Genomic DNA, 72,089 nt, shown 5'->3' on the forward strand with positions numbered 1-72,089 from the left:
CTAAATTAGCATACAATGAAAAAGTAAAATCTTTTTCCGCCCATTGATATACCTGCAAGGCCCTCTTGGTGACATTTTCAGGAGTTCGTGTCGCAGCTTGAGAGGTACGAAGTTGTTATTGGATTTCGGTTGAGTTCGGTGGGGCGTGTTTCCCCCTCTTGGAACTTGGACGATGACCCTTTTGTGTATTCATTGACGCACGGTGGCTATACACTTAAGAATAAGATGCACAGATTGAGAGGCTTAGGTCAGGAAGTTAAGCATGGAGTGATGTGTGAGATCAACTTCCATTTAAGCAATTATGCATTGGGTGGTGCACATTGCCAATGAAATGATTTGACACACAAAAATGAGTTTGCCTGATGCCTTAAGCCGTTAGGTGGCCATACTGGGTAGTCTATCATCGCACATGCTTGTAAAAAATCTTATGCATGTGACAATGCTATTAGAGCAGAAAGATTCACGGTGACCATGATTTGGGGTTAGTGCGACATTGTAAGAGGGCAATGTTTGTTGGAAGAGTCCAAGAAATTGGTTTGTTATGTATATGCATGTGTGTAGCTGAAGCATGGGTGAACCGAGCGTATAAGCAAGTTATTGGCAGGGTAGTATGGGTGATCTTGTCGATGATAAGCAGAAGTGCAAGGTGGTTGCTCAGTTGGCTAAGGGAACATGGGTAAGCCAGGATTCCTACCAGCTCGTAGATGGAGCATGGCATTTGCCTTGTGCATGATGTAGAAAGTGCACATTGGATTTGGTTGGATGGATTTACACCTTCGAATGTGAGAAACTCAATCAGACTTGCATGTTCTCTCTCATGCGTCCAAGAAGGACGATGAAGTTGTATATTTGCGGAGTACACACCTTTCAAGCAAAGATGCTCTTGTGTTGGTCCCTTGTATTTAGTAGTTCCTCTTTGAATTTTGTGTATGGTAGAAGTCATTGTTCTTGGATTGTCGGTTTGGTTCTTAGGAAAACGTATTTGCTAACTCTTAAAGTGAGTTGCAACGTTGGGCCAAGAGTTGCCCTTGTTTGGATGAGTGACCAGAAAGACCGCTTTGGAGGACCACTTTTGGGTGAAATGCGTGTGTGCATCCCCCACTTGATGACCAGTTTGGAAAATTAAAAATTGTAAGTTTGGTGCCTTAAAGAAACAAACATCACTGCAACATGCATTGGTGATTTCTCTTCTCTGTGAATACTACAAAGGGTTTGAAATTGCCCTTGTTGAGACCGAACGTGCTTCAATGAGCATGAAGACAACAAGATTGTCGTGCAGGTGATGATGACCCACTTTAGTATGTGATTATACTAGGGTTGCATAAGCAAAGAATGCTCGATTGTTAAGGAAGCAGAAGACTGTTATCTGAGTGACTTGAGGTGTGTTGAATAATGGGACTCGACGTGTTGAAAGATGTAGTGATGGCAAGTTGAAATCAAGACAAGTTGAGTATAATAAATGAAGAGAAAACAAAAGATAAAGTGTGAAGGGAAACTTTCAAATTGAAGTAAAGAATGTTCTTACATGTACCAATAATGTCGAGGACTACAATGGTTTTAGTGGCGAAGAATGTCCTGCACCAAGCTTGTTGGAATGTGGCAAGTGTGTTGTTGAGCTCTATTGAGTGAAAAATACATCAAATGCAATAATGCACGGTATGTGTTGAGCTATCAGTGACGTGCAATGGCAATATGGCATACGATGGGCAATGGTATCGTCATTGAAGTGATGACATGTGGCAACACAGACGTGGACCATTGTTCGGTTAAGCAGTAGGCCAACGAATTAGATGATGTTGCCTTTGGAATTTGGTTAAGTATCTATCGACTTGGATGAGTATATCACGCTTAGCATTTGTGTGCATAGAAAGTGCGTGTGAGTTAGGGTTAATTCTCCTAGAGATCACTTTAGATGTTTTCAACAGAGTATGGTGACTCGAAGCTAGGCGAGTGAATGCCTAGGCATTGATGAGCAATTTGGGTAGCGTTGCTTGCTAAGATATATGGCTATCAACTGATCGCAAGGCTGGGCGAACAAGGGAATAATTTTCCCTCATCTGTTGACACATATGCAAAGCCTTCTTGGTGACCCTTTTAAGAGGTCGCGTCTCAGCCTGAAAGGTGCAACGTTGTTGTTAGATTTTGATTGCATTTGGAGGAGCATGAGTGTCGCCCCCTCATAAAACTTGGACGATGACCCTTTTGTGCATTCATTGACGCACGGTAGCTATGCGCTTAAGGAAAGATGTTGAAGCGAGTGGCTTGGGCCAGGCCGTTATGCATTGAGTGATGTGTAAGATCAACTTTTGCTTAGGCAATTGTGCACGGCGTGGTGAAGGGTGCCAATAAAATGATTCGATACACGAAAATGAGTTTGGGCAGTCTAGCGCCGCACGGGCTCGCAAAAAAATTTATGCACGTGACAGTCAATGAGTTCTCTTCTTCTTGGGATCACCTATTTCAGAATATTAGAGAAGATTTCTCCTGTCCACACGTTACAGATCATGCTGAGAGCAACCTTTTAGACTATAACAAAAAAACAAACCCAATGTTATTCATTGAACCGGGTTTTCTTTTTTGTGATGAAGGAAACCACTCACAAGGGACAATTGGGAATGGGCCCATCCCTCCTATCTTCCAACCCACCTTGTAGGTGTAGAACCTCCAAGTACTTCCCCTGCCAATTGGAAAAGTCTGCTCACTCTAGCCTTGCCGCAAAAGACACCGCCTCAGCTATCGAACTCATAACATCTTTCAACCTGAATGCCTTAAGCTAGCCCACCTGGCCAGGTGCACAGAGTCCTTGTTAACTACTTATAAATTGGTTAACAAACCATTGTTATTCCTTTTTTTTAAGGGAAAAACCCAGCTTCAAGTGGTGGGGATTGGGAGTAGGGTGTCAATGGGTCGGGTTTGACCCGAACCTCACCTGCACCATACACTATAAGGTTAGGGTTTGGTGATAAACAAGGTCAGATTAGAATCCGGGTCAGACCCAAAGGGGCCGATTAATATATGAAGACGGGTATGGTTTGTAAAATTTCATACCAGACCCAGGCCTGACCCGAGGTCTGACTAAGATCCACAAATTTTCAATGTAAAAAAATAATTATTATTTTACCGAGTATGGTCCGGGTCTGGTTCATGGAATCCTTATAGGATCCGATTGTGGTTTCTCTTATAGTGAGTACAATTGGGTCAGGTTCGGACCCAGTACCATAATTTCAAATCATGTCTGGGTTTGGTTTCACCTCGATCCAAACCAAATCCGACCCGTTGAACCCCTACATGAGGAGACTAACAATGAAACCCAGTTCACGTGGGAGCAGAGATAAAATGATTGCTTAAGTTTCAGCCAATATTGTGACATAGGATCACATGACAGCATTTTAGAGTGGGAGCCGCAGAATAATTACATGACAGCACTCACATAGGCAAGCCCTTGAGCCCCTTAAGCAAGAATGTTTCTGAAGACGGATTCCATCTTACATTCAATCCTAGCCATCCAATCAACCCCTGTTCAGAATGTTTCAGCCTCTCGGAAACATGGTTTTAGGATTCATTTCAACCGTCCATTTTGTATGATCTAGAGCACCAATTCTGATGGGAGCTGCCTGTGACCTGTTACCACTCCTGTTTAGAGGGACAAATAATTTACACAGATAACAACCACCCCTAAACACTGCAAGAATCAATAAACAAAATTTTATTGCCCAATAATGTTCGTGATATAACACAATCATTTTTTCTCTTTCCTTCCCAACTGACTCAGACTCAGATGGGTATTTGCTTGCACAGGGATGAGGAAATCATTTGGTTCGCTGTGAAGAGATTAACGAAGGTGATTGATATACAGGAGTAGTATGTTGAAAGTCAACAAGACGTAGACTTGGCGAGGAACTTGTGAGTGTGCTGCTGTTGTTGTTGGGTGTGGCAGTCTACTATGTGGAAAGATTGTGCTCTGTCCTTTAATTCCTGAAACGCCCTCATGGACTCAACATCGAATCCACCAGCAAACTGCAGCCCAAGAGCATCAAAGTTTCGACGCATAAGAAGACAAAAGCAAAAGCATTAATAGCACCATCAGACACATAAACAGCGACAACAAGAACAAAAGAAAAAGCAAAGCAAATCAGAGTATCCAATGGTGGAGCCCACTAGTACTATGGATACTAGCAGTAGCAGTAAAAATGAAATTGACAAAATAATGCATCAAGAAGGGACAAGCATGGATATTTTTGCAAATGGCCAAAAAGCACTACAAAATGTACCATTTTTGTGAAAAAACTTTACTGTAAATCACAGAGGATGAGTTAGGGATCTAGTCATGAGATTAAAGTAACACAAAGCATGGGAATAGAGAAACGTTTCGGTCAAATGAGCTCACAAAAAGGGAATTCACTTGTTACCTGATGTACCCGAAACGCGAATCTCACCGCTTGAAGCATCAACTCCTCTTCCTCGGGGCCACCTGCAGATTGTAGCTCTGCAGCCACCCTCTTCATGTACTGTTTGGCCAGCTTCACAGAGGCAAGCTTGATCTGCACATGCTCACACCATAACCATTTAACCACAAACAGTGTAAGCACTATTTGTTCTTGTTACTCTGATATGGAGGAAGAAGGGGCAATGTTGTTATTTCATGATTACCTGATTGACAAATCCGGTATCCAACATCCAATCAGAGGGTATCCGAAACGCTTTGTATTTCTTGGTGGCAGCTTCTCTCATCCGGGATACCCCGTACACACACTGCTCCAACCTGCACCATATTTTATACCACAACCAATGAATCGCTTCAAACAAGGACAGTAGTGATAATATAAGAAATTGAATGCAAAGGTCAAGGAAAGTTGTGAAGATTCATCATCTCAAAACTATTCCAACGAGGCATTGTAGGCTCATTTCCGTGCTGCAGAGATGGCGACAATTCCAAATTTTATTTAAAATGCGCACGATGGGAGTAAATTTAATCCACGAACTTCGAAGCAGGATGGCTCTCTGGTGATTATTCAAGTTAACCAGTCAGATACGGACTCTTTTATTGTTCAAATTTGAGGTTACCACACAGAGCCCTCAGGTGGGTTAGGTCATACTTTATCAGTGAGTAGAGCTAATTATCAAATAAACCCCACTCTAGACTGTTACTGTAAAGCTCTGTTTGGAAACTAGTAGCTGACAAGCTGGGATGGAAGTTAATACTATTGGTAAAAACTTGGTCAAACTACTTTGGTGGTGGACTTGGGATAGGTGTATAGTATGCATTTGGGATGGGAAGTGAGGTCCTCTACTTTCTATTTCCACTAAAGAATAGCTGCTAAAAATTCAAGGATTTGGCAGCTGCCACTTCTTCAAATAAATAACTCCATCCCATGGTAAGCATGCAGTTGACAGCCACTCACATCTTGGCATTTCTGGAGATGTGTGTAGTTTCCATCTCGAGAAATGTTGACATGGATGGCCACCAGCTGGGGAGTTGCATGCCACCCCTGCAAAAAGAAGTGACCTCAATGTCGACTGCTGCAGATGCTTGAATAAAGAGTCAAATGGGCATCATTAGCCATGAACTGTATCGGATCTGGCAGATCTGGTAAACGACCCGAAACAAACCGAACTAAGGGTGTTCAAGGTTGGCCCGTTCTTGTAGCAAGCCAAGCCAAACTCGAGCTCACGGCAAGCTTGAGTCAAACGAGTGAACTCAAGCTGGTCAAAAGATTACATTTTTCAAAATTGAAAAGAATAGAATTTGAACTCTGAACCTACTGAGAGACAAACTCAAACCAAGTTCATTTACGAGCCTACAAAACTGGCTCTTCATGTTCGGCTTGCCGAGCCTACAAAACTGGCTCTTCAAATAAGCTCTCTATAACCCGAATACAAGCTTTACCACTTAGCGGCTTGTCTGGTTTACCAGTCATTGATGATGGTCTCGTCCCGGACCCACCAATTTTTCAATTGGCATGGGGCCGAGCACTTCTGAATGCCAGGGTGGATAGCTCACATGGTCATCTTGGACACTTTTATTGCAGTTAAATCTTACTGAATGGTCCCAGACACTGCGGGGGCAGATCAGGTGATTTGACATCTTCACCGTCCATTACTTCATCCCACGAGGACCACGGTCTTTATGCAATTTGTGGACGCTGAGGATGCCAAATCACTTAAAGTGATTTTCCAGATCACCTGATATGCTCACATATGCTACAACCTCCGGTTTTGATCTAGAGTTGGTCATAAACCCACCTTGGCAGAACTGGTACTTGTTGGGTGGACCAAATTAAGGCACCAATGTAATTTTGCACACAGTTGGTGTGCTGCTGCACCTGATTTACCCTTCATCTGATGATGTGCCCCACAGCTGACAGGCTGTATCTCAAAAATGGAGGGTGATCAGGTGCACCACCACACTAAAAGTGTGCAATCACATTGCACCTGATCTGCCCTCAGGTATCCAGGGTGAGTACAAGGCTTGATCGAATCACATTGCACCTGATCTGCCCTCAGGTATCCACGGTGAGTACGAGGGCTTGATCAATTTCGAGGCATGGTTAGGTGATCGGCCCCAGCACTTTGCAAAGTACCCGGGCACACAAAACACAAAAAAATAGCTAAAATGGGTAGTGATTTTCTGTATAAAACACAAACACAAAATCGCAACCCAAGTTAGCCATTTTCTGTGTTCACGCTTAGCGATTTTGTGTGTTTTGTGTGACCCGAGTACTTTACAAAATACTTGGGCCCGATCACTGGTCTGCTCGGATCAATTTCTAGCAACTAAAAACGGAAGCAACGTGGTAGAAACTAGAGTACCCACTTCTCGAGTAAAGATTGCATCTTCTTGAGCGCTGTACCGCAGGGCTGTCGAAGATCGTCGCGGAAGGACGAAGCTTCGGTCTCCAGCTTCTTCATGTCACAGTAGCCGAATGCTGCCTCTCTCATTGCATCTGCCTTGTGCTCGGGCCAATCGAAGTGTTTCAGCACCGCTCTCTCGTCCACCTGATTGAAGAATCACAGCCACCAAATGACAGATTATTACGGAGAGCTTTCCCATATTGTGGCAACAAAAGGAGAAGCGGAAAAATGGTTGTTTTCTTTCTTGAGTGATTTGAAGAAGAAAACAGGTCAATTTGTGATGAACTGAGAAAAGTATGGTTACGGAAGACAATACCAAGAAAGCGAGCTCGTCGTCGAGCCACTTGACGAAGGCAACAACATCTTCAATATCAGTAAATGCCGCGTGGACAACTTCTTTTATAAGGAACCGGATGAAATCACCCTGAGTTTCTACGTCCGATTTTATCTGTAAACAGGAATTCACAACAGGAGACGGTCAGCAAGAGCAACAAAACGGTGAAATATTGACGTCGCTGAATCAATAGTGAAAAAGATAAAAAGTGGAAACCAACAACTTGCACCACAACTTGCACAATTAATGCATAAAAATAGACCTGCATGATAAATGGCATTTCAAGAGAAATCTACAAAGTCATGTGAGGAGAACGCAACATTCTGATCAGGAAACTGCAAAAGGGAGCATACGTGGATCTCAGAAGAGACAAGAATGGTGGCATGATACATTTCTTGTCTTTAGGCAGAAACAAGATGTTTCTGGTAGGGATGCGTTAGCTTTATGAAGGATGATAGCTACTAGTCTTTCCATCCCTACTGGCAACATGACAAAATGCAGAAACCGGACGAATGCGTGGCTTTCTCGTGAACCTCATTATGATTTCTCATGAAATCGTGTTAAAGCTTTATGTCTATTATTTGGATGCGACCCACTTATTCCCAAATGTGGAACAGCATACGAAGTTGCAATTTGTAGAAGATGCTAGATGTGTGGGCATTCAGATTTCACACCCATGTATCAGGATCTTTTCCAACAATATTGATGGTCTTTCAAATATATACCGGAACTTTTAAAAACAGACACAAGACATTCCTTCAAAGAAAATACATAAATGTATAAAAGAGCAACGAAAGAGGAGTTCCTCTGCGTACTCGTTGGTTATGGAGAAATATTTCACCCGAAACGCTTCTATAAAATCACAATAGAGAGATTTATCTGCACCATTAGGCAAGTTGGGAAAATTGTAATCTTCCAGTTTCACGGATTCCAGAAACACCCACTTAACTCGGTATACGGATGCACCCACTTAAACACGATATCCCAACTTATCCCACTTTTCTGGATAAGTGGGCGTATGCAATTCCTAAACCCCGCCCAAACCCAAAAAAGCAAAAACAAGAAGGCAGCGGTTGCATTAAAATCTTCAAAAGATTGCACAGAGATTTGGAGGTCTGTAGGTAAAAGGCAAATTAGGTGTTCATCGTCTTATCGGCTCGGACACTCGTCGAAGACTCTGATTCGTAGACGGCGGTGGGGTCTATCGAGGGCCAACTCGGTCAAGAATCGGTCCACTACTTGTCTACCCCGAGCGAAGGCGGGCGTACTACTACGAATGATGCGAGTCGAACCGTCCGAGTTGGATACGATTCGGTTTCATCTGTCTCTCTGGCACGAGGCATCCGAGTTGCCCGGTGTCTTCAGCAAGCTCTTTACTCGAGCATCCCATACAGTCACGCCTCCTGGAAAAGACAAAACAAAGACCAGCCCCAACGGGTCGAAAGGTCTTCGCCTGGCAACGGATACAAAACGGACTTCTTGAATGAATAGTGGGGAGTCCACGGGATTATTTCTTCAAAGCAACGAAAAGCAAGATCATACGCGACGACGACGCTCATGCGTGCCTCGGATGAGGAGCGACGTGGACCTCTCGGTACCCGAGATCGGATGGTCCCAAACTATTCAAGCGAGTGCGGGTCCCACTAGACATTAAGGACGGGACCCAGCTCACAGATTCGCAACCGAGCTACATGAGCACAGTGCCCGACCATTCCTTTTTTTCCTTTAACGTTCGTCTTCACAAACACAAACACAAACCTTTTTCTTTTTCTTTTCTTTTGAACAAAAGCTGGGAAAGCCCCAGCAGGATTCGAACTCGAGACTCGCCCGTATGGAAGTACGAACTCAAATGACTGAACGAGCTATTTGACCGTTAGAAAGTGCCAGTCAGTGACTCAGTAGATTAAGCAAGGTAATTTGGTCATTACACGAAAATTGTTCTTTTTTGTTAGTGCAGGGATAGATTCGTAAATTTGAGCTTGCATAGGGTGTAATGGGAAGAAATGCAACACCGGGACGAGAACTCACCGCGAGAAGATGCGCCGACCGGTTCTCGATCTCTCCGATCATGTCTCGCGGGTTCGACGTCGCCGCCGGAGCGTCAGCCGGAACACCGGCGCCGGACTCCCTCCTCGAGTCCCTCCGCATGAAGGAATGGTAGAACTCCACCACTTCCGGCACCCTCCTCACCGCCGCTGCCGGTTTCTTTGCCTTCAGAGAAGGCATCCGCGGCGGAGGAGGTGGAGGTGGAGGCGGTGGCGGAGCTGTTGTAGCGGGTGGAGTTCCGCCGCTAGTCTCCACCCTCCGTGGAGGAGGTGGCGGCAATGCCGACGATCCACCGCTCTCGGAAATCGACGGAGAGGAGGAGGCCGTCGACGATGAGGAAGGCCTCGGCGGAGGCTTCGGAATTCTCGGCTTCCTTGAGAGAGTAACCGATGACTCGGCCGAGCTCTCTTCCTTCTTCTGACCGGCAGGAATCTTCGAACTCTCTTCGCTCTTGACACCGTTAGCGGCAACATTTTGCGTCTGCGGCGCTCTCACCGTTTTCTTAACGCTCTTAACGACACTCGATCTCGAGAAGGCATCCGTTAACCCTTGCAGTAGCTTCTGTGAAGAAGAAGACGACGATGAGCAATCTTCGACGTCCTCGCCGGCGGCCGACGATCTCCTGAGCTCCGCATTCTCCCTCCTAAGCTCGGAAACCTCCTTCTCCATCACCTTCTCCCGCTCCTCCGCTTGCCTCATCATCCTCTCCGCCTCCGCCTTCTCCAACCCGATCTTCGTCCTCTCCTCCTCCAACTCAGCGATCGAACGACTCAGCACCTCGATTTCCTCCTTCAAACCCTCGTTCTCCGACTCCAGGCTTCCGATCCTCTCCTTCTTCTCGCCGATCTCCTTCTCCAGAACCGGTACGATGCCCGCCGATTCTTTCACGAGCTTGTACTCAAGCACCTCCGTCTGCAACCGAGATGCCCTCTCCTGCAGCTCCTCCACCATCCGAACCAGGTTCGTGACGTACCGCTTGTCGCAGACGCAGTCGGGTGGGCGCGGCTGCACCTGAGCGGCTCTCGGGAAGTACACACCGAAAGATCGGGAAAATATCGGCTTCGACGGTGTCGACGACTTCTGCGTCGCCGGAGTCGAGTGGCACTTCGGGCTGTCCGTCTTGGGCGTCGCCGGACTTTTCTGGAACCCCATCGCTGCCTTTACTTTTCCCGTAACCATGTCCTCCGAAAAATGCGGCAAAAAACCGTGCACCTAATCCTGCATTCTCGCTCTCTCTTACATACAGACACAGAGAAGAGTGGAAAGAAAGAGAGTAAGGTGAGAGTGACGATTGAAGAGTAAAAGGAGGGGATTTCGAGATTGGATAGTAAAAAGACTGAACGTGAGTCAAAGTGGTAAATAGAGCGAGAGAGAGAGAATAAATAAATAAAAAATATATATATGTATGAAATTTTGCTGAGGAACGCTAATGCCGAGGAACGGTCGGCTTCTGGGATTAATTATTATATCGAAAAAGCGTAAATTCAAAAAAAAAAAAAAAGCCACAATTACTCGTTCACCCCTCTACTTTTCCGTAATAGCTCACTTGGAAAAGAAGGCAGCAACTGAAAGGGAAGCAGCGAATCTCTTGCCTGAAATGCACGAGACGTTGAAAGAGATCAGTTTGTACGAAAAGACGATTTTGCTCTTATGACGGTGGGAGTCACGATCAGTCAATTACTACATCTTCTCCCGATCGTTTTTGCGTGATTTCGAAGGGATTGGGGGCGTACGGCCGGGAGGCTGCGGGTTGAGGTGAAACCAATCGAATAAAGGTTATTTTGGTAATTTCAGTAAGACAGGGCCGGGTCGGGGACGTAATTGCCATTTTGGAAGTCCAAAGTAGTCTTGGTCGTACCTGTAATGGGAAAGATAAAGGGCAAGGGAGAGGGAGAGAGGTACGTTAAAGCGCTTGTTTGAAAATCCGAGTTCAAGTGGACTCGGAGGAGCAGTTGTGGACAGTTTAGACGACGGTATCATGCACTCGTTAGGTCTGTGGTTTTGACCCCAGGGAGACCGGTTCGTGATAGTATCGGTTTGAGAAAGAATCGAGGCGACGATTCGGAGTTGCTCTCATTTATGGGCTGCAGTGGGTTGGTTTTGTCTTGTACATTGGGGTGGGAGAAATGAGATGGGTCGGTAGTGGTTCTGCTTGTAAAGTGCAGGGTGTCAACGGGTCGGGTTTGCTTTGGACTCAGGTGGAATCAGACTTGAATCCGATTTTTAGGTATGGTATTGAGTCTGGACTCAAGTTTAATTGGGTTCACTATAAAAGAAATTATACCCAGACCCGATAAGAACTACATGAATCATACCCGGCAAAATAATATTTTTTTATCATTTTTACATTGAAAATTTGAGGGTCTTAATCGGAACTCAGGTCGGGCTTGGGTCTGATAAAAAATTTCACAAACTATACCCGAATTCATGTATTAATCGGACCTTTGAGTACGGACCCAGGTCTTAATTGGGTCTTCTTATTTATCACCATACCAGGTTTGGTTCGGGTCGGGTCCGGGTAAACCAAACCCATTGACACCCCTAGTAAAGAGCTTGTTCGAATTCGTGAAATAGGCTTGACAAGTTCAAGCATGAATAATCAGTGTTTTAAATGGGAGAATCCGTTTGTCTGTCTGATAGGAGCAGCTAGTGCACGTCACCTTGTATTGGGATGTTGGAGGTTCAAAACCAAATGGTATAGTTGTATAACTGGTAGGGGTCGGCCTAGCCCCAGCTTGCCTTTCAAAAAAGAAACTGAATGACCATTTTTAGTCTCGGATGGGCTCATTGGCTCGTGTAGGCTCCTTTACTAATAATAAATACATTTTACATATGTTTTATTTTATAGAATAAAGATGGTTAAAGTGTTTGGCCGGCAAGTTTAGAGTTCAAAACTTTTTTTCTTACAAGTTTGAAACAATATTTATTTTGTAAATGCATTAGTTTGAGCTTGGCTTAGTAGGTATAGGGTTTAAATTTGAAAAATATATTTTTTTTGTAAATGAGCTTGTGTTGGGCTCGTTTAGCTCGAGTCTTTCATGAGTTCAAGCTCGGCTCAAATGAGTCAAGCTTAAACACCCTCTCTCTTTGGTTGGTTCAGCTCGTTTACAAGAGCGCTCAGGGCCAATGTTATCAGTATCGGTATCGGCCCTGAATCGGTTGGCCAACGATTCAGCTGTATCGATCCGATATTGATACTCAAGTGAATCGTTTTGTATAGGCCAAAACATAATTAAAAAATATTATGTATCAATCATGACACTTATTAAAATCATTAAAATAACATTAATATATATATATATATATTTAATTTTTATATTTATTAAAAAATAACCAATTTAAGGGCGAAGCTATCAATATTCTGCCGATACGATATATATCGACGACGGATATGCAGTGCTACTGACAACATTGCTCTGGGCATTTAAGAGATCGGAGTGGCCCATGACTGTGAGTGTGAGGGGTGCCGCTCATCGGTGCAGTGCATTCAATGCCTAAGCGTCCACGAGAGGAGGACCACGCTCCTTCCCCTCCCCTCACGGGTATGCCTCTCAACATCTAAGTCACAAGGATACGAAGAAAGACACGAGATACGTTATCAGTAATTCACTTTTAAGATTTATTAGGGGTGTCAACCGGTAGGGTTTGGTTCGGAATCAAGTAGAACCATACTTTGAGCTCGATTTTTGGGTATGATATTGGGTCCAGAATTGGGTCTAATCGAGTTAACTATAAGAGAAACCATACCTGGACCCGATAAGAACTACATGAACCAGACCGGGATCATACCCAATAAAATAATATTTGTATCACTTTTACAATGAAAATTTGCAGGTCTTAATCGGAACTCGGGTTGGGTGCGGGTCTATTATAAAATTTCACAAACTATACCCGGATTCATGCATTAATCTAACTTTCATGTCCAGACCCAGGTCTTAATCAGGTTTTATTATTTATCACCAGATCCGTTGACACCCTTAATATTTATACATAATAATAGAAAGGCTAACGGTCGTCTGTAAAAATTTTAAAGAGAAAATAAAAGGACACGATAACTGAACAACTGTGCTCTGTTATAATAAAACAAAAAAGTAAAAGCCCAGCAGTAGCGGTTGGACGAAACAACGGTGATATAGCGGCGCTTTTATTTAAAGTTCTCGGTCGAATATTTTTTTTAAGTTCGTCTTTTCTCTTTCGTTAACCTATCACCTTGTACGGACTGCAGCAATGGCCTAGTAGTTGGATTTGGGTCCTCTACCGAACAAAAAGGAAATAATTCCCTCGAGGACGGACTTGTGTCGAAAAAAAAAAATTTCAAATGCTGCATGTAACACTATGTGTGGTCGCACTCCACTTTTCAAAAGTTATCCTCTAACATCTCTATCAATTACCAAAGGGATGTCAACGGGTCGGATGTAATCCTACATTCGACCCAAACCCGAACCTGACAAATTCGGTAGCCAAATTCAGATCTGGATTCATTACTCACTGCTCCTACCAGACAGGCAGAGCCCCTGTTGGTCTCTAGTGTTAGACTCTTTTTTTTTTTTAAAGTTTTTTTCCCAGGTATTTTGAACACCACTGCTCTAGGAGGAGGGATGGAACACTGCAGGACACTTAAAGGGTGTTACACTGGATATGTGAGATGCCCTGCCCCAGGCATCCTGTACATCTGCTGTTTGTGTTGTGCATGTGGGGCGTGGACAATAGCCACCATGGACTTTGATGTATGCGCAATCAAATGCCCTATAAAGACACAACTAACAAGGCATTCACATACCACATGATTAGCATTGGACCCGATCACAATCGTACCATATGTCAATATAATCCATTTGTTACAAAATAAAAAAAAATAAAAACCTTTTCGTGGCCGGATGATCCTCTATCCAAGGGATGTAAATAGGTCTGAATGCAAGCAATAGTGAATCTGAACTAATTGGTTTAACCAAACTAATTCAGATTCAGCTGAGACACTCACATGTAAAACTGCGTACCAAATTCAAACCCAAATATTAGTTGGTTGCCAATTTGTTTACTGAATCCGACCGATCATATTCAGATTAGGTCAGATATCCACCCCCACATTAATTCAACCATTTTCATTATTGCATCAACAATGTCTTTCGATGTCGAGCTTGACTGGCTCCTCATGGACGCCGATCTACATTTTGTTTTGTAAGAAACTTGTTTTCAATCATGTGATTATGACAAGTAAATAGGTTTTTAAAAGGGCCTAAAAATCAACTGCGCATGATTCAAGATTAGTAAACAAACCTGTGTTGTTAGATTGAGTCCATGAAACTTGCACCTATGATTTTTAGCTCATTAGTTTTGTACTCTTATTATTAGCCAATATTAACCCCCATATATATATATATATATATATATATATATATAGGAGATTAATATATGATGCTATTGATGACACCAAATTATATGAAACTATTGAGTTGAAAATTATAGGTCTTATATTTCTTTTGTAGATTAAATCCTATGAGTGTGCCTTATTTAGTGGTAATTGACTTTTTGAATCATATGAGGGTGACATATAAGTAGGTTTGTTAAGGGATTTAAAAATTAATGATCCACAATGCACTAAAATTTTATGACTCAATCATATTTTTTTATGAAAATAAGACTATCCAAGGTTTGATCCTTAGCAAACAAGCCATCCTAAACACATCTATGGCCAGATTGAGACAATAAAGCTTGGACCTATGATTTTCAACTAATAGTTTCATATAATTTTGTGCCTTCAGTAGCACCAAATATTAACTCATATATATATATATATATATATATATATATATATATATATATATATATATATATATATATATATATATATATATATATATATATATAGAGAGAGAGAGAGAGAGAGAGAGAGAGAGAGAGAGAGAGAGAGAGAAATGTGTTGGTGCCATCCCCTTTTCTAGTTTTGCCCCGTTAGGCCTTTTCAAAAGTCATAGTCTTTTGCATTTTTTCTCACATCTAACACCATAGATATGATGTATAAGTTTTGTTTAGTGAAAACCGGCCTTTGGATCATCGGAATCTGACTTGTATACAAGGTTTTTTGGTGATCCAAAATCAATGGCTATAAAAAGCATCATTTTTTTTCTAGCTCATAAAAATACATTTTTTTGTCAAAAAAACATGATTCAAGAGTCAATTCTCACTAAATTGAGCATGTTAAACACATCTAATGGCTCAGATCAATCATAGAATACTTCAAACTATGGGGGGCTTATAAAGGGGCAAAACGAGAAAAGGGGGCCGAATATGTTCAGCTTACATGGTATTTCTACGGTGGAACTGTACCACCAAAGCTTACATTGAGTACACACTTAGATTTATATAAATCTAAGCTCCAAAAGCAAAATCTAACCATTGGATCATGCTTAGCATATTCTATTTATTATTTATGTTAAAGTTGACTTAAATATGTTATTTTATACCATTTTTAAATCACCCTTATTTTCATGAATTGTGAGCCATTAATTTTTACTATTTCGAAATAAAATCTTATAGTGAATTAAACATGATAAAACTTTTAATATACTAAATAAATCATGCTAAACACATCTATATGATTAGATTTATGATTTTGTGCCTAGATCTATGCAAACAAGAGTGTGTAGTACCACCATATGATATTATGGTACAGAGTCATTATATATATATATATATATAGGAGAGAGAGAGAGAGAGAGTTAACCTGATATCCTACTTTTAAAAATTTTGTGAAGTTATATCCTGAATTCATGAGGTATCCGCATTCATATCTGTGTCTATGTGACATAGCTTGTAACGTTGGTTAGTTGTTGGCTTTTCATTAATATGAATCACAGTGTCACTTTCATGCCACATTGTCCTTAATAATGACTAACTATTTGCCACCCCCACCCCCATTTAGGGATGGTCTGTCTCCCTTGGATTTGCCCTGTTTGCTTAGAATTGCACCATCATTACTTTCTTCATGCTTGACTGTTGCCCATGCATAAACATCTTTAATGCATTTTTTGCGTCTCTTTTGAACTTGTCCCACATCTTTAATGCATTTTTTTTAGTAAACATCTTTAATGCATTTAAATGCCCCCACATTGTTTAGTCCTTGATTCATGCAACAAAAAGGCATGAAAATAAAAAAATATCAATTTATTTTTTTCAATAATCCTTTGCAAGAAACATCGAATTTTATTATTTTTTTTGTGTATGGTTTTCAACTTAACAAGCAACCTTTTTTTTGTTACTTTTGGAAAATATTCTTGCTTTGATCATCTTTCCCTTAGTGATGGATTACCTTTGTGCAGCATCTCATGCTTAGATTCTAAGAAATTCATTGCCCACACATTCACATTGCATAAAAGTGGAGTTAATAGGGAGTTATTGAGCCTGTTTAATAGTTAGGATGAAATATCCTCGAGGACATTTTGTCTGTTTTAATGTGGGTCCCGTGGGTGCTATCAAATGTGCTAAAAAAAAAGTCCCACCCATTTTATCTCTATTAAGACAAAATATCCAATGATCTGCAGAAAAAAAGTCAGGGCCCCTACGTGTCCGACTTTTTCAGGCAACTTTTTTACCCGATTTATTTTTCAGTACCATCAACAGGCAACCATAGAGACATTTATTAGACTCCAGAGGGCATTTGAGTTATAATTACCAATGTTGTCATTATCGGTATCGGCCCATACCGATTCTCAAGTGAATCGTTCTTAATCGGCTAAAAATTAATTTTTGTTGTCAATCAGAACGTGACTCGTGTTAAAACTACTAAAATAATATTAAAAATGTAAATTTAAGTATTTTTTTATTTATTAAAAATAACTGATTCAGGTTAATTAGTATTGTATCGATTTTCTGAGGATAAGCCGATACGGGGTACACGTCGAAATGCATTTTTTTTTTTGAGAATTAGACCAAGAGGACATTGATTTTTGACATTATTAAACGGATTAAAAATTCATGAAATTTTAACATATATATGTATATATATAGTTGAAATTTATTAAATAAAAATAATAAAATATCGCCTAAGTGAAATGGTGTATCACGTGTCATGTAAACTTTCGCACGTCCTTGTGACGTAGGTAACGACTGATCAACGTGCCTTTAGCAACTAACCTATATCTAGGAGTGTCAATGGGTCGGGTTTACCCTGACCCAACCCCTACCAAACCTTATAAGCATAAGGTATGGTGATAAATAAGAAGACCCGAGTCCAAACCCAAAGGTCCGATTAATACATGGATCTTGATATAGTTTGTGAAATTTTATACCAGAATCGGGCCTGACCGGAGTTCCGATTAATTAATACCCATAATTTTTAAATGTAAAGATGGTAAAAAAATTTATTTTTTGGGTATGGCCCCGGTCTGGTTCATGTAGTTTTTATTGGGTCCGGGTATGGTTAATCTTATGATGGGTCTGATTAAACCCTTGTCTGGACCTGATACCATACCTGAAAATCAATGCCAGATCTGGTTTCACCTGGGTCCGAACCAAACATGACCCGTTGACACCCCCCTTTCAACCGGCATGACCTTCTTTGTTTTGTTTTCAAGGGCTGCGATATGTGTCACTGTTGTGTTCGTCTAACCCACCGCAAGATAAAGATGATGTGCGGTAACGAGGTGCATTTTTTTCTTTTTTATAGGCAAGCTGGGGTTAGGCAGAGGGATTCGAACCAGGGCCTTCATTTTGGCACAGGACTCCGTTTACCACATGAGATACCAAATCGGTCTAACGAGCTGCGTCTTGGGGCCATGAATCCAAGATTAATTGTTGACTAAATAGTTATCTTTTTATAGGACTGCTAAATGAGCTGAGCCAGCCGAGCTTGAAGAGTTCAAGCTTGGGTCATTATTGTGGCGACCTGAGTTCTAGCTCGTATTGAGCCCGAGTTAAATGAACCAAGTTCGAGCTGGCTTGTTAATAGGAAAAAAATGCATTTTTTAGGGCTGGAAGAAATAGGGTTACAAAAAATTACATGTAAAATACCAACAAGGGTCCACTTGTCTGGCAGCAGCAGTTAGTGCACGTCACCTTGTGTTGGGACGTTGCAAATTCGAACCCCAACGGTATGGTTTAACCACAACTTTCTTTGTCGAAAAATTTTTTACATGTAAAATATATTTCTTACTAACTAATTAACGAGCTTCTACGAGTTAACCTGAGTTAAGTACATGTTGGCATAACTAAGTGCCCGAAGTCAAATTCATGTGATTCTTGAATCCATGGATTTTACTGCTTGAGTAGAATCCATTAGTAGGAGATGTGAGGACAAAATCTGAATGAATGGAGTCAGAGTTTGACAGTTAAGTTTAAAGGTATTTTAATAATTTTGATAGTGATACGAGGTATTTATTGATTTCAGATCAAAGGTTGCGTAAAACTAAGAATTTAGAATTTAAGCATTCCAAGTAAGTGAACATTTGCAAAATCCTCTTTAGTTAATTAAAACACATGTCAGCTAGTTTAGGCATTCTTCAATATGATTTCAATGCTTCAAGTATACTAGTTTTGTGAATATACACTATTTTGCATGCCTAAGAATATATAAAGTTCAAGTGTGATGCTTAAACCTGATCATGCATATTTTCTGAATTATGAAATAAATATGACATGACATAATTGCATGTATGAGATTAATGTGTTATGTGAAAACTACGGGTAGAGTTTCAGAGTCTCAGAGTAGGTATTATCTTGAGAATATTACGCTTATACCTTGAGAGGGGCGTTGTAAGTATCGTAAATTAATCTGTGGTGGGTTGTCATCCTTAACAGTTCAGACATGTAAACATGTGTTAAAAAGTAGTTAGTGGATATACATTGAGGATTGTATAACACACTGACTTCAAGATGTGAATGTTGATTAGAAGTTGTCTGTAGGATGACCACCCAGTGTATGATGTGAACTCAACTAGGAGGCATGGTCTGGGGCAATGTTGAAGTGTGTACCTCGTGAGTAACCTAAGAATATCTCAGATGTTTCTAGGTGACCCTTAGGGGTTAAAACATTGCCCACTAGACACATGTAAGATGTAGCATGAACTACAAAATCTTGGGGGCAAGTATAGCTCATTGAGACACCTTGGGGGCAGGTATAGCCACCCTAGCTCTTTGGCTAGCTACCGTTTGAGCTCCTTTGCTCCCGGCTTGCAACCGGCGAGCTGCTGCAGCACCTGTGTCTGTAGTTTAGGCTAGTTTAGACTACGTTATTGTGAGTGGTTCATATGTCTGGCCAACATTGTAAACTTTGAGTTGTCTATATGGGTTGCTACGCCCGAGGAAGCTATATCTGAAATAGCTAATTAGAGTAGAATATATGTTTAAAAATGATAATAGAGATGCGATAAAGGGGGTAAAACTCAAAAATAACATGTGTGTAAAGTAGAAAACTAAACTAAGACTAAGAGCTTAGAGCTCATACAGTTGCAACGGTCGTGACTATTTGTAAATGGAATCTTACTGGGTTGTAGACTCACCCCCTTTTTTTTGTTGCAACTCTAGGTTCAAGGTCTGTTGCCATCACTCATAGGACTTAGTACGACTCTGCCACATCAAAGTATGGTTTGCCTCTACTCTTTTATTCTGTTTATGCATTTAGATGATTATTAGAAAAAAAAATGAATGTACGAACCTTTAATTATTAAATGAAAAAAAAATCTGGCATGGTTTGAGGTTGTTTGAGATTATTGAGTAATTTTTCTCTGAGAACTAACATCCACGAACTCGGGCTCGAGAGGCCCCAGATCAGGTCATTACAGACATACTCCTTTGCATGAGTTTGTTGAGATTATAGAAAAGAATATCTTGAAAGTACGTGATACTGAAAATGAATATAATCACCAAATGAATGAGGGGTGGCCTAATTCTATAACTCATTGCCCTTTAGAAGATGGCTTGCTGAAAATCTTTACACAGAGATCATTTGCAAAATTTCAAAAAGAAATGCAGGCCTCATTAAGGTGTGTGCCAAAGGTGGAAAAGATCCCGGAGATATCAAAATGTGCATGACGAATGTGGGAGTTCAAAGGCTTCATTTGTCGAAATATTTTTTGCATAATTAGAATTAAGGGATTTGAGAAACTTCTAACCAATTACATCTTTTAAAGGTGGACTCGAAATGCAAAAGACGGTATCATGTCTAGTTGTGTTGGAGATAAAAGACAACTATAAGATACAAAGATTTTGCGACAGTCTCATCTTTGTATGCAAATAAGTTTATATTTGTTGGAGCGCAATATGAATCAAGTTATGCTCATGTACTCTTAGAAGCTTTAAAAAAAACTTCTCTTGAATCTGAAGAACTTAGCAAAACTGAAGAATTGAAAGCTAAAGAGAATGAACAAAATGAGAGAGTAGTTGAGCCAGTACATGAGGTGGTGGAGATTTCAAATGAGTTTAGCCTTGTGGATCGCTACAAAAGGACGTGGCAAAAGACTCAAATCTGGAATTGAGTTATCCAAACCAATGAGAACATGTGCCATTTACAACAAGAAGATTCGTCATGATACCCGTAATTGTCAATTGAATATTAGTTTGGGGTATGATATGAAGTTCTCACCACTATATTTTTCAGCTTACATGAGGTTGTCAAGTTTTAACAGATAAATTTTAATTCTTTTGTTTTGATATATCAGGAATTTGTCATCTAAGAATGCATTCGACAAACCACCAAGAGCATGCAAACAATGCAGGGTGCTGGTCATGACAAACGAAATTGCCCTAAAATAAAGCGCATGGGTAATCTATTTACTGAAATGATTTTTGTATAAATTTTATTTAGCCTTAGAGTTAACATTACATGATTTAGTTGTTCTTGCTTATCTCTTAAGATAACCTTTCACTTGTTGCATTTTTTTATGCTAGTGATTATTGAGGATGAGACTAGATTTTCAGATGAATAATCAAACTAGTTGTAAAGGATCTAGAAGTCAGTGCCTTTTTGTTTGAGGTATATCTTTTGTGCACTTAATATAATGCATTATAGTTCACCAATGTGTTTATTATTCTTATAACCAATTTTGGTATCATCAAGGCAAGGTTTAGTTGGCCTAATGCTTGTATTTTTCTTCTTCTTATAGAGCTATTTCAGGGATACCAGCAATGCAATTTTGAGAGTGGGACATTTTGAAAATGTGCTTGATGGGACCAAGTATGGAACTTTTTGTACTCTAATCATGTTTCACAGAATGGGAAACTTCCAGTTTTGGTCTCTGTAAGAGCAACCTGCACATGATGTGCATAAGAGTGAGTTCTCGTCCCCATGTTCTGCTTAAACAAGTTTGTCTTTATGTTACTGAAATTTTGTTCTTGAAACATTTCAGCTTGTAGCAGAATTTCAGCCGGTGCTTTATTTTGCACCCCTAAGCTGCAATCATACCTATTTTGAAAGAAAGGCAACTTATGTGAGTAGGGCTGGAAGAATAGTTTGAACATAAATTGTACATAGGATGAGCTGATGCAGTTTTTGGAATTGGAGTTGCCCTATTCATTTGATACTCCTTCAATAAGCCCATGTATGCCAAAGCTGAAGTCAAGATCCTTTCTTTTGGTTCTCTTTGCCTCTTTTTGATGTATTCTCATCATCATTGCTTGTTATTGTTATTGAGATTTACTGGTTGAAAATTGGTCCATTTTGCTCAAGCAATTTGATGAGATTTGATTAAAAATTTTGTAGGTGCCGCATCTCACCGTTACTCTTTGATGGGAGAGAGAGAGAGAGAGAGAGAGAGAGAGAGAGAGAGAGAGAGAGAGAGAGAGAGAGAGAGAGAGAGAGATTTAATTAAATTCTGCCATTTATTCCATTTCTGACCTGTGACTATGGCATTAACATGGTCAAGCATTATCACCTCACTTACACAAATCAAAGAAGTCTAAAAGTAATTGTTTAAAGTAACCTTCACATACAAAGAGCACTTCCTCAAATGGGTAGCTAATATTTTTTGCAATTTCAACTGCGATTTTTTTTTTTGATGAAAAAGACAATTTATGTATTCAATCAGTATAGAATTTTACAGGTTCAACTTACAGTTTAGTATGTATTCTCCTATGAAGCAACAGGGACAACAATTGTCAACCTGCCATTCATTTTGTAGCAACAGCTCCTCTCAGTCAGAGATGCTGAGATCCCCGAGTTTCAACCTGACAACCTCGTGGAGTTCTTTATGTATTCTGCAGAAAACCCTCGGCAAACATGTTACAGCTCCTTCAAATATGACTTCATTACGATGCAGCCACAGTTGCCTCCAAGTGAACAGCACCCAGCATTGCCATTTGTAGCTCCCTCTGCTGCCCGCAGCGTGTAAATGGCGTAAGCATGGTAGCCAAAGTAGCAGGACCTATGCCCCCTCTGACCAAGTTAAGCCTCTATTATAGAGAAGTGGCAGAAACGTCGGTATTGCTTTGCTCAAAACAAGATGCAGAAAGAAAGAAGAAGACTAAATATGCTTGCACATCAGTTGACTGACTGGACTTCTATGTAGCGCCACAGCTGTTGCAAACTCATATTTTTCAGTACTGAAAATCTGACAGTCGAGTAGAATTTCATGAAAGATGACTAGTAAAATCATGAAACAAAAAACACGAAGAGAATTAACTTTTCTCATTTTTCAACATGTTCTTCAATTTGCTTAAAATCATGCTGCTAATGGAGCAGATAATTTTGATGAAAGAGTATCCAAAATGCCTTGTAAGTTCATGTTATTTAGACTATGATTGTTAATTCCACAAAATAAGCATGAAACCTGCACATCACTCAGGCAACAAGACACTCCTTCCAAATCACCAGCTCTAATTCCAGTGATCTCAGTTCAATAGTCAGAGACAGCTTTCCTGGGATTCACAAGGACATCCAGTTTAAACTGAAAATAATTTGTGGTTGGTCCATGTCAACACTGTCTTTTCATACAAAAGATAAACTCCCAAGTGAATAAACATTAGAGGAACAATTTCCTTTGAATTAAGCTGTTAGTAAAGCTTAACATATTTGCTGAAGCAGTTTAATAGATACATGTTTTCCTGTAAAGAATGTAAATATCTCATAGTATACTGCCTGCAAAAACTATACCTCCATATCATCCACTGCACACACTTTATTTCAAAAGCTTGAGTTGTAACACAATGCAGGAAAAACAATTTATTTGTAAAAATCAACCAAAAATTACATGGAAACGAATATCAAGGTTATTGAGGCAAAGGGGCACGTGTCACTCTCTCCTACGAGACACTCAATTATGACCGCCTCAAGTGTTATCGCTATACAAAAGGCTTCCAATTTCTGCAATTGCAAGTTTTACCACACAAATTGAAGGGTCAGAAGAAAAGATCCATGACCTTTTCCAAAAAGAAACATGTTTGGTTGCAATATTTCTAACAAAAATACAGAATTCCAATTAGCCTGTGAGTGTGTGCAATCATTGGCCTAGCAACTGCCATACAGTTTGATATTAATAATCACAATCCTCATTGAATGTTTGGTTATGGACAGGCTTTAGATTGAGTAATGAGGATGTTAAGATAGATTTAAGAGAATAAAAAGACTGACTCAAACTATTTGACAATAATACTATATAGTTCCATTGTTGGAAAATGAAAGCAAAAGTTTGCAGCATATAAGTTAGTCAAAACACAAAAAAATTGAATAACAACAAAATCAACATCTAATTGGGCAATTCAACAAAACCTCATTATGAGATGGGAAAGAGTAGCATTTTGGATACAGTGGATGATCATGTGTCAAACGAACCAGCTTCTGCTCTGTCACGATAACAAATCAAACAGGGCTACAATTAGATGGCAAAAAAGAAAAGAAGTTATAAATAATGAAGGTGGAGATCAAGACAATATGCCTATACAGTTATAACTTATACTACAGTACCAACTTTGAGTCAGTCAGATCGAAAGCATCCTTCATCCTCCTCAAGCCGGCCGAGCTCTCGTGCCTTCTGTAGATAATCTTAGGCAACAATTCATTCACTCTCTCCCCAGTAAATTCTCACTTATTCTTCTGATATCACCAATAGAACATCGGTGGTGTTCAGACCGTTCCACACCACCTCATCCTTTAGTACATGGCCTTGTTTTGGTCCAATCAAATTCTTAGTCTGTAAATAATCAAAGTTATTACATGAATGCAAATGATCCAGACAAGACTCAGCAAACTCAAGCATGTCCTTGATACTCAAGTCTTCGCCAAGCACTAAGTTACTTTCCACCTCACAACTTGAGAACTGGCTGAGTCAAGTCAACCTACAGCGAACTCAAATTTACTATTTCTAAAAAATTGGCCCACTCGGATAATCTACAAGTAGCAAAGAACTCAAGAATCTGAATCATGTTTGATACCCATAGACCACGCTCTTACAAGGTTCCACACAATATGGTTCATGTGTATCTAAAGGGGCAGAAGTCTTATGCACTAACAACTGATAATAATAGGAAGTTGGCTGGAAGAAACTGCAAAGTTGTCGATTTCCTGCAACACAGAAAAACCAAGATATCTAGATGACAATAGCCAAGGGACTTGAACTTTTAGATAATCAATAACATGCTAAATAGAAGAGAGCCGGACAAAAATTATTACTGTTGTGAGGATGAAAGTAGTGACAATATATTCAAACAAATTGGAGATGATCACCATCTAAGTTCATCCACAGTTCCCCTGAAGATAAAAAAGAAGGTTCTGCAATATCAGATTTTGGGACTTTCTCCCAGCTCTTAACGATGCATGCATAATGACAAGAAATTCAGCCTCAAGAAAAGGACAAATTAATCTGTTCTCGACAAACCTTCCAAACCACCCATCTCATCAATCTTGCTAGATAATCGGCCTCCTTCAAGTTCATATAGGTCATATAGGAATGCAGATTCAAACTCTTCCACAAGCCTGCACATCCTACAGAACAGATTGAGATGAATGCAACAGAAGTATTAATAAATGCAAGGGCAGTTTCATATGGTGTTCTCCAAAGTGTAGAATCAACCATTTGTGTGTCATATGGTGGTCCCCAAAGTGAGTTTCATATGGTGTTCCCCAAAAAACATCAACCAAAACCAAATGCATAAGGTTTAGGGGAAAACCAGAGAGAGAGAGAGAGACTACCTGAGAGAGAGGTGCGGAGGGAGATGAATCGCACCAGCTGCGGAGAACAAAACCCTCCCGTGAAAAGAGTTTATATATAATATGGGTTAAACGCAGGGGTGTCTATGTCAAAAAAATAAGCTTCTTCAATGAGAAGGAGCAAATTTCTCCTTTCCATTTTATGCATTTCAAGAAGCCATAAACCTCCTGAAAGGGCCATCAAATGCAGCCTATGGCTCGTTTGTTTGGTACAACTTTTATGGAAAAGTGTGAGTTGGCAATCTTTTTTCTTTTTTCCTTTCACATGAATGAAACAAACATCAAATCTTAATGGTAGGAAAGTGCTATGCTGGTATAAATGAGCATCAGTTTTTTCCACCACCAACCACTTTTCATACCTGAATCCTTTCATATTTCTTCTCCTATAAAAGCATTCATGTGTAAAGGCTGAGCTGAAAGAATTGTTTAGAAATCTGAGCTCCTTGCCTTTGCTTTCCATAGATAATATCTCTAGTTCTTTCAGGGTATTTTGTTACACAAAAAAAAAATCCAAAAAACAGACATGGTTATATTTTATATGACCCACTAACGGGATATTCAATCCTCACCATGCATCTCACTTGGCAGAAATATGTGTCAGATTTTTTTCTGTCAAAAAATGGGACAACTACCTTAGGCCTTAGGTTGAGAGGCTTTAGAGTGAACAGGGGGCTATGGTCCCACTCTTATAGTTTCCAAATAAAATGCACGATGGGGATTGAATATGCGAGTAGATCAGGTCCAGTGTTATCTGTATCTGTGTGTATACGTATAGTATCGGCAAACAATAGATACTGGTTCGGCTATTTTTAAATAAATGCAAAAAAAATATTAAAAAATATTATTTTTTACTATTTTAGTTTATGATCGACACATAACATTTTTTTATTATTTTCTGGAGTATTGGTTCCCGGTGGCCCAACTATTCGGGCCCGATACCAATACTGACAACATTGATCAGGTCAGAGGTACATCCGTTATAGGCACCTTGGATGCCGTTCATCTTAAAAAATGAATGACACCTAACAAACCTTATAAGGCTTACTGTGGGCCGTTCATTTTAAACCATTCATACACCGTCCATCCGAAACATGACATCAGGAAAAAAAAATGGGGCCTATTCAAGTGATAGGCATGTCATTTGTAAAGGTTTGAATGTGTTCATCTTGAGATCAACGGCATCCAAAGGAGCTCTGACCTAATCTCATCAGGTTGAATATAACAGATGATTGGCAATATTCAACAATGACCTCATGTGCACTCGAAAGGCAGAGGCATTCCCATGCACTTAGTGGTGTCAACGGGTTGGGTTTACCCGGACCCTACCTGTACCAAACCTTATAGGGTCAGGGTATGGCAGGTATGCACTAAAAGGTCCGATTAATATATGGAGCCGGGTATCGTTTGTAAAATTTTATATTAGACCCGTGCCCAACCTGAGTTCCTATTAAGACCTGCAATTTTTCAATATAAAAATGATAAAAAATATTATTTTACCGAGTATAGACCCCCGAACTGGTTCACGTAGTTTTATCGGGTTCGGGTATGGCTTCTCTTATGACAGATCCGATTAGACCCAAGTCCAAACCCGATACCATACCCAAAAATTGAAGCCAAGTCTGATTCCACTTGAGTCCCAACCAAACCCGACCCGTTGACACCCACCACAACCATGCAACCCGAATCTCAAATCCTAAACAGACCCTAATTTGACATGACATGTCCATATCCACACCTTGGTGAAAGCAAAGAGGCTGGTTTTGATAATTGTGTTACAGAAAGAACATATTTAATTTATTTGACATGTTGGCTGTGATGATCACAAGAAAACCAATAAACACAAATGCAGTATGAATACTACATGGAATATAAGATAAAATGAGCCTATTGGGCTAATGACTCTTACAAATGATAAGAAACTAAATTTATTAAAACCCAAACATCAAATTTCCAGACAAAGAATGCATTGTGACAGATCCTTTGATTCATCCTCAGTGTCTCTCGTGTTCTTTTCCTTCTGCTATTGAACTCAATTAATAGAACAAGCTAGCATAGAGAAGTACGTTCCAAGTATCAGGCACACCTGCTAAGCACCAGTGGCTGCAGTCAAGGCTCCCCTTCACACCAGATGATGGATCCACGTTGTAATTGGAAGGGTGGCCATCTTTTCGAAGCTGTGATAGAGTGGCTATGTCCAGAAGGGTCACAGGCCTAGCCATTTTTATCAAGATGTCCGCCAACTGAGTCTGAAAGGGTGGGCTTCCTCCTGGGTAGGTCAGCCCACCCACAGGCCTTGTCTCACCCAAGCAGCTGCCCGAACCCGTACCGTTCCAGATCTTGGCACTACAAACACATCAAACCACGTCAACATCTGATTTAAAAAAGGAGACATTATTCCATTTTCTTTTGTGATATCAGGCCACCTTGGGTGGTAAAACCGGGAAATGAAATTGGCCCCACAATTAAGGGTGTTAAGGGGTCGAGTTTACCCAGACCTGACCTGAACCAAACCCTATAGGGTGTGGGTATGGTGATAAATAAAAAGACCTGATTAAGACTTGGGTCCGGACCTGAAGGTCCCATTAATACATGGGCATGGGTATAGTTTGTAAAATTTTATACCAAACCGGAGCCCAATCTGAGTTCTCATTAAGACTCACAGTTTTTCAATGTAAAAATGAACAAAAAGTATGGTTTTACCAGGTCTGGTTCATGTAGTTATTATCGTGCTCGGGTATGGTTTTTCTTATAGTGGGTCTGATTAGACCCGGGTCCAGACCTGATACCATACCCAAAAATCAAAGTCAGGTCTGGTTTCACATGGGTTTGAACCAAACCTGACCTGTTGACACTCCTACCCACAATCGCACTTCTTTTTTTTTTTTAGATAAACAGCATATTGGCTGGCCTTCGGTTAGTAAAACCCTTGAGGTCCTCCCTGTCCACTGGAAAGTACACATAGATTCAACCTTGCAGCAAGGGTTGCCCCCTGTGGGTTATGAACTTGTGACGTACCGTCAACTTGGTGACATTCACAAGTTCCCCCTACCAGATGAGTGGAGCCCTTGTTGGCTACAACCTCACTCATGGTAAAGTTACAGGCTAGCCCTCTTGGTGGTTTGACCTCCGGAGACCCTCTCCCCTGACTTGGACTCTGGACGTCTTAAAAGACCCGGTATTTATGGCCTGGTTTGTCAGATCATGTAATGAAACCTAAGCTAAGGAGGGCATGCATGTTCCATGTCAATGTGGTTCATTTAAAAAAAACCAAGATTCATCTTGGTGGCCTAAGATTGACTTGACCTGCTATGAACCAAATATCAAAATTTGGCTAGTAAGAAAGATCCAATCTGGGCAAGGTTCAGTGTACTCCATAGGTCAAGCCAAGCATGCCCAACTAAGAGCATTTAAGAAGATAGGAAAACCTGCTTGAGAGGTCCATGCCTTTGCAGGATCCACTTTGTTGGTTAGCTAGCCAACTTGAACCAAAGTCAACAGGCTATCAGCTGTTACAAATAACTGAGATTTCCTTGTTTCGAATATGGAACCCTGATCTAGTGGTAGGTCCAGTTTTCTGGATCAACTAGCCCGGGTCTTTCTCCATAGAGATTAAAAAAGTGAGAAAACGACTGTAAGAACAAGAGAGAATTATTTCTCTTGTTTGTAACAGAGAGAAAAGAACTCTTGTTTGTAACGGTGCCCCCATGTGAGAATGTACCATGTGGGTCAGTCCCCTTTGGACTTTCATACAATGGACAAAATGCTAGACAACACATCCTCCACTAAAACCCAAAATACGTACAGGCTTTTCCTCCTAATGAGAATACCCTCCATGTGATTTCTCTTACAGTATCACATGATAGGGTAGTGATATCTTACTTGTAATGTGTAGGAGACATCCCTTGAAAAAACACTCTAGTTCTTGTGGGATCAGTGTTTATGACCACCCAATTCGCCCACGTCCTCATTCCTTGAGAGAAAGCAACTATCCGATCCATGTCTTGATAGGTATGTCCCCCTAGTTGCATGTACTCCCATCTGCATTGTGAAAAAAAATGATTTACAATATAGGAAAGTTTGAAGAATGATTACAATATAGGGAAGTTATAAAATAAATAAAGTGGTGATGTAAAAGGACAGGAAAAGGGATTCCCACCCTTGAAGTTTTCCTTTGTGCACCCACCAATGGCCTGAATTGAACACCAAAACATCCACTCCTTTCCATGAGTTACCATTTTGAATGGAGTCCAATTTGAGTACCCTCCCTATACTTTCAGGTACTATGTCTACCAGATATGGTGCTCTGTAAAACATTAAAGAAAATCCATAGTCCTGCAATACCCAATACCTGGCATTCATTAGCACCCAAGAAAATTTAATGATTCTTTGGTTGGTATATATTTATAGCTGCACTGCACTAATTTGGTATCGGTGGTGATGATGAATATACTCCTGACTCACCAAGAACGTCAGAGAAGAAAGTGGTTCGCCTTTCACATAATTGGTCCTTGCACTTGGCACTGCAGATGTGAGCATGCACATGAGCGATATCCATTGATTGCGGCCCAGAGAGTCACCAACAAACATCAACTTCTTTTCCCTCAACTGTGAGAGGAAGTTAACAGCATCGAATCTGCAACAGATAACCAAATACTAATAAAAAACCAACAGAGATGAGATTGTAAAAGGAAGTGAAATTAACAAAAATGGAAGAAAAGTAGAAAACCAATGTCCATGATTCTGGGATTTGGAAGAGCCCAATAGAAAGGAAACAAAAAAATGAAGACTCACTTGGGGAGATCACAGCCGAGGGGTTGCCATCTGTATTTGAGGTACAGCTTATCAGGTCTGCCATACCTTTGGCAGTCAAACTCGGAGTCTATAAATGAACAGCGTGATGAGTCGTAGAGAGGGTACGAATCGTCCCAAACCCAAGTCCCACTGAATATGTTACAGCTGGTGCCTTGCCCATTGTACATAAAGTGTGTGAAATTATGAGCAGAAATATCAAGGCCTTCACTGTTCATGAAAAGAATGGAGAAGGTGAAAATGGCCCCAAAGTAGGCAGAGGAGAACAAGAAGGCAATACCCATCTTTGGTATTTGATGAGAACGGAAAGAGAATGGAGAGAGGATCAATGACCAATCTATTTTGGAGAAAGAAAGAGAAGAATTGGTGATGAATGGGATTCAGAGAAGAAGCAGAGAGTCTATAAAAAGAGGAAGATATGTGTAGGTCACGTGGATGGTGACATCTGCTGGCTTGACCTATGCTGAGTGGTGAATGGTGAGGATTTCTATTGAGATGGAGTGGTTTTTACTGGGGCAGATTCTTGTGTGCTTTGATGAAACAACTGTTGGCGAGCTTCTCTCTGCACTGCCCTGAAGGTGTTTCAGTGTTTCTCCCCACACATATAATGTTCACTGGTTATGGATTCTCCTTTCTCTCTCTACAGTACCTAAAATGACTGACAACAGCACAGCCTAGTGAAGTTTAGGGAAATGGGGAGCCTAAGTTTTTGGTTGGTGTTTTCCAAAAGTACACCTAAGGCTTTGAAGAGTTCCAAGGATGCGTGCCTCGGGTTTGGCTTGGTTTAACAGAGGGAGGTATAAATCGGGCATTGCTTGAGTTGTCAACCGCCAGTTTCATCCTTGAAAAGTGTTACTAGCTAGGGGTAGTTTTTCAATATACTTTGAGCAAATAATTGCTTCCCTTATACTACACATCAAAAGAGTTTGGCAGCCATTTCAATGGCTCTACATGCTTTCAAAAGAAATGATCCATTCTTGCTATATTTTTCTTTGAGTGAGAAAGTAGGCACTCTTTTAGCACTCTGTAGAGATTAGAATCATGTCCTTGTAAGGTACTTAGTCCGATCATTAAGGGCATGTTTGATGGTTTGTCCAGCATAAAAAAGATGGAAAGGAACACTAATTCTGTTCGTTTTGTAACAACTGTACCAAGTCTGACATTTATTTGGACCGGCTGCTGTATTTCATTTGATGATGATGCGCTGACAACTTGGACATTCATAGATAATAGGTCAGATTACTTTGTTTTGGATCGTATAACCCTATCCGCCCAACCATACCTATGGAATTTAACTTCTGATAATTGGATCTAAAAACTAAAAAACATTTAAAATTTGAGTAATTTAAAAAAAAACTGATATTTTTTTTATAAATAAATGCTTTAATCCGTACTGAATTATAAAAACTAAATGCTTTAATGCTTTATATATAAAGGAGCATGTTTCTTATTTACTTTGTAATTTCATATACAATTTACAGCTTCCTTCTTTGCCACTATGATCAGCCACAAGAATTCCTTATTCACACACCAACACGCGCTGCATGAATACATTGTCAACTTTGAATCTACAAAAATTATCCAAAATCTTTTGTTCTTTCACAGACTGTATTGAAAGTGAAAGTAATCAACAACAAAATTATAAATCAATACAATACAAGAAATGGCTCCTTCTCTCTAGTCATTCTCCCTCTCAAACTTCCAACCCAAAGTCTGCCTTATTGCAGCCGCAGACAATTTTTTCCAAAATTTACTAAAAACCCCTTCTGCACCTCCATCGTTTGCAGCAACCCCCTTCCTCCGTCTTCCCCATTCTCCCGTTTCCCTCCGAAACCCCAATCTTTTCCGCTAATGCCACTCAGAGTCTCCCTGCAAAACCCTCCTTGATCATCATCATATCACCTTCTTCTTCTTCTTTATTGGCGGAGGAATTCGACTTCGAATCCGAACCCGAAGCGGAGTGGTCGGACAGAGAGGACGACGACCGGAGCTCGCCGTGGGAGAGGGCAGTGGTGTACGGAAGGGACCCTTCCGCCACCCACCTGGAGTACTACACTACCCTGGAGAGGTACTTGCAGAGGCCTCTCAGTCCAGGGTGTCGCATCCAACGTTTGTTAAAAAATCAATTATTTTTTGTGAAAATCCTATAAATTGAAATAACTTGGAGAAGAGCTGCAATAGCTCAGTTGGTCACAGCAAGCGTCTTCAAAAGAAGGGAGGAGGATCAAGCCCTTCTTTTTTAAGGCATATGCTTCATGATTCAGTGACACTACCTAAAGCCAGTTTAAGGACCTATCTGCCATGTCCGTGAAGATCCGCAGGGTGAATAGAGTATGGGTGGGACTGTATGGGCCCTTTGGGCTAAAACCAACGGCCTATATTGGGGCAGTGGACCCTACTGGGATCCATAATTCAGTTTGTCCCCCCATCAATCGTGCTGTCCCAACCACCAATGATACTGTTCACCAATAGAAAAAGGTGTCCATCCAGCGTGCCACAGGGTATCTTGACAAATCTGACATTGAAAGATAACCAAAGTACCACCGGCCGTAAAACCAAAAAGCCAGACCAAATCACTCGACGACAATGCGTAAAAGAGGAGAGAACAGGACGTTTCATACCTAGGGGTATCAACGGGTCTGGTTTACCCGGACCCAACACGGTTGAAACCCTATAGGGTGGTGACAAATACGAACACCTGATTAAGATTCGGGTCTGGACCCTGTGGCATATATTTTGGTTTTACGGCCGGTGGTACTTTAGTTATCTTTCAATGTCAGATTTGTCAAGAGACCCTGTGGCACATATTTTCCTTTATACGACTCAGTTGACACTTGCCTTCAGTTGCATTGAATAGGTCCAAGTTGAATAATAGGACCTTTATGCCTGAGACTCGTACCGATTTGGAAATATCCAATTGGAATATTGCAGGCTTCCAACTTAGGCTTGTCATCTGAGGTTTCTTATTTAATTCATAAACACAACTTATTTGCCTTTTCCAACATATACAGGATGATTATAGGCACATCCATTGAAGGGCCTATGCCTTTGAGCATATCAGCTTTGGAGAATATGGCTGACATGTAATTTTTTAATGTAAAAATGATAAAAAAATATTATTTTATACTAGACCCGCAACCGACCCGAGTTCCGATCAAGACCTGCAATTTTTTAATCTAAAAATGATCAAAAAAATATTATTTTACCAAGTATGGCCCGGGCCTGGTTCTTATCGGATCTGGGTATGATTTCTCTTATAGTAGACTCGATTAGATCCAGGTTCAGGCTCGATATCATACCCAAAAATCTTATATTCCACCTGGGTCCGAACCAAACCCAACCCATTGACATCCTTAATCATACCTAAAGTGTCAATGGGTCGGGATTGACCAAAACCTGACCCGTACCAAACCCTATAGGGTCAGGGTTAGGTGATAAATAAGAGGACTGGATTGGAAACTAGGTTGAACCTGAAGGGACCGATTAATACATGGAACTAGGTATGGTTTGTGTAATTTTATACTAGACCCAGGCCTGACCCGAGTTCCGATTAAGATCCATAATTTTTTAATGTAAAAATGATAAAAAAATATTATTTTATCGGGTATGGTTCGTGTCTGATTCATGTAGTCCTTATAGGGGTGGGTCCAATTAGACCCGGGTGCAGACCCAATACCATTATCTCAAATTTGGTTTGAGTGTGGTTTCACCTGGTCCCAACCAAACTGGACCTGTTGACTCTCTCTCTCTCTCTCTGTAGAAGACATTAGAACGTAGAAGTGGAGTTCATTAGGAAAGATAAGCGATGGGGGAAGTTACCTGCTTCATGCTTTTCCTTCATATGGGAAATGGGATGACATATCTCAGGTCATAGTGAAAGTGATCTTCAATCCCTACCGCATATCTCACATGGGAACCGTGAGAGTGGGTCATCCTGGCCATCCGATTTGCATTTTAAAAAGCTCTAAAGTCAACAAAACTACGTGGCATTCATCCAAAATGCAAACAGACGGCTACGATGTCGGCATGAGAAAAAGCGCTCATGTTCAGCATCACCTGATCTGCTTTCGTGGGGGTGGAAGTAAAAATCAAAAGTCGTGTGGGGATGGAGGCGGGGATGGACTTACACTTTCTACTGTTCCGTCCCGATCTCTGCCTTGACCTTTCCCGTGATGGGCCAAGCAGAAATGGGGCCCACCTTGCTCCATTTGGACCGGGGATGGAGGAAATGAAACCGAGATGAAGGCAGGGATGGAGGTTAAAATCCAAACCCATGTGGGGATGGAGGTCTGGATTTTAAGACGGGGTGGAAGTGAAGACCTTGTCCTCCGCCCCGGTCCACTGCCATCAGAGGCGTTAAAGCCCAATCTTAGCCAGCCTGATTCCATATGAAATAAATTTTTATCCATTTTTTTAGCCCAGTCCAGTCCTAGCCCAGCCCTGACTGCAGCAAATAGTTTGATTTGTCCATATATATGAAATAGAGTTTTATTAATAATTGTAGCCATTTTTTATTTTATCTCAAAAAAAAAAAATCAGGGGCAAGCTGGGGTTAGGCAGACCCCTACCAGTTATAGAACTGTCATTGGGATTTGAACTTGCAACGTCCTAACACAAGGTGACGTGCACTAGCTACTCCTACCAGACAAGTGGAGCCCCCATTGGTGATAAGCCCTGTTCAGTTCGTTCAGCTCATTTACCAGCCTTACTCTTAGCACCGCACACTTTTGTCATGCTTGGTCCAAAAGAGAGTGGATATGCCAACTCCCAAGAAATTAACATAGTGTTGAGTCATATTTTTAAATAACTTGCAAAATTACAGATGTCTGAATAGTTTTTAGTAGCATTGTTTTAGCTTGAACTTGATGGTGGGCAATCATTTTCCGGCGGGAAAATGGGTGTCTTAATTAGTGAAAAATGATTGCCTGACTACGAAGTTGAACTAAAAAGAAATGTCCTGGAATATTATGCATGTTGCTTATAGTGTACTTTTACGGGGAATGAAAACCTACCAACCTCCCAAACCTACTCACTAAGAAATATTTATAAGATTTTTTGGTATTTTTTTTGAAATTCTGACCTTAGAGATGTGTTCAGCATGATTGATTTACTAAAAATAGACACTTGGATCATGCATTTTGGAAGGAAAAAACGATATTTGGAGCTTTGAAAATTTATGAAATTGTTGGCCGTTGATTTTTTAAACCTTATAAAAACATATCCATGCATATGAATCAAGAACTGATTCCTATAAAAACAAGCGCATAAATCACATATGTAAGGTCAAAATTTCAAAAAAAAAATACTGAAAAACTGATAAATGTTTCTTAGTGGGTAGGTTTTCATTTTTTCTTTTTATGGTAGCTGCTCTCAACTTTTTATTTGTCAATTCTTTTACCGCACACCAAATACATATCCAATACATCGAGGTGCAGCGGTTGACTAGACATCCAAGGGTATAAGGAGTGATACCAAATCAAAGCAAATCCTAAACTAATACTATCTATGATTAAAAACAAAATAATAACAGTTTAATTTGGCTAGAGAGACTATGGGGATAAGCTCCTTGTTGCAAGGAGATAAGTCTGGATTAGGGCTGGTAAACGAGTCAAACAAACAGAACATGGCATGTTCAGGCTCGACTTGTTTACAAGTAGATTGAGCTCGTGGCTCAGCTCATGTTCGTTTTTAGCTGAGTGGAGCTTGAGCTCCGCTTGTCCCTAAATGAGATGATCCAAACACAAGCCGACGTATGTAGAAACATTTTATGTTATTTATACATGGAATACACATATTTTTATATATTACACTTAAAATATATATTATATTACACAATAGTTTATATTTTATATATATAGAGAGAGTTTTCATTCATCGATTTTTATATATTTTTTTGCATTATTAGTTTTATATATATTATACATAACAATATATAATTTTTATTCATACGAGCTCTCTCGAGCCGAACACCTTGTGTTCGGGCTATTCAGGCTAGACTTATTTAAGCTAAATGACCTACTCATGGCTCGGCTTGCCAAGTATACGAACCGATCATGAATGAGTTCATAACGAGTCAAACCGAGCCTATTCATGAGCTACTAGGTCCGTTTACCTGCCCTAAATGATCACTCACTGATAAATGCAGTATGGCTTCAGATATAGCCAAGAGATTTGCCCCAGGAGCCTGTAAGCTAGTGTCATTTCTCTACCTACACATATTTTTCAAGTATTACTAATACAATACTTGGGCCCCTGCCCTATCTTTGGGAAAGGTTTCTCTACTCAAACACAAGGGCAGAGGCGGAGCTAGGTCTCCCGAAACAGTTAATTTTTTTTTAAAGCCCAGTCCTAGCCCAGCCTTGATTCCATATGAAATAGATTTTTATCCATTTTTTAGCCCAGTCCAGTCCTAGCCCAGCCCTGACTGCATAAAATAGTTTGATTTGTCCATATGAAATAGATTTTTATTAATAATTGTAGCCATTTTTTATTTTATCTCAAAAAAAAAATTGCGGGCGCTGCCCCGACCCCCCCGACTATCACACCAATTTTTTTTTCTACACCCCTGTTTGCCCCCCCCCCCCCCCCCCCCCACACACACACACATGAATCCGAGGTACGCCACTGCACAAGGGCCATCTATTTCATGTGAGCTAGGTTGGGTTAGTAGGGTTCTCAGTTGCATGGCTTATTTGTCATATTATTTTGTTTTCTAACGAGCTGATACTCTAAGTTTCAAATCATGTACCTTAGGCGTGCTTGGTTTGCTAAAAAGGAGGTGCCATCTTCAACAGCTCTTGACAATGCATCATATGTGTCAATATTTATTTATTTTTTTAAAGGTAAGCTGGGATTAATCCCACCTCTACCAGTTATACAACTATACCAATGGGTTTTGAACCTGCAAAGTCCCACCACAAGGTGACGTGCATTAGCTGATCCTACCAGACAAGTGGAGCCCCTGTCAGTACGATACTCAAGAGTGAATAATTTTGTATCGGCCCCAAAATAGGGATGGCAGTGGGGCGGGGCGGGGCGGGGCGGGGGACAAGGTTTCCACCCCCGCCCCGCCTCAAAATTTTATCCTCCACCCCCGCCCCGCCTCCGCGGCGGGGATGGATTTTATCCTCCACCCCCGCCTTCATCCCCGTTTCATGTCCTCCACCCCCGCCCCGTCCCCGTCCCCGTCCCCGTCCCCGTCAAATTGCATCCCTACTTACAAATCATTCACGTTAATATTCCAGTTGATGATAAATGAATTCATCCACATGGAAAACAGTCAAGATAACGCATAACCTATAAACTTGCTACAGCTCTTTCCACGAAATTCATGGTATCAAACCAACACCAACAGAGAAATCAGGCCTTAGCTCTACAATAGCAGAAACTCAACAATACCGCCAAGGGTGACAAACCCAACTTGACTAGAAAAAAACATGTTGTTAGAGTTTTTTTGGGTATCTCAGTGAAATCAGGCCATTTTGTTCACAACAAATCTAAGAAAGTTTCAACCTTCATTTACTATTTTTTAGCTTTTAATTTTTGCAATGTGCCAAAACTCCACGCAGTCATGAAAAACAAGGCAATAAATGCACCCTTTCCCCCCACCCCCAGACCAAAGCATAAGTCTCACAAATATTCATTCAAGCAAGGGAAGGTGTTTGTAAACATAATGGATCATATGTTAAAAACCAATATAACCTGTAATACCACTATTAGTTCATAGCTACCTTATTTTAGCTCAATTATTCCATATAGCAACAGAGAAAACCCAACTTTTGATCAACATATCCATTTTTCTTCTGTAATTTGCAGATGCTCACAGTCACAGGTAACACTGCACTAAGTAGATTCAAATTATTTTTGAAGCTATTGTGACAAAAAAGGCGGAAAAACTTTGGGATTGAAGAGCTACAAACAGCATAGTGACGTGCCTGAGACTTTGTCAGACCTGCTAAAACCTACACATATAATTTGTAAAAACATTGAAATTTTGATGAAAAACTTCTAAGATCTTGTGAAAAATAAAGCTCAAAAGGCTATTTTCTGCTAGAGGTCATCACTATTCACCATATGACATGCCATATCTAGCATACCAATAGTATTGGGCACTTTAAAGTTAGAAAATAATCATGCCAACCCATGTCAAGAAGTGTTGGTGTCGGTGTCAGTATCAAACATGACTGAACACAAAAGTGTCGGACTTCTAGGCGTCTCCAAATAACATTTTGGTTCAGGATCCAAGAAATGGAACTTGGCCACAATATCTAGATAGCATTGGATTTACATTAACTTGGTTAATGTAGCAACATGCCCTTATCTCAATGGTACATAAATAATCAGCAGTCTTTCTTTAGCAACTGTTATAAGTAGTCAGCATATGTGAACCAAACACTTACATATCAAAGCTATTTTAGATTGGACAGAATAATCCTTGAAGATAAGTTCTAACAAGTGACCTACTTGGATTTTGTGAACTTTATCAACTATCATGGGCTATAGTAGCCAAAATTCTCTTTAATCAAGCATACAGCAGATAACCATTGAACGTCCAGCTTGGCCTACTAACGAGACTATATATCAAACTAAGGGCATCTCCTTACAAATTACATGCATGAACAGCTTAAGCATCAGCAAATCCACAGCTAGACCTATTAAGATGTTTCACTGAGATACCGCATAGGTCTGAGCACTCACCCTGGCAGAAGTAAAATTGTGTCATCTATAGGAACTTTCATGAATAAAGGCAACTCGTGTAAGTTTGTAACTCATTGAGCAGCAATCTTCCCTTTCCCCATCTTCAAGTCATTTCTTACAACCAAGACCTGTGGAATAGTCAAATGCACTATATCATTAGCTGCAATACAACATTAAGTGATTTTGTTGAACATCAAAGAATTACCATTAGCTCATTAAACTCTAAATATCATCAGCATTGATAGCATTTGTATCTTCTACTTCACTTTCCTATGAACCAAACAAAATAGATTTTGTTAACAAGTAATAGTAGCAGATAAAAGAAGTGAGTAAAAGAATAAAATTTACCACATCCATATCTTCTAAGAATGTGTAACATTGTGGATCCTTCGATGATGATGAACCTATAAATTAAAAATAATGCATTAGTTATACATTATAACATAAGCATTCACTAATTATAAAAAAATGAAATTTCATTACCTCGTGCTTCAGCCCACAACCAATTTTGAGAGCACATCAAAGCCTCTACTGTAGTTGGAAGGAGTTTACTACGATGTGGACTGATCACCCTTCCGCCTGTACTAAAAGCAGACTCTGAAGCAACTGAGGAGACAGGAATGGCAAATATATCCTTTGCAATCATTTGTAGAAGAGGATACTTGGGACCACTTGACTTCCAAAATGATAGTATATCAAAATCTGGAGTTCTTGGCATCATCCCATCTTCTAAGTAATGTTCAAATTCTGATCTCCCACATGCTTTTTCAATATCTTTAGATTGTATAAACTTATCAAAGTCAGAAAGATCATCAATTAGTGAACATTTGGATCCAATACTTGATTGAGGAGGAGGAGGAAAAAGTTCAGGTTCATTGGAGTTGTTTTCTTGTTTTTCATATTCACTAATCAACTCCACACAAAGATTCTTAATCCTCATAATTTCATTTAAAGCCTCATTGTCTCCATAAATCTTCTTGTAATAATATTCCAACATGCTCAACTTGTATCTTGGATCTAAAACAGTGGCCACTCCCATAATACCATGGATCACACTCCAATACTTATTAAATTTTTCTAGCATTCTAAGCGCCATGTTTTTCACAACATCTTTTGGATCATTTAGCCACTTAGTCATCTCAACTCTAATCCCACAAATAGTTGGAAAGTAGGCATTTGCTGTAGGATACTTTGTACCTGAAAATAATTCTGTTGCACGATGAAATAACTCTAATTTCTCACAATTGTCTTGTGCCACCTCCCAATCCTCTTCCGTCGGACAACGCTTGTAGTGGAGATCTCGATATGTCAAACGAGTAAAAACATCTTTATAAAGCAAAGCAGTTTGAAGCATGATAAAAGTTGAGTTCCATCGAGTTTTAACATCAAGAGCAAGTTTTTTGGTAATTGAAATATGCATTTGATGAGCAGACTCTTCAAATCTTTGTATTCTCATGGGAGATGATGTCCAATAAGCAACACTATCACGAATTCTTTCAATTCTTTCTCCAATCACATTCAAACCATCTTGGACAATCAAGTTGAGAATATGGGCACAACAACGCATATGAAACAACCGTCCATGTAATATTAATGAACCAAATGGAAGTTTATCCAATAAAATATCTACAACTGCATCATTAGTGGTGCAATTATCCATCGTCAAACTTATCAACTTTCTATCAAGGTTCCACTCAAACAAACAATCCATCAAACACTCAGCAAGAACTTCTTTGGTATGTCGATAAGGTACATATAAAAACCTGAACATAATTTAATAAGGCGATTAAATATTGATATTGCAAAAACATGTTAGTAAGAATTAAAAAAAAATGATTGACATTTGACAAGTACCTTATGATTCGACTTTGCAATCTCCAAGAATTATCAATGAAGTGTGCAGTGATAGCCATGTATCCCTTCTTTTGATTGGAAGATGTCCACATGTCTGTAGTGATGGCAATTCTACTCTTAGTTTTTTCCAACAATTTTATTGTCTTGTCTCGTTCCACATTATAAATTTTGTGAATATCTTTCTTTACAGTGTTTCGAGTAATCATTTTGAACAAGGGTTGAAGAGTATTAGAATATTTTCTAAACCCATAATGATCAACCATACTAAGAGGATATTCATGTAGAATAATCATCATAGCAAGATCCCTTCTTCCAGCATCTTGAACAAATTGCCAATTCTCTATTGTTTTTTCGGCATTCACTGTAGCATTGTTTGTAGCCAAAATATATTGCTTCATATTATTATGCTTAAGCCTAGGACAAATCTTAATATGATCATGCAAATGAGTAGTTCCAGCCTTGGCACCACCAGCAAGACATTTATGACAATGATTGCACTCTGACTTATCCTTTCCACCAATCTTTTTCCTAGTGAAATGTTTCCATACAACTGATTTATGCCTACTTGTCTGTTCAAGTGCAAATCTACCTGAATCAGTTGATTGATCTTCATTATCTTCCATTGAAACATGGTTGCTATCAACTGGTGTAACCAGAGCTTGAGACATACTATGTGAACTGGAAGGTTGAGAACTTAATTTATTGGTTAATGGTTCTTCCTCTTCCATATCAAATTACTGGCCACCAACTTATAGATCTACAAAACATTCACAAAAAAGAGACTATCAACAAATATTCAGACTGCTTATCAGATATGAACTTTAATTGATTTCTCCATAATTAAATTTTATACAGAAACAACTTGAACCAACCAAAATTGAAAATGGCTTGGATGTTAGCAGGTGCAATAAGCTTGAAACTTCGATGAAAAATATTTAATAAAGAGAAAGGCACGCTATCAAGTAGTAGAGTGACACATAATTATCATACAGTCCAAGCTGAATATTTAGTATATCCAAATATTTTCACTGTACTCCAAATAAAAGGAAAATATCATTATAAACTTACCACGATTTATAGCAATGTACAGATCCAGACAACCAGACTAGAAAATAAAAAACATGACCTTTAAGGACAAGCTATTACCAACCATGGATTAATCCTTACAACTTTAAATTAATCCCCAAGAAATGCAGTTGAAAAATGCAAAAGCATTCCAGTCAGGCTTGCATGATTATCATAGTACATTCAAGGTACAGGTCAACTTGAGCACATTTGATATCAAAGATGCATCTGGACTGGCCTAAGGGTTATGACCATGTCAAGGTGGACGATTTTGCATGTGGCAACAAAAAATAAAACAACCAAGTTTTAAGAACAAGGGAATCTTAGGGCTCAGAAATAGCATTGAACCAGGTGTTTCGCAAACCAAATTATAGTTGCACTAGTAAGCATAATTGTAAGCTGCCCAGAAAATATTTCTAGCTGATTACTTTATATAATTTATCGTAATTTAATCAGGAAACATTGACAGAATGAATTTCTTGAAAAATTAGCTTGGATTCAATTGCTTTCATACATCTTCATTTAATCGAGTTAGATTTTTGTGGTCACTTGCATAAATCAGAAAATCGCCTCACATGGTGACTTATAGACTAACAAGAAGAATGATATCCAAGCCATGAAGTAAAAGCATTAAGAAAAGGAAGCATCCTTCACGAAACCTAGGATTTTAAACTTAGGGTACATTTGGATGATAAAAAAAAAGTAAAAAAGTCACATTGTCACGGTTTTTGTCATTCCAACTATTTATGTACTACCAAATACCAACAAAAAGTTCCAGATTTTCATCAAATCTAGGGAGTGGTTACATGAAACCAAGTGTGCAAAATTTCCAAGATTCTTAACATTTCTACTAATAGAAGATTCAAAATTCCACATTTCTCAAATATCAGCTTTGGAAAATTCCTGTTTTTCTTTTTCTCGACAAGCTACCTTGCTTGCTCTCTACCATATTTTAACCCCTTTCAATTTGCAAAGTAACAAAGGCTAACGCTTGATCACCTATCCCACCCAGGCCAAGCAAGTAGTTACTCTTATCACCTGACCTACTCATGATCAAGCGGGCGCTATGCTCTAAACTATTCAAGCTAAAAGAGAACTTACGCTGCTCCGACGATGCAAGGCTACAGACGGGGAAAGGAAAAAGAAAAGAGGGAGGAGATGGTCGGCGACGGCCAATGGTGGTCGGCGACAGCCCGGCTCCAATGACAGTGCGGATGGGGATTGGGGAAGGGGAAGAGACGATGGCCCTGCTCGGCGGCTCCAGGGTTAGGATTAGGAAGTTAGGGTTAGTAAATAAAACAACTAAGAGTATAAGGGTTGGGGGCGGGGATGGGGCGGGGCCGGGACGGGGATGGGGCGGGGCGGGGCCGGGACGGGGATGGGCCGGGGCCGGGGCGGGGATGGGCCGGGGCGGGGATGGGGCGGGGATGGGGCGGGGCGGGGCGGGGGAACGTGCACGTCCATCCCCGCCTCCACCCCCGGACGGGGATGGATTTTAACCTTCGTCCCCGCCTCCATCCCCGTTTCATACCCTCCATCCCCGGTCCAAACGGGGCGAGGCGGGGCGGGGCCCCGCTTTCCCCCGGTCCACTGCCATCCCTACCCCAAAACAACAAGAAATTATTTCGTGTCAATCACAATGTAACACATGTTAAAAGCATTAAAATAATATTTAAAAAATATTTTTAATATTTTTTACATTTAATAAAAAATAACCGATCCAGGCGGCTGATAGGCACTGATACTGATAACATTGGTCCCCTCTCATACCAGGACATGAGCTGGAAAGGCTCTGTACACCTAGCTAGGTGAGTTGGCTTAAGGCATAAGTTGAAGGATGGTGGTGTTAGTTCTATGCCCACACATACTCTGTCACAAGGTCAAAGTCAATGGAAAACTATTTTTTGTTGGGCTAAGAGTTATAATAATAGAGTTTTACACTATGAACAATGAAATAAGACCACGGTTGAGAGCATATCAGGTGATCTGTCAAATCACTTTAACGACGGACCCGCAAAGTGATTTGACATCTTCACCGTCCATTGCTTCATCCCATGGTCCTTATGTACATTGTCGACGATGAGGATGCCAAATCACTTTTCTAAAAGTGACTATCTCACTTTGAAACACGGAACTAGTAGTGAAGGTCCTGACTGAGAGAGTTGTAATTCAGGCTAGGGATTGGAGGAGATGAATGAGAAATGACCATATTACATCTGTCAATCCGCAGGATTTTTTTTTTTACGATCAAGCTGGTCTGCCTAACTCTAGCTTTCTTCATCAAAAACGAAATAATAATATATCATTCTTGATTTATCCCATTTCCATCACCTTTTTGTGGACACGTCTGCTATTGCAATTCATAGCCACCAATCTTGTTTTCGAGGAAACGTCAAAAATCTCATGTTATTTAAAAAAAAAGTTTTTTTTTAATTACTTACAAAAATACTGGTATGCATAAACATATAAAATACATATAAATATAAATATCTAAAAAACTTTTGTTTTGTATCATGTTAATGTTGGGTAGGGATGGAAGTGGACCAGGGGAAAACGGGGCCTCACCCCCTTTGAACCAAAGATGAAGAACATGAAATGGGGATGAAGGCAGGCATGTAGGTTAGAATCAAAACCCGTACGGGGATGAACTTACTCTTTCCCCCGCCCGGCCCCATCCTCGTCCCTATCCCTTACCCAGCTCTGTCTCCAATCCTTCTTTAGAGATGACAATTGATTGAGGGAAAACGGGGCTCTACCCCGCCTTGCCCCATTTGGACCGGGGATGGAGGCGGGGATGGAGGTTAAAATCAAAACCCGTGCAGGGATGGACTTACGCTTTGCCCCGCCCAGCCCCGTCTCATCCCCGTTCTTATTCCTGCCTTGCCCCCCCAACCTGTCCCCGTTAATCCTTCTTTTGAGATGGCAATGGATGGAGGGAAAACGAGGCCCTTCTCTACCTCGTCTCGTTTAGACTGAGGATGGAGGTTAAAATCAAAACCTGTGCGAGGATGGAAGGCAGGATTTTGAGATGGGAGGTGGAGACCTTGTCCCCGGCCCCTGTCCACTGCCATCCCTAATGTTGGGCTGAAAACATGATATTTTTAAAATAAGCAATATTTTTTAAAGTATCATGTTTTCTTCCATCTAAGATCATCCTTATTTACCACCCAGGTGGTATCCCATATGGTAAGTGGGGTCGTGTGCCAAGCTGAAGGCCCAGGTTCGAATCCTCCGGCCACATGGGGGCTTAAGAGATATCAGGTATGGGTCTGCCTAACCCAGCTTGCCTATCAAAAAAAATATCGTCCTTACTTTAAAATCTTCTACATTACGCTGATATGTATGTGAGTGTGAATGGCCTGGTTCCCATCCTCCATCTTAGTTGTCAATTTTGTCTAGTTTATAAAAAACCCTTTAAAATACCATGCTGACGTCATGTTAAAGTCCTTAGGTAAATATTTCCTTGCATATGTGCACCGTGACGAGATTGAAGCAGACGTGTACTAAGGATCAGGTGCAATCAGATTGCACATTCTCAGTATAACCCTTCATCTCTTTGATATGGCCTGTCATCTGTGGGGCCCAACAGAAGATGGAGGGTGGTTGGAGATGGTAGAAGTGGTGAGAGGAGGTGGGGGAAGTGGTGGTAGAGGTGATGGGAGAGAAAAGGAGATATAAAGAAAAAGAATAAAATATAGAAAATGTCTGATCTAAAGATTGAACGGTTCCTGTTGATCCAAACTAGTATGGAGATTTTAGTGGTTTACACATTCTAGTTGTTCTATTTAGGATAATTCATTTGTGCTAAATGGGTTTTTCGGTTTATTGTTTTTTTTTTTTAGTTTTGACCCCATAAATGTGTTACAAGTCAATTTACTAACAATTCACACCTGGATAATGTGTTTCACAAAAACATGAAACTAGTATGCTCACCATCGGTTGTTGGACCCGGGCCGTGTCCCAAAGATGGTGGGGGATCAGGTGTAACAGTACACTAAAAATGTGCAATCACATTGCAGTCGAAGCAGGTTATATGTTCTCTCTCGAAACACGCAGGTGCGTGTTCTCGGGTCTGAATGAGCGCCACATATGTAAGCACGTGGGGCTCATTTTTCCATGTGTGTCAGCATCACTTAACATCAGAGTCTGGTGCGTTTGCTAAGATTTAAGTACCATTTCCCATCATTAGCACCATAAAATGATGTTTCGAGTAAAGGACAAAAATATCCTCCCAACAAAATGGGTTAAAATCATCATCGTTTTTACCCTAAGGAGTAAACTCCTCTACTTTAATAGAATCTCCTCGCAATGTCATCCTAAACGTTCTGGATCACCCTTTGACGATACACCATCTGCTGTAACAGGAGCTCCGATTGAAAACACATTCTTTGTTGTTGTCCGCTATCGCCGGAGCACCTTTTGTTGTTGTCTGCTGTCGTCGGAGCACCCTTTGTCGTCGTTTGCTATCGTCAGAGCATGTTTTACCATCGTCGTTGTCTATTATCATCGGAGCACCCTTTGTCGTCGTCTGTTTGTGAGAAATAGTTGAACTACCAAAAAATCAACATTCTGCCTATTGTTCATCATGATACGAGGATGCAAACGTCGAACTGAGTAGACAAAGAATAGCAATTTACAATAGAGATAATGATGATAACGTCAAACTGAGTAGACTAACGATTTATAATAAAAATCAGATAAGAGAGTAACGATTTACAGTAGAAATCAAATCAGAGAATAGCGATTTACAGTAGAAATCAAATAAAAGAGTAGCAATTTAAAGTAGAAATCAAATCAGAGAGTAGCGATTTACAATAGAAATCAGATAAGAAAGTAACAATTTACAGTAAAATCAGATAAGTGAGTAGTGATTTACAGTAGAAATCAAATCAGAGAGTAACGATTTACAGTAAAAATCAGATCAAAGAGTAGCGATTTACAGTAGAAATCAAACCAAAGAGTAGCGATTTACAATAGAAATCAAATAAGAGAGTAGCGATTTACAGTAGAAATCAAATCAGAGAGCAATGATTTACAATAGAAATCAGATAAGAGAGTAGCGATTTACAGTAAAAATCAAATCAGAGAGTAGCGATTTACAATAAAAATCAGATAAGAGAGTAGCGATTTACAGTAGAAATCAGATCAGAAAGTAGCGATTTACAGTAGAAATCAAATAAAAGAGTAGTGAATTACAGTAGAAATCAGATCAAATAGTAGCGATTTACATTAGAAATCAAATCAGAGAATAGCGATTTATAGTACAAATCAGATTTTTACTGTAAATCGTTATTCTCTGATTTGATTTTTACTGTAAATCGCTACTCTCTTATCTGATTTCTACTATAAATTACTACTTTTTTATTTAATTTCTATTGTAAATCACTACTCTTTTATCTGATTTCTATTGTAAATCGTTACTCTCTTATCTGATTTTTATTGTAAATCGCTACTTTTATATTTGATTTTTACTGTAAATCGCTACTCTCTAATTTGATTTCTACTGTAAATCGCTACTTTTTTATTTGATTTCTATTGTAAATCAATTTTTTTAACAGAGATAAAATAAAAAAAATACAGCTTCTTAGAGAGAAATCTTATTGCTCTTTTCAACAGTTACAAGAGAGAAAGAAAAGAAAGAATTTATACAAGGCATGGGAGACAACCCTAAACCTAAACAAGTTGGGTTTGATCCATAAGAAACCGAGTCTCAAACATAAGCCCAAAAAAAAAATCGGGGGGCGCTGCCCTCCATGACCCCCCGCCAGGCCCCCCCCCTAGACTCCTGCCCGCTGACCACGCAGCGGGACCTGCGCCGAGGGAGCCCCCGGACCTCCATTTTTGCAAGGGCAAAAACTTTGAATCAGGCTCCACAACTCATCAGGCAGGAACGAGAAGGCGGCCATGTGTTGTAACACAAGTTAAAAACAAAAGTGAAACTTGCAAATCTATTTACGGGGAGCGGGAGGACATTTTCATCGAACACATATCTATCTTATCGGAGGACATTTTCGTTAAAAACATATCTACTTTTTTTTATATGTTATTTTATTATAAAGTCATCATGGGCAACATTGGCATATGAATTATCACGGGTCCCAAGATATTCCTCTATACACACAGGAACACGCAATTTGTGTTTCGAGGAGAACACACCACCCTCTCCATTGTAGTTGATCCTTCCTTTTCCTCGTGTTATAAACAAAAAGATAGAACAAGAAAAAGGGTACGATATATTAAATTTTAATAAAAGATGAAGCAAAAGCACAATAATAAAATATGAAGTTAATGGTAAGAAAGGTATGTTCATCTTGTTAAATTGAAGCATAATTGAAAAAACCTTATTGGTCTTAAAAGCCTTAAGGGTTGGCACATTATATCACCACAAATGTCTTGTTCTAACGAACTCAATTTCTTTTTGCTGAGATGTGCCTTGAATTTCATATTACAACCCCAACAAATGTCACTTGGAAAAAAACTATATTGAGAAAATTTTTGGAAGTTTGTGATGATAGTGGAGGAACTAGGGCATTAGCCTTGGGTTCGTGGCCCATCACTGATTTCATATTGTAACAAGGTCCTATAAATACTCTTTTAGGGTTTTCTTATTAAAGTAATATATTTTTGTGAGTTTGTGTTTTGCAACTTTAAGATTTTCTGTGAGAGAGAGTTGTTGTTTACCTTTATAATCTTTTTTTTTTAATATACACAAAGACCATAAGGTCCTTGTGAGATGAATCAATGGATAATGAAGATGTCAAATCAATTTTAAATCACCTTATCTACTCTCCTCATGATGACCCATCAACTTGGGGGATACAAGTTTTTTTTTTTACCCCTACCAAATGACTGGAGACCTTGTGGGCATAGATGTAACTTTTTTTTTTTAAATATGCAAACCGGAGTTAATCAGACCTCTACCAACTAGGTCATCAGTAACAGAGACCGTTTTTTTTTTACAGGCCATCTTGGGCTAGTTACAGTCCCACCAGATATACAACCATATTATTGGGATTTTTTTATTTATTGCACGGCCCCAGTAACAGGTAGATCTTAGATCAACCTTCCAAGGGTTAAAACTCCCTCGCCCCTAGGGCTTATGCAGAGCTTTTCTTATGCAAGAGGGCAGAAAGGAATCAAACTCTGACTGCTTGTCTGACCCCTTTGGGAAATATCATTGGGATTTGAACCTGCAATGTCCCAGCAAAAGGTAACATAAACTCACTGTTCCTATCATACAAGAGGAGCCCTTGTTGGTTTAGTAACAAAGGTTTAAAAGAACGTATTTACAAAACATGTACATCCAATCTGATACTGATAAGGGAACAAAACATTTTTTGTAAATTGTAAGTCATGGATGTCTGGCATTCAATCAAGGGGTTTGTCCTTCAAGTATGCATGGGACTGCAAACAGCCCACCCGAGTTGAGTTGATGGGTTATCATGACCTTCACATACTTTCTGGGTGCTTTAACTAAAAACTTGCATAAAGTCTCAGATTCACAAATGTCTTTATCTTTGCATGCTTTCTGCTTTCGCAAATGACCTTATATTTGTATTATACATTTGCAAATGTCCTCCTAGCATTCACACTAACAACTCGTGAACATCTTTCGTATGTACGAAACTTTTAAACTTAGTGTGGATATGCCGAACATTCACATATTCAACATGAGATTCACAAATACTCTCATGAGATTTCTATGAATCATTTTACCTCGTGGGTAACATTTGCAAACCTCTGTATGAGCATTAAATGCAACTCTTCGTATTTACAAAAAGTTTACTTTGCATTTGAGATCAATTTTCGTAAATAATTAGGGTTTCTTAGTGAGTATTTATGATGCCTCTAGGTGAGCTCAAGGTTAACATGACAAAGGCACGTGTGTGCCCAGCGTGAACAAAGCCTACAGGGCTAAAATGTTATTTTTGGCTTAGTTTTGATATTTCAAAATTTATTTTGAGCATATTCGATATTATCTTTGTCCAAAAATAAGTTTTTGAATATTTAGATATTATTCTTGATTTTTGTAATTTTTTATATCTTAAAATTTTATATTTCAGGGTTTTTCGAATTCACCTTGAATTCGAATTTAGATCAAATTGCTTGTTAGGATCTATTTAGGGTTAATGGAAGGTGTATTAGGTTTTTTTAGTAGATTTTTGTTTTCACTTTTTTTTTAAATCAAACTAAGTAGGGCTTTGATTGAATGTGTTGGGCAGCCCAAAATCCGCCAATTGGTCCAAAATAGAGTTGTTGGACCTTGGATTCATAGGGGGCTGCATCTCTAGTCCCCCAAACAGTGGGGGGGGGGGAGGGGGATGTTAGGGCTTCTCTCCTCTTCTCCTCTTTCTTTTTTAAAACCCCAAATAAAAGAGAGATGAGGTGGCTGTGTTTTTTAAATATCTCCTTTTGAGTGTGTGTGAGAAGCAAGCTCTTCCTCTCACTTGTGTTTCACAGTGGCCGTCTTGTACATGGGCTACTGTGAGACAATTTGGTTATTTAATAATTAAATTATGATATGTGAGTGTGTGTGTGAATCATGCTTATATGATAACCAGTTTGAATATTGTAACTCATGATCATGTATTCAATTATTGATGTGTATGCAATAGTGGATCAGTATGTTGATGTGTGCAGCTGTAACTAGTAAACTAAAATGAATTAATTTATGCATTATATATTCAATGATTAAATTGTGATATGTGTGTGTGAAGTATGTTTATAAGATAATCTGTTTGAATATTATAATTTACGATCATGTATTTAATGATTAATGTGTATGCAGTAACAAATCAATATTTTATTGATGTGTGCAGTTGTCACTAGTAAACTAAAATAAATATTTTTTTATGTTATATATTGAATGATTAAATTGTGAGATGTGAGTGATTTCATGTAAATTCCTGTTATTGTGTGCGGTTGCAAATAGTTTATTAAAATAAATCAATTATAGTGTTATATTCATTGATTAATGTGTGATATATGACTGATTCTATTGTCATTGCAGGATCCACAACCACAGATAGCAAATGATCTACAATGTCACATCAGTTCTATTGGTTATAAGCACACGAGTTGTTCTTAAATCTATTAGAGGATGCCAAGAACCGGCTGGATCAAATGCACTTCTTACGATTCTTTAAGGTTGCACCATGGACTCTTGGTCATAGTCTTGTAGGTTTTATGGTGCGGTTTTTGAATCCCACAACGAACATGTTTCAATTCTCTAGTTTTGAGTTGACCATCACCTTAGAAGACATGGTACACTTTATAAGATTAAAGTACCATGAGAAGCTAGTAAATTTACCTCAGTTTGAATTTTTCAAGTATGAACGTGATGTGTTATTGGGAGCAACTAAGGATGCCTTTGAAGGTGATATGTTGAATTAGTCACAATTGAGGACATATGGCAACAACAAAGTGAGGAGACTGAATGTGGATTCTCTATGTGTGAGGGAAGGTTAGTCTTAAGCTAAAGAGGGTATTGAGGGCATTTTTGTTCTATTTTCTTTGACACTTATGCATTTATCAACAGTCGTGGAAAAAAAATTCATGCATCCTATGTGCAACTTGTACAAAACTTGAATCATGTTGATAAATTTGCATTAGGGACAACTTCACCCCTTATATTCAAGTCTGAGTCAAGTGACGCAGGAAGAAAAAAACTTTGCTAGCATGTTGGTTTTGTTGGACGTACATAAATTGATTCATTGGTTTGATTTCATTTATATGAAAACATGAATTTGTAATCCTTGATATACTAATTTGTGTATTGATATTTGCAAATTTGGATACAGCATCACATATCTAATGGAAGGTCCCTTAGACATAACCCAATGTATGAGTTTTCACATATAGCTATGTGAAGCTGGTCACGTAAGGAAGAGAACAAAAAGAAAGAAGACGTGAATGATGAAAAAGAGATGTGCCATCTTGTAAAAAGGGTTCTTTAGAGTGCATGATTACACATTAATCGAACTACATGTAAGTATATATGATTCTAGAAATAATGCAATATATCTCCTTATTAATAAATGAAACTTTATTATGTAAGTATCATGGTGCCCTTAAATAGAATATGAAAATGGTGTTGTATATGTGGTTGTTCATATCATGGAACTCACAAAAAATATATTTGGTTGTATGACATGAATGAAGTTGAACACTAAATGGCTAGCTGAGTGGACCGACAATTTGACTATAGTTGACTACAACTCAATCACCTTCCTCGTGTAAGCATAAGTGTATCATGTTATTTGAAGGTTCGTTTGAATGATTACCCCACCATGTTCTTTAATGAATTGCAAAATTGACACGAGGGTGGCGATGACATTGCATATTATGTCATTGAATGTATCCACTAGAAGAACGTATACATTTACGACTAATAATTGCCTAGCAGTTTCAGCATTAAAAGGGGCAGTGAGCTTTAATATTCATAATTTTAGTATCAAAACTTATATATAACCAAAGCCATTAACATATACATAGTTAATCGCATGTTGTATAATGTATATTGACTGACAGTTTTGCCAGCCACTAGCTGTTTTAGCTTAAAATAAAAATAAAAATCTCTTAATGACATTTAATAAATACCGTCCAAGAAGCTACCACAAGTGCATCCAAAAGATTGTACCTGTCTTTTGATTGCTAGAATAGTTTAAAGGAAAAGGGTATACCATCATATGGCATCATACAACATACTATATTTAAAGGGGTCATTTTTTATGCAGCTGCTTTGCATGCTTAACATGGATCTCTACTACTGTAGACCATTCATCTCAACATTTCTCAAGATGGATATCAAACCCATCTCGAGAAATGCCAAGAGAGTCGGCTGTCATGCAGGTTCCTGCATTCCCACCATGCGGCGACCCTACATATAATGTGAACCCACTATTTTTTTTCTAGACATTTTTCAAAATTTTCCTCGAGACTAATTACTCGAAGAAAATCAGTTTTTGGAAGCACTTTTTGTGCAGTTTTATCCTCTTAAAATTTCCCATAAGAAATTAAAGAGACTAGAACCAGCTTGAACAAGATCAGACAACATTCCCTAAAAACTCTTTAAATTTTCCAATTATTTTGCAGAAACTTTTGTGATGTGTGACCAGTCAACAACATTAATGAAGAACTTATAATTGTCATCTTAACATGGAAAACCCATTCTAACTCCAATATTTATCTTCAAACATCAAAACCCTAATAAGCAGCATAGGTCCCGGGGGCAGGAGTTTAGCCTCGGAGTTTTATGCAGCCGGCACAACGTTGGTATGGCAGGCTGAGCCAGCGCCACAAGATCTTTGTGCCGGGTGCAGTTTCTTTGGGTTATAAATAAAAAAAAAAACATTTAAAACCCTATGATTCCTTTCCTTCTTTGTGTTTCATCTTTTTTAATTTTGTATGATTTTATTTTATTTTATTTGTTCTAACTTTACACTTTCTCATGGCTTTTTATTTTTATGGTGCGTTTGCATAATACAGAAGGAATTCAGCGCAGATCTTACTTCTATGGTTGACCTCACCAACCACCCCAAAGCCTTCACCCCTCTCCCCAGGAAAATGGCACCTGCTTTCCACGGGGAAAACTGGTACCATGTTTGGGTTGTCACGGTGAGCCTTGCAAAAATGCTTCACTTTTTGTGTGTTTCTCAGAAAGCCAAGATTTTCCTTGACACACAAACATGGTGTTGGAGTGCATTTAAATATGCCAAGTCGTATCATTTTTACCAATGTAAAAAAGAAAAAAGATAATTGTAAAAAGGTCATCGTTTCCATAAAAAAAAAAGCACGATCTTTTCTTTTTTTTTGAGAGAGAGAGAGATTATCCTTATTAAGCTCCCTTTGCGATCTGAGTAGGTGGTAGTTTGAATTCTCAAAAATTAGGGAGGTCATTATTTCCTAGATTTCAATAGGGATGGCAGTGGACCGGGGGGAAAGCGGGGCCCCGCCCCGCCTCGCCCCATTTGGACCGGGGATGAAGGGTATGAAACGAGGATGGAGGTGGGGACGAAGGTTAAAATCCATCCCCGTCCGGGGGTGGAGGCGGGGATGGACGTGCACTTTTCCCCGCCTCATCCCCGCAATATCCCTGCCCCGCCCCGCCTCATCCCCGTTTGAACCGGGGATGGAGGACATGAAACGGGGATGAAGGCGGGGGTGGAGGATAAAATCCATCCCCGCCAGGGAGGCGGGGCGGGGGTGGAGGATAAAATCTTGAGGCGGGGCGGGGGTGGAGACCTTGTCCCCCGCCCCGCCCCACTGCCATCCCTAGATTTCAATGATTTTTATTTCCTATGACTGCTAACTAAATTGATTTCCCATTAGCATCCAAATTCTACATAATTCCAACCAAACTTATGCAGCTGGGACTCGCCATTTAAGGTATTTTTTTAGGAGACATGGCAATGACGCTTGAACACACTACGTAACACTTCATGGTACATATATCTTAATATTGTTTTAATTTTAATAAAAAATATTCTTATATATTAAAAGCTAAAATATATTATTTTATCAATTAAAAATAACAATTTTTGCATCCCCGTACCCCAGTTTTCAAATAAAAGAAAGAAAGATGCTCGTGTCTTCAACTTGTATTAGGTCCCCCTCTCTGTGTCTCTATTAGGGATGAAAACCAATCGGATCCAGATCTGCCAAAAGTCATATCTGGATCAGGCCGAAACAGCCAAAAATCATAAAAATGACATGCTGGATCTGATCCATTTGGATTATTAGCCCGTATAACAAAATCACACTCTTTAATAAAGTTTTTTTTTCTTATCTCTTTTTTTCACATTTGTTTCATGCAATGCATGGAAAAGTGTTGAGCTGGCAAGCTTATATAATTTATCACCATGAATGAAAAATCAACATGATCATGCTGATAAAATTGAACGTCAGTTTTTTTATCATGTAAATTCATTCATACCTAGAAAGCTTTTACCCATTCTTCTTTACATGAAAATCTCACCTGAATTAAAACATACCTAAGCTGGAAAGAGCAAGTGGACTCACATTTTCTACCCAAATAAAAAGTTTCAACCCATGTCACACCTTCCCTCTTGGGGAAGCATTTTCCTTTCAAGAGGAGGCTTTGATGGGGTTTCAGTTTCCGCTGATTTCTCTTTCTGCAGCATGAAACAAACAGGTAGATTCCGTTCAACCAGATTGAATATTTGGTTTTCCATAACCCAGGTCCTTACTCCATCTTAACCTACTTCTTCTACTCACTGGATCGCTAGGGATGCACATCAAATCAATCTGGCTTGAGCTCGGCTTGGGCTCGTCCGCTTAGTAAATGAATCGAGCTTGAATCGGTGTATGAAGCCCAGACGAGCTATTGAACCAAGCTTGAACGATCTGTCGAACTTCGATAGGCTCAATAATGCTCGGTTCATTGCAAATCTGATTTATATAATATCTTTGCAGATAAATTTATAATTTTATTGTTACTGTAATCGATAGGGTGTTAGTCTTTGTTAAGAGCGTGCTGGGTTCGATTCTTGCTTGTTGTGTTTTTTTTTTACATGTTTTGGCTTAATGGTAGGTCCCTTCAATATCGTTAAGGAGGTTGGGGATTAAGTCCCTCTTCAACAAAAAATATTTTTAATAAATCTTGTTTAGCCCGAGTCGAGTTCGGACAACGCCTTACAAGCTTGGCTCTGAGCTTGAACAAAGTCATTTTGAACCGAGCCGAGTTTGAACAGCCCACGCTCCGCTCGAACTGGGCTCGTGCGCATCCCTACTCATCACAGTGGGTCCTAAGATTCGGTTCTACCCAAACCATTTCAAGGGGAGAGAGAGAGAGAGAGAGAGAGAGAGAGAGGATAAGGTTTCAAATCAAACCCACCTCTCAAGTGAACAGCAAGAGAAGAACAATGGCGATCTCCTTGGCGCTCGCACGCCCACCATCAATGGCCTCTCTTTCTCTCCTCACGAAGACGACCACCTCTCTTCCAAGGACCGTGGCTCAGCCCCATTCAAGCGGCGCTTCCTGCGGGCTCAGCTCTTCTTTCGTTCCTTCCACCTCTCTCTCCTTCCGGCCATCGTCATCCTCATTCTCAGGTACCAACCAACACCCATCTCTTTCATTTCTTATTTTCTCTTACTTTTTCCTTTTTTTCGCTCTTATTAACAAAACCCACTTGAGTTTTTGATGCATTGAGCTCTCTTGTGCCTTAATTCTTGTTTTTTCGGTTGTGAATCTTTTGGTGTTTCTTCCAAACAATGCCAACAAGGTGTAGCATATTGTACTCCCTTTCTTCTCGTTTGTTGAATTTGGTTCTCTTTTGAAATTTCTGGAAATGATGGTTTTTGTCCGTTTGGTATTCCCTTTTCTTTCCATGGGCTTGTAACTTGTACCTTTGCGGGTACCCAGTTGATTTTTTGTGATGTTGTTCGTCATAGGATATCGTTTTCAAGTAGTGGATTGTTATAATACAAAGTTTGTTGGTTTACTTTACCAACGCCATGAGTGGACTGGTTATCTTATAAGTCTTTGAACGAACTGTTTGAAGCAGTGTTGTTAAAAGCGCGCCTCGCCTCCTAGAGGCGAGGCCCTCTGTGTCTCAAGGCACCAGGCGTGCTTCATCAATCAAGCATTTTTTAGTATTTATTTTAGATTTTCTATTTCTTATTGCTTGTTGCTTCATCAATAAAGCATTTTTTATTTATTTATATTTTTAGATCTTTTTTTATAGTTTAATCCTTAGTTTTTTTTCTAAGTTATATAATCAGTTTCATGTTAATCTCTCATATTTTTTAGTATTTATTTTAGATTTTCTATTTCTTATTGCTTGTTGCTTCATCAGCATTTTTTATTTATTTATTTATATTTTTAGATAATTTTTTATAGTTCTTTTTAAGTTTAAAAAAAAAATTTGAGGCTTACGCTTTACGATGAGTTTCTCAGTTACTTTTACATGTTAATCTCATATTTTTTAGTATTTATTTTGGATTTTCTATTTCTTATTGCTTGTTTCTTCATCAATAAAGCATTTATTTATTTATTTGTATTTTTAGATTTTTTTTATAGTTTTTTTAAGTTTTCAAAAAAAAAAATTGAGGCTTACGCTTCATGCCTCACCTCAGTTTTTGTGGAGCGCCTCGCTAGGCCTCAACGCTTTTCACAACATTGGTTTGAAGCATTAGTTTCCTCAATGCAAATTTTAATCCTGGTCCTGGCAACCCAGCTGTTGAACCAGATTCAAATGAAACCATTGATAAAAGTGATCCAAATTCCTAGCTCACAACAGATTAGGTTGAAGATAAGGATGCCATCTGTATGAAATCAAATGGAAACAACCTCAACATATTACTTCCTAAAAAATGAGTGTTGAGATTTGTTACCTTGTTAACCTTTTTGGATAGTTAGAATTTGAATCCCTATAATTGAGGGATTAGATACTTCACATGTAACTTCATATATATTGTGTTTTATATCTTGTAAAATGAAAGAAAAATCTTATTGATATTACATGAAGTTCTGCTCAACATGGTATCAGTTAGTCGTGCTTCATTTTCAACGATCTTTGCTTTCAGCGAGTGCTGTGTAGTTTCCCCCTGGTCCATTTTTCCCTTTTTATCATTGAACAAGCTGAATTCAGGTGGACTTCATCTCCAACGATTCTACTAATACATCACCAAATGGAGCAGGAAATGGTGTGCAAAAGAACGACCCTTATTTCCTTCATCACTAAGACAATCCAAGCCAAATCCTAGTCTCAAGCCCTTTGACTGGTGATAACTACCCATCATGGAGTCGAGCAGTGATCGTTGCCTTGTCAGCCAAGAATAAGATTGGCTTTGTCGATGGGTCTGTGATCAAACCAGACTCATTATCTCCCAAATTCATTGCATGGACCAGGTGCAATAATATGGTGCTTTCCTGGTTATTAAAATCCTTAACAAAAGAGTTGTCCGAGCGTGTTATATTCGGTGAGACGACACTAGATGTGTGGAATGATTTGAAAGAACGTTTCTCACATGCCAATGGGCCACGAATCTTTTAGATCAAACTCGATCTTGTGATCATAACCATGGTGTTGAAGTTCCACAGACCACCATTGATTCTCATGATCCAAATTTGGTTCATGAGAATGATGTGGTCTGTCCATAACCCAATAATCATGAACCATCGCCTGAAAACGTCCAAATTCAAGCTCAATCTAGACGATCCATCTGGCCTAGATATTGTCCGATACACTTGAACGATTATCAATGTGACCTGGTAGCACTACATGCCTACTCAACGATTCCATCAGTGATGTCATTTCCATTATGCCATTTTCTTTCATTCTCATAATTTTCTTCGTAATACAAAGCATTTCTCGTTTTCATTTCCTCCCATCAAGATCCAAGAGACTATATGACAGCCTTGAAAGATAAGAAGTATCGAGCTGCCATGCAAGCTGAAATCCAAGCTCTCGAGCAAAATAGAACTCTTGAGGACCTCCCTCCCGAGAAAAAACCCATCGAATCCAAATGGGTATTCAAGATCAAATCCAACTCAGATGGGACTATTGAATGATACAAGGCCCATATCGTTGCAAAAGGATATACTCAACAAGAGGGCCTTGACTATCATGATACTTTTGCCCTGATTGCTAAACTTGTCACTATGTGATGCTTGTTATCTGTGGCAGCCAAATCAAACTGGTTACTTCATCAACTTGATGTCAACAACGCCTTTCTTCACGATGACCTTGATTAAGAAATTTACATGAAGTTACCGCCCAGTTTCTCGCGCGAGGGGGAGACTCATGTCTGTCGTTTACATAAATCCTAAGTCGCACGGACTCGGCTAAGGTCGATGCACCCGCATCGACACGCCCTGACATGGGTGCGGACACGGTCAACGCACCGGGGCCGAGTCTGTCCACATTTTAGATGGTCAACTTTGACCGAGTCTATTTCTGTCCATTTTTTAGGGCAAAAGACGTATAAAAACTAAAAAAATTGATCTTTTTATATATATTTTAATATATATATATATATAGCTGTGTCCCCGTATCCAAAATTTTTGAAATTGCTCTGCACCAATATCGCACCCGTACCCGCACCCATGTGACATAGCATAAATCCATATACGAATTGAAACAAGCATCAAAGCAATGGTTTGCCAAATTTTCAAATACCCCGAAGAAAGCTAATTTCAAGCACTCATTAGCCGATATTCACTATTCTCTCTCATATCAAGTGACAAACGGACGTTTGTTTATGTTGATGATGTCATCATCACGAGCAATGATGATACCATGATACAAAATGTGAAACTATTTATGAATCGGTATTTCCATATTAAAGACCTTGAAAATTTAAAATATTTTCTTGGAATAGAGAGGTCCCAGTCCAAGAAAGGAATCTTCTTGAATCAGCGAAGGTATACTCTTGAATTATTACAAGATGCTGGACTTCTAGGATCCAAGCCTAGTGAAACGCCTACGAAGCCAAATCATAAGCTTGATCATAGCATTGAGCTCGTCAAAGACCCGACGATTTACAGAAGACTCATGGGACGTCTCATACATCTCACCATAACCCGTCCAAACATTACATATGTTGTTCATACTCTCAGCCAATTCATGCAAGAACCAAGACAATCACACTATGAGGCTGCCATGAAGCTCATGAGATATTTAAAGAATACTCCGGGTCAAGGGATTTTACTTGAGTTTGGGAACAAATTGAACTTCTCTTATTATGTGGACTCTGATTGGGCAAGTTATCCGGTCACCAGAAGATCAACCACGGGATGTTGTACCTTCCTTGGTGAATCTCCTATTTCTTGGAAATCCAAGAAACAAAGTACAGTATCATGCTCTTCCGCTGAAGCAGAATACCGTGTCCTAGCATCTGGGACTTGTGAAGTCACTTGGCTGAGATATCTATTATAAGATCTTGGATTTTCACAAAATGGACCAGCTCAAGTATTTTGTGATAATCAATCGGCTGCATATTGCAACCAATCTTGTTTTTCATGAATGGATGAAACATATAGAATTGGATTGTCATTTTGTGAGAGAAAAGTTACAACAGAGAACCATAAGAACCAGCTTTATCTCTAGTAAAAATCAAACAGCTGACATTTTCACAAAGGCAGTGGGACATGATCAATTCATTTGGTTAATTGGCAAGATGGGTATATAATCAATCCACATAGACCCATCTTGAGGGGGAGTGTCAAGATCCAAATGAATCCACCAACAAAGGTGATCCAAATGGCCAGCTCACAACAGATTACGCTGAAGATAAGGATGTCATCCGTATGAATTCAAATGGAAACAACCTCAGCAGATTAGTTCCTAAAAATAAGGGTTGAGATTTGTTACTTTGTTGTAGCTGTAACCTTTTAGGATAGTTAGAATTTGAATCCCTATAATTAAGGGATTAGATACTTCACATGTAACTCCATATATATTGTGTTTTGTATCTTGTAAAATGAAAGAGAAATTTGAAGTTTTGCTCAACATGGTTTCTATGTGTTAACCATCTTAAGATTTGACCGATACCCCTAGATTGCCAGAGAACTTGCATCAATCGAGTTGGTGCAGTAGCTAATTTGGTTCAATGTACCTAAAAGGAATACTTCTTGATTGGCTTACAAGAATAGCACGGATTTGGGGTTCAGCGTTTTTCAGAACCTGCAGGACCCAACCATGCTGCTTTGAAATGTTCCAACCCTCACTTGTTTCTTAATTAATCGATTTGAGCTGGTCCTGTCCTTGTATATTTCTTTTTCTAACTATTTCATCATTGTGAATAGACAACTCTGGATGATTGATCGACATCTCTATGGTTTTTCTATCTGAATGTGACTCGCTGAATCTAATTAGATAATCATCAGGTTTTGATTGGCTTGTTAAAGCTTAATTTGCCTACTTTCATTGTTTAATTGTTTGCTATCATCTCACCTGTACCTCTCCCTTGGCTGCTGAAAAAAGGGCCTTGAATGGCATGTTAGACTTAAACTAGAACATTTAATGTGTAACAATTTTTTGCCTTAGTTCGTGAGACACCATTAGACACCAGAGTGTGCTCTTTTTCTTTTCATTTCTTACACAATGGAGGGATGAAGTGCAGGATAACCAATAGAAAGGATTGAATTCTTCTTAAACTAGTTATTGAATCATGGATTTTGAGAAAAGATTCCCAGCTATTTCAACTCCTTGGCAGACATTACTTGTGAGGTTTGTCTGTAGCTGATGTTTAAGAGTTTCTTGTTGAAGTTAGGGTTAGAGTCTTAATCCAACTGAAACTCTAGAATAGAATCCTAATTCGACTAAAACTCTAAAATTTTGACTTCTTTCGAAAGATTTTGAAAGGTTTCCTTGAAAACAGGTGAAAATAGAGCTGAAAGATAGAGTCCTAATCCAACTGAAACTCTGTGATAGAGTTCTAGTCCGATTGAAACTCTAAATTTTTTGTCTTTTGAAAGTCAGATAAAAAGGCTTTTGAAAACAAGTGAAAAACAAGAATAAAGGATGAAATCGGGATAGAGTCCTAATCCGATTAAAACTCTGGGACATAGTCCTAGTCCGACTAAAACTCTAAAATTTTGGGCCAAAATGAAAGATTTTGAAAGATTTTCTTAAAAATATATGAAAATAGAAATGAGAGATAGAGTCCTAGTCCGACTGAATGTCGCATGTCCTCTGTAGGAAACTTTGTTAATGTGATTCTTTGCCAGTGTGCTGACTTTGCATTTTTTAGAATAATGACCTTTGACTGCTTCAGAAGATACATTTAGTGCTAATTCATTACCCACCATTCCAACATATTCTAATACATGTCATGAAACTGTTTCATCTGAGCAGCCATCATTTGTGTTGGATATCTCCTTGTGTCAAGCATAAGGTCTTTTCAAATGCTATTGTGGACTTATAATTTGGTGCTATAATTAATTTTTTGATGTGAAGAAGGCTATTTTTGTAGTGTTGACAGAATTGCCTTCTTGAAATATCATATTTTGGTGAAGTACCGTTTATCATTTTTAATAAGTTTATATGTTGCAACTGTTATCAATGTTTAGTACATCAGTTCTTTCTTAGGAATAGATTTGCAATTACTGACAGTTCTATTTTCTATCAGCTTGTGTATTAATGTGCCGAGCATATGTACTGAATCCCGTTCAAGTGTCAGTATTGTGAGTTTGCTGATTAATAAAGCACATTATCTTAAACTTCACATTTCTGTATGCAGGCTTGTCATTGACAATTAATTTTAATTTCAACAAAATAGTGGAGAGGAGTCGAACTCTTCAGGTTCGAGCTGGAAAAGCTGCATTGTGCCAAACCAAGAGGTCCAGATCACGAAAATCACTAGCTCGTACTCATGGCTTCCGTCTTCGAATGCGAACAACTAGTGGAAGGGCTGTATTGAAACGAAGACGTGCTAAGGGCAGGAAAGTCCTTTGCACAAAGTCCTTTCCTAATAGCGGAAAGTGGTCTTGATCGAGCATTGCACAGTCTGAAGCATCATCTCTGTAATCTTGGCAATTTGTTTGTTTTCTTTTATTTCATGTTCATCTACAGGCAATGCTAGTGGGGTTTATGTGCCTCGTTTTGCTAACATTAGTTCATATAAGGTACTTATTTATTTGTCATTTTTTTTCTGCATACTTTCTTTTCTATTTACTGCACTGGGTTGCTCAAATCAACATAGGCATTTCTTCAATTCATATTTGAAGTGTTGCTATGTCTAACAGATGTTCCAATTGGTTCAAGACCAAGTCATTTGAACTACCAAATAGAAAAGATGCAACCGCCATGCATTGATTTTCTTATGTCATTGCATCCTAGCAATAACCTTGTGGTAGCTTCTGTGTGGGAAACACCATAAACTGAAATTAACTCCATCGTGCATAAGTGGTTTTGATAAAAGCTACAGCAGTATCTCTATTTCAGTCTTCTTACTCCAGAACGAACACCTTACTCTGTAGTTCCATTTGTAACTCGACCAGCTTGCATGCTTGCTCCTGCTTTTCAAATGGTGCCTTGTAAGATCTGAATCGATGCATTTTCCTTTATCTTGCACTGAAATTTTGGTGGTGGCATAAACTTTAGGGGTCATCTGCCTGCTGCGCATCTTTGGTCATGCCTAATTTGTGCCTTGAATTTGTGGTTTCTGTTTTTGTTATTCACACGTGTTTATTAACGGTTAAAAAAAGTTTCAAGGTCAATAATGTGGGGGATTGAAACTCATTAGAATTTCAGAAATCAATGTGGTTGAACTCTACATGACAGAAGACCTTGAAGTTGTGAGATGCCTTATGCCTTCGATATTTAGTTAATGAAATTACCCAAGTACTTTTGAATTCTTAAGTAAGCACCTTTTTTTCATCTCTTGCGATGAATAAAACCTAGCAGATTGCTGCTGTTTCTTAAAAGGATGATGCGCTAAAACCCTTTAACGTGTGTATATATCTCAATATGTGTATAGGTATGTATGTAAGTATGTGTGTATATTATTTATTTACTTAATTTATTTTTTATATTTATATGTGGTACTAATGATAATACCATACTATCTAGCAGAATGTCATAGTTGCAGGTTTTATCTACTTGAGCAGACCATGTGTTTTTCTTTAATGTAGGAAACATTCATTGGATTGCATTTCAGAGAGATAGAGAGATTTGTCAATTCAAGCTCAATTTTTGGGCTTAGGTTTCAGGTCAGGACAAAGCCGGGCAGAGAAGGTGAACTATTGAAGGGCAAACAATAAAGCGCAATTCTTTCTTTTCTATCCATGAGGGGAGCTTTTGTCTTTGACTGATTGTAAAGAGGCAAAGCTGGTCCAACAAGTGCTTAAGCGCTTCACTTGTAATGTTGTCAATGTGTTCCAATTTCTTATGGATATTCTGTAGATATCATTTATTGTGACAGAAAGAGGACCATTAGTTTCCAATTGTTTTATAGAGATAGATATATAGCAAAAGAGGATCATTGACTTCCAATTGCTTGGGGTGAGTACTGCAAGACTTATGAATACTATGTTATGAAATTCTATGTTAAGATATATATATATATATATATATATATATATATATATAGGTAAATGCTCTATAGGGGCATTTTTGTCATTTTATACATGTAATAAAACTGTTTATTAAACAGTTTTTTTCCTTAATATGTAATATTAGAGAGCCATTGGGGGTCGTTGGGGCTCCCAACAGTTAAAAATATCACCGTTGGGAGCTCCCAACGACTCTATTGGGAGCTCCCAATGACCCCCTCTCCTCTCTTTTTGTTGTATATATATGGGGGTATGTTTCCCTCTATTTTACTATGCTTATACTAAGCACTTGATCAATAAAGGCTTATAATTTTTTATTTTTTTGTATATCTTTCCTTTGCCTTATTGATCTTTGTATTGTCCCATAGAGAACTTATGCATGTGCACTTGTATGATTGTGATCTTGTAAGCTTTAAGTGACTAGTGCTTTCGTGTTTCCACATACTTCATTACTTGGTATCAAAGTCATAGTGTTTTTGAATGTGAAAGGTTGCCGTCAAGTGATTGTGTTTGTGACATTATCTTCTCTTTTTCATTTTCTTCCTCTCTTGCTCACGCCATGGAAACTAAGATTTATCTCTCCTTCAAGCTCAATAGAAAAAATTACATGATATGGGCTTTCGCCATGAAAAACAATTTCAAAGGGAAAAAACTTTGGGGTTATGTGATGGGCATTATCTCCAAACCTCAACTCAAGCTCACAAAACTAGAAGGTCAAGAGAAAGCCTTAGAGGGAGATGCTCGTACATGGTTATTGAAAATCATCGTAAACTAGTGGAAGATTGGGAGAGCAACCGTGCAAAAATTCTTGCATAGTTCATGAACAACGTCGAACTTAAGGTATGTGCTAACATTGCAAATTTTCGCAAAGCTAATAAAGTTTAGTTTTTTATGAAAGGTATGTATACCCAAAAGTATCGTGAAAGATTATATTTCTTGCAAGAAAATGTTAGGACCATCGAATAAGGTCAAATGAGTATCCAAGACTATTATAATGCTTTGAATCCCCTATAGGATGAACTAACACTCTTAGAACCTAAGTGGATTGCTATTGAAGATATAGAACTTAGACAAAAACAAATGGAACAAGAGATTTTTTCAATTCCTATTTGGGCTTCGTCCCTAATTTGAGCAAGTTAGATCTTCTCTCTTACATAGATTTACTCATGTTCCTTTAGAAGATGCTATTACCTAAATCATCAAAGAAGAAACTCGTTTTGGTATGAGTAAAAGTAGTGATGAAGTCTTGACCGTATCTAAACCCGGCAACCATGTCAAGACCTGTAAGTTTCCACACTTTGGGAGGCAAAATAACTATAGTAATAATAATAACTATAGTGGAGGAAGAAAAATGATTATTTGTTATCATTGTAATGAGTTGGGTGACATTAGACCCGCTTGCCCCAAGTTGAATGGAACATTCTAGTATAAGGTTACTTCCGTTGAAGAATCTATTCCCAAGAAGGAAGAAGAAGGCAAAAGTGGAGAAGATCTTAAAGACACACTTGGACAAATATTCATGGCACTTCAACAAATTCTCAAAATAACTTCTTTTAAACACAAATTTTTTTATTTAGAGAAAAACATGACCCAAGCACATTTTGAGAGAGAGGAACATGTTAGGAAGATAAAGATCCAAACACGTTTTTTTTTAGAGGAACGTGACCCAAAAATTCAAGAGAGAAAAAAACAAGTAATATTTATAGGAATCAAGAATAACGAGAGAAAATAAACACGGGTTTGAGAAGAAAGGTCCAATTTAAAGAAACTTTGAAGGAGAAGAAGTTGAAGAGAATAGATTATCACCTGGAGAAAGGAAAATTAGATCTTGAGTGTCACAAAGATTTACCAGTCCTGCTCTGAATCATAGCTCTAATACCATGTTAGAATTAGGGTTTCTGAGTTCCCTGCAAAGAGAAAAGAAAACAACAGCATATGGGGGCTGAAAAAACACGATTTTCAATATGGAAAATCGTGCCTCTTGCTTTTCTTTTATATTAACCTGTGATAAGTTACATACCGAAAATACCCCCATTTACATATGATATAAAGAATACTAAAAAGGGGCATTTAGGTTAAGAAGAAAAATAATAATAAACAACACATCCCAGCATGGTGTCTAACATGGATCTGAACGCTAATAGCCTACCAGCTGTTTGTAAATTTGCTAATGAGAGTGACCTTGGCGAACTACTCTCTATTTACATTGTCAATCGGTCCACTTCATCTTCAGTGTTACCAAAGAATGGAGAATACGTGGACATCTGAATGGAAGCCTTTTAAGAAAGTTACTTCAGAAGCTGCAGAAAGTAGACTCAAGTAATTTTAGCCTATGAATTTAACGTGCTATTTGTCTCATTTTTTTTAATGTCAAACTAGCAAGCGTGGAACTAACCCAATATCCTTTGGTCAAGATGCCACAACTCTTTGTTTCAAAATTAGTTACATGTAGCCAGCACCCCACATTTTGATTCAGCATAGTTACTTTCAGAACTCTTTGCTTTGTTTGTTGAGATTTAAAGATTATTTTTTATCTGCTACATCATTTGTCAATCGAGCAAAATATATCATGTTTGTTTTATTTGTCTTTGGTATGCTTGGTGTTTCGTTTGAATGGTTAGGTTCTAGACTAGCCATTTTAGTCAAGCTTTGTGCCTTCTGCTTCTGAACAGAGAAATCGCCCATTCCATCACAAGTTTGCAGTTTTCTAACAACCCCCTACTGCAGCTAATCAGTATTAACTTGATTTTTTTGTAGTGCCTGGTGCTTCATCTGTATGAGCAAACTGATTTTTTGTTTTGGCTTACATGTATCTGATTTGATGTGGATTCATGTTTGGTTTTCCATTTGCTTTTTCTGTTGGAACCTATGTCACATGGGTGCGGGTGCGGGTGCGGGTGGGGGGTGCGGCACTTTCAAAACCCTTGGGTGCGGCAAAAAAAAAAATAATATATATATATATATATATATATATATATATATATATATATATAGAAGGGGTCCGCGGTTCATTTCATAGGGCAAAATTTTTTTTTTTTTAAAAATACAAAAAATGGACCAAAATGACCCTGAGTGCGTTGACCGCACTCAGGGTGCGGCACCTGTCTGGCCGAATCCCTGTGACATAGGTTGGAACTATTCCTCTTTGTCCACAACAAGATATTAGGTGACACTGGAAATTTGTCGTCATTCTCTCTTTGGTCACTGCATGTCTTATTACTTCTCAAAATGAAATAAATTTTTCATTAAACTTCAAAACAGGTTTTCATCTTTTACATCGCTGTGTCATCACCTTTAGCAAACAAAGCAATGGGTTCGTTTAGGATTCTTTGATTCATTCCCATCTGAACCACAAGAAATATTTGACGTTGGTGGATTTTTGCAGCTGGATACACAAGATCTGTTAGGATCTTTGAATCCTTGTTTTTTTTTCTTTACTATTTAATGATTAGGTGAAAATTGATAGATTGTAAGATCTTTGAATTGGTTGCCCTTGGAATTTATCATCTTATAGTGTTTTTATTGGTAAAATGTGAAGATGATTTTTGTGCTGATTAATCACAATGTTTTATTATGCAGATTAATCACAATTTGCTGAGGAATCTGAAAGCCGAGGTTGACCAATCTTTTTGCCAATTAATCATGATTTGCTAATGTAGAATCTGTTAGATTTTTAATATTCAAAACCTTTCACTCGTGAGAGCTGTGTGTGTGAGAGAGAGAGAGAGAGAGAGAGAGAGCAGAAAAGAAAAACCGATAACCCCAATGCTTAGGGTCGGCTGCTATATAACAACCTCTTTTATAATAACATATAAATACAAAGACTAGGGTACTAAAGTACCCTTATTACAAGAAGGTAAATTACACAGTGTCATTAATGACACGTTAATGATCACGGGTCTGGATCTCCAGACCCGTGACCCGTAACAGGGGAATACACTTCTTTTCACCCTCCCTCAAGTTGTGCATGATCTTGAACCATGAACAACTTTCCTTTTAACATCCAAAATCTGTCTTTTGTCAATCATTTTGTAAATATATCTGCCACCTGATTTGTGGTTCGTACAAATTCAGGCTCAATCTCTTTCTCTTCTACCTTTTGTCTCACAAAATGCTGATCTATTTCAATATGTTTGGCACGACTGTGATGGATTGGATTAAAAGACATACTAATGGCACTTTGGTTGTCACACAAAAGAAGTGATCGAGAGATCGATTCTCCTACTTCTGTCAGTAAATGTCTAATCCAAGTAGCTTCAGCAGTGGCGGCTGTCATTGACCTATATTCAGTCTCTGTACTGGATCTGGCAATAGCCTTTTGTTTCTTACTACTCCAAGAAACTAAATTCATCCCAACAAACACACAATAGCCGGATACCGATCTGCATTCATCTGGATCTCCTGCCCAGTCCGCATCAGAATAAACAGTGATCTCATGTGCATTTTGCCCATTTGTCTTTCTCTGATATATGAGGTCATCCCCAACCGTTCCCTTTAGGTATCGAAGTATCCGTTTAACTGCTTTCATATGCCCTTCACATGGTGCATGCATAAACTGAGAAACTTGATTCACCGAGTAGACTATATCTGGATGAGTAAAAGTGAGATATTGTAACATACCCACTATACTACGATACTGTGTGGGATTATCAAATGGATCCCCATCTTGAGACCTAAGCCTTTGATGAAGAACGCTAGGAGTGCCCAAGGGCTTGCAGTCTTTCATACCCGCTTTATTTAGAACATTAATGGTATACTTATGTTGGGTGAGAGTCATCTCTTCAGAAGTACTGTCGACTTCAACTCCAAGAAAGTATCGTAGCTTGCCAAGGTCCTTCATTTTGAACCATTGATTCAAGAGATGTTTCACTTCTTTAATGTGCTCATTGGAATTACCAGTGATGATGATATCATCTACATATATCAACAATAGAGTAATTGTGTCTTGGTTCTTAAAGATAAATAAGGAGTGGTCAAGAAGAGATTTCTTAAAACCATATTTTTGTATTTCAACAGAAAAACTGTCGAACCAAGATCGAGATGCCTGCTTCAATCCATATATCGCCCTTTTTAGTCTGCATACATATTTTGTAGGATCGCCTTCTGCGTAACCAGTGGGTTGTTCCATGTATACTTCTTCTCTCAAATTTCCATGAAGAAAAGCATTCTTCACATCAAGTTGGCTAATAGTCCATTGATGTTCAATAGCTAAAGAAAGTATAACCCTGATTGTTCCCATCTTCACCACTGAACTAAAAGTTTCATCATAGTCCTGTCCTTGCTCCTGTGTAAAACCTTTGGCTACAAGTCTTGCCTTGTATCGCTCTATAGTCTCATCTGGTTTATACTTTATTTTGTACACCCATTTCGAACCAACAACATTTCTGTCAGGTGGTCTTGATACGACATCCCACGTACCACATTCATGTAGAGCTTCCATCTCCTCATTCATTGCTTCAATCCATCTTCTGGAATTTGATGCTTGAGAGAACGTTGTGGGTTCATCTTCTTTATTCAAGGCTGTTAGAAAGAGTTGAAAATCTAATGAGAAATTTTCATAACTGACCCATCATTCAATGGGATGACGAGAACGTGTGGATCTTCTAGTATCAGCGATGTTGGATGTAGAGGATGTGTCCATGTCTGAATTAACTATGGTGGGCGGCTCTCTTTCTCGTCGAGCGTAGGCAAGACCTTTATACCTTTGTGGATTCAAAGTTGGGTCTGTATTTTCATGAGCAATTACTTCATCAGCAGACACAAATTTCTTATTCTTTTGAGTACAATTCGAGCAAATCTCACTAGCTCCATAGAGAAGTTCATAATTCAACCAAGGATGATAAGCCTCAACTTCAGGTTTTGATTCTGAAGAACTAGTACATCGACAATCAAAATTCAATTCATCGAAGATGACATTTCTTGATATTTTGATGTGCTTGCTCACCGGATCATAGCACTTGTACCCTTTATAGTCATCAGCATAACCCACAAACCTGCACTTTAGGGTCTTGTCCTGAAACTTATGTCTCATTGAACTATCAACATGAACATAACATAAACAACCAAATACATGCAAATCATGATAGTTGGGATGTACACCAAAAAGACACAAGTAAGGAGTCTTGTTTTCCAAAATAGTCATGGGCAAACGATTTATCACATGAACTACAGAATGAAAAGCCTCTGTCCATAAAGTGATCGGAAGACTACTGTCATGCATCATGCTCATCGCACTCTCAACAATATGGCGATGCTTTCTTTCAGCAATCCCATTCTGCTGAAGTGTGTGTGGGCAAGACACCTTTTTCCTTATCCCGTTACTTAAGAGAAAGTTAGTAAAGTCAATGGAAGGAAATTCACCTCCTCCGTCACATTGGAAACTAAGGATGTTTTCAGAAAATTGGTTTTTGACAAATGAATGAAAGTTTCGGAACAACTTGAAGATCTCAGATTTGTGTTTCATGAAAAATATCCAAGAATAACGAGAATAATTGTCAACAAATAAAAGATAATATCTAGTTCCAGATATAGAAGCAACTAGGGCTGGCCCCCAAACATCAGAATAAATAGTCTCAAAAGGTCTTGAAGCTCTTTTATTGATAGAATGAAACGGTAAGACATGACTCTTACATAAGAGACAACTAGAACATTTGTTGTCATCGACATTTATTCCTAAACTTGACTTGGGAATGAGGTTATTTGAAACAAGCTTTTCAATGAAACTACTACTGCAATGACCTAGACGACCATGCCAAAGATTTGGCTTATTGATTTCAGATACACTGAAGACACAGGTAGAATTTTCAGAAGGCAACGATGATTGGAGCTTCAAGTTTGGATCTGCAGAGCGAATATGTGTTGAAGAATCTTCTTGAAAGACATACATATTGTCTTTCTGTTTTCCTCTAGCGAACGTCTCCTTCGTGCAGAGATCCTTGACAAGAACAGAAGAGGGAGTAAATTCAACTGAGGCTTTGATATCATCAACAAGTTTAGAAACTGAAACGATGTTTTTCTTGATTTCAGGAGCATAAAGAACTTTTGAAAGATTGATAGAAGATTCGGACAGGGGTATAATGGAGTTTCCAATATGAGAGACAGAATGGTGTGATCCATCTCCAATAACTATACTACTTTTACCAATGTAAGGAACAAGTTTTAGGAGCTTACCGGCATCACCAGTAACGTGAGTCGCTGCGCCAGAGTCCACGTACCAAGTACCTTGCTCATTTTGTTTCAGATTCAATTCTGCTAAAGCTGACAGCAATAACTCATTTACTTCTCCGTTGGTCCTTGTACTGTCTGTGCCTCTTTTTGCTTCAGTTTGGGTTGATTTTCCTTTATTTAAAGGATTAAACCAACAGTTAGCTTTGATATGCCCCCTTTTATTACATAGAAAGCATGTAGGGATTGGCCTCTGTCTTTGTGGATTGGTATATGTGTTGGGTGTAGGTAATAATCCACGACCTCCTTGACCACTTCTCCCTTGTCCTCCTTTTCCCTTGATATCATAGCTTCCTCGTCCTCGTGCATAAGTAACCCCTGTAGCAAGAACTTCTTGTGCCTCAGTATGCATAGATGATTCTTCAGAAAATCCATTTAGGTTCATCTCATATTGTAACAATTTTGCACGCAGATCTTCAAAGTTGGGCAGCTCAGGTAAACATAACAAGGAAGTAACAATCATATGATAGTCGTGTCCCAATCCACTGAGAGTTTGCTGTACCAAATCTTTATTAGTTACTGTACTTCCAACAACTGCAAGTTGATCTGTGATAACCTTCATTTTGTTCAAGTATTCCATGATGGTCATGGAATCCTTTCTTAACATTTGAAATTCTCTTTTAAGAAACATAATCCTGGCCTGAGAAACCTGTGAGTATGTCTGAACAAGTCTGTTCCAAAGTTGCATGGCAGTACAGTCATCTGGAATTGCTACAAGTACCTCTTGTGACAGTGTAGATGTGATATAAGCAACAAGCGCTTGGTCTCTTTTCATCCAAGCCACAAATTCAAGATTTCTAACATATATTGTAGTATATTCCCATTTATTGTCCCTTTCTTCTTGTGATATGAATTCAGGAGGAACTGGAATAGATCCATCCAGATGTCCAGAAAGATCCTGACTCCTAATGAAAGGTATGATTTGTCTCTTCCAAGTCAAGAAGTTACCATTGTTTAATTTTTCAGACACGAGTTGACTGAGGAAACTTGAAGAAAGAACTGACTGACTAGGAAGTGAATCCATGTTTTACAGTATTAAGAGTGTGTTTAGCACA

At 39.1% G+C, this 72,089-nt stretch overlaps 2 protein-coding genes and 1 long non-coding RNA gene across 4 annotated transcripts; all 3 read right to left on the reverse strand.

Moving 5' to 3' along the window:
• Positions 1 to 3,691: 3,691 nt before the first annotated feature.
• LOC149820032 (protein INCREASED PETAL GROWTH ANISOTROPY 1-like) lies at positions 3,692 to 10,384 on the reverse strand. Its single transcript, XM_089981728.1, has 6 exons — positions 9,215 to 10,384; positions 7,169 to 7,300; positions 6,815 to 6,996; positions 4,651 to 4,762; positions 4,410 to 4,541; positions 3,692 to 4,017 (listed from the first exon to the last, which is right to left on the reverse strand). Exons 1-6 carry the CDS (start codon positions 10,382 to 10,384, stop codon positions 3,874 to 3,876), a joined length of 1,872 nt encoding a protein of 623 aa, XP_089837854.1. The 3' UTR covers positions 3,692 to 3,873.
• Positions 10,385 to 24,144: 13,760 nt separating this feature from the next.
• LOC149820033 (uncharacterized) lies at positions 24,145 to 25,596 on the reverse strand. Of its 2 annotated transcripts, none has more exons than XR_016426714.1 (4): positions 25,350 to 25,596; positions 25,036 to 25,142; positions 24,831 to 24,908; positions 24,145 to 24,722 (listed from the first exon to the last, which is right to left on the reverse strand). It is a non-coding gene; the product is annotated as an uncharacterized LOC149820033 (long non-coding RNA). The 2 variants fall into 2 exon arrangements; XR_016426713.1 differs by having other exon boundaries at positions 24,831 to 24,929.
• A 1,538-nt stretch (positions 25,597 to 27,134) lies between these two features.
• Positions 27,135 to 30,545, reverse strand: LOC149820034 (protein trichome birefringence-like 38). Its single transcript, XM_089982162.1, has 5 exons — positions 30,159 to 30,545; positions 29,829 to 30,000; positions 29,524 to 29,699; positions 29,247 to 29,405; positions 27,135 to 27,710 (listed from the first exon to the last, which is right to left on the reverse strand). The coding sequence occupies exons 1-5, from the start codon at positions 30,458 to 30,460 to the stop codon at positions 27,401 to 27,403; spliced, it is 1,119 nt and encodes a 372-aa protein (XP_089838288.1). The 5' UTR covers positions 30,461 to 30,545; the 3' UTR covers positions 27,135 to 27,400.
• Between the last annotated feature and the right edge of the window lie 41,544 nt (positions 30,546 to 72,089).

This window comes from Nuphar pumila, chromosome 12 (assembly GCF_984573655.1).
Source record: "Nuphar pumila chromosome 12, dmNupPumi1.hap1.1, whole genome shotgun sequence".
In the NCBI taxonomy this organism is placed as follows: Eukaryota; Viridiplantae; Streptophyta; class Magnoliopsida; order Nymphaeales; family Nymphaeaceae; genus Nuphar; species Nuphar pumila.

Coding starts and splice junctions, on each gene's coding strand:
- LOC149820032 (XM_089981728.1), bottom strand. CDS start 10,384: ATGGGGTTCCAGAAAAGTCCGGCGACGCCCAAGACGGACAGCCCGAAG. Junction 7,301..9,214: donor GGTCGGCGCATCTTCTCGCG/GTGAGTTCTCGT, acceptor TCCTGTTTACAG/ATAAAATCGGACGTAGAAAC. Junction 4,018..4,409: donor TCGCGTTTCGGGTACATCAG/GTAACAAGTGAA, acceptor CTTGGGCTGCAG/TTTGCTGGTGGATTCGATGT.
- LOC149820034 (XM_089982162.1), bottom strand. CDS start 30,460: ATGGGTATTGCCTTCTTGTTCTCCTCTGCCTACTTTGGGGCCATTTTC. Junction 29,700..29,828: donor TTTCTTCTCTGACGTTCTTG/GTGAGTCAGGAG, acceptor TGGGTATTGCAG/GACTATGGATTTTCTTTAAT. Junction 29,406..29,523: donor CACAAAGGAAAACTTCAAGG/GTGGGAATCCCT, acceptor TTCACAATGCAG/ATGGGAGTACATGCAACTAG.